The following is a 72,089-nucleotide window of genomic DNA, read 5'->3' on the forward strand; positions in this document are numbered from 1 at the left end:
AAAGCTAAACCCACACGGCAGTAGCAATGTCTTCATCGCGTCCAGGATCTCACCTCCACCGTTACCATCTAGTCCTCCGACCTTAGCCGTCTTGACATTCCCCGTCTGTGCCAACACCATGGAAATCACAATTTTGACATGTCCCATGATTTCAACTGGTAGCAGAGCTTCTCAACACGCCCATTGAAGCCCCACGGGCTGATAATTGTGGACGCGTCCGACCGGATCCCCTCCAATTCAGAGGTCTAGGAGCACTTTGCCAATCTGTGAAGACCGTCCGTGAAGAAATCCGGAACCCATCAACGGCAAGATCGGAGACAGGCAGCAGCAGATTGGCGAGAAGGACGGAAGAGGACCACTAGGCCAAAAAAGGGGGAAAAGCACCGCTTTATTGGGGTCACCCACTGCCGCCTACCGTCACCATCGCAACCAAATCCAGATCGCCGCTCACGCAGCCAGGATCCCCTGCCAATGTAGCCAAGCTATGAGGAGCCTGTAGGCAGATCTGAAGCAGGGTAGGTCAATCTAAACTGGACGGAGATGGAGGAGAGGTGGGGCTGCACCCGAGAGGGGCGGGCGGCCGCAGCCGTCAGGGTGGTTAGTGACGGCGGCGACGAGGTGATCTGGCTACGAGAGTACTCGGGAGGGTTGAGGCGGGGACGCCTTGGAATCACCAGGAGGCGACCCGGAGGTGGAGGTCCGAGGGGGAGTTACGACTTCTCATACTCAACTGGCCTATAAATAATACGGTCTCCGTATCCCCAAAGCAAAGCATCTCCTCTCATCTAATTCATGGCTTCTCCAGCTATCAAGCACGTGGCTGTTGTGTTTGTTGCCTCGCTTTTCGCGGCCATGTTGGCCCAGGCCGCTTCAGGACAGACGGCAGCGGATGGCGCACTAGAGAGGTGCATCGAGGGGTGTGGGTGTGTGCCCTGCCCGGAAGGGAAGGTCCGCGCCACCGTGTGCGTGCTGCCGGCGTCTTGCGAGGCCAAGTGCCACTGCGCCGACTCTTCCGCAAACTACCAGGCTGGCTGCTGCCGCCGCGGCGCCTCCTGCACGCACCACTGCGCCGCCGAGCAGAAAGCATGCGAGAGCAAAGGCTAGCCGACACCGGCCACATGATACAACTAGTTGCTGAATGTATGCCTAGCTCTATCAGTCCATGCATATGTTGTTGAAAATATGAGCAAATTACTACGAGTTTTAATCCGAATAAACAAAAGATAAATCATGACAACAATAGCAGAGATTAAACTAAGCATGTGAACTAGCATAGTAGATGAACAGATCACATCTAGGGCATATACTAGAAACATGAATTCTACCACGATCTCGAACAGGAAGGATAGAATCACATACGGTGCAGCGGGAACAGCACTGCCGGTGTTGACATTGTCTCCCATGTCGTCGAGGATGAGGTTGCCGAGGTCGGGGAAGAAGTCGTCGTTCGCGAAGTCATCGCTGCCAGCAGTCGCGCGTGTACTCCCCAAAAACCTGATCGCCCCTCCCCCGTACAGGATCACGAGAGGCGGGGTTCCGGAGGCCTGCTGTCCCTTCTTTCGGTGCACGCTCAAAAGAGCGATGGAGAAGACTTGCTTGGCGGCGCAATGATCTGGAATGATGGTGAGAAACCATACGAACCGGCGGCGGCTAGGGTAGACGTCTGCGTGACTATATTGTGCGGGCCGGGTAGGCACGCGTCCGTTAATTATTAATTGATGACTCATTAATTTTTCCCGGGCAACAAAGATATAGACAATGTGCATAGCTCTGTCCTCGGCTCGGCTCAATCCCGTAACCCGCGTGCGTGTAGGTCTTCTCTTCTCGTGCTCATACAAGTGGTAGAAGAGGTCACCTTATAAAGAGGTGCAACTCTCTCTCGACTTCTGGGGTGGAACTAAACTTTAGTCTCACTCACTCCACTCACATGTGTGCATAAATGGGCCAAGAGAATTTCAAAATTTTAGTTGGACTTTGGGCCAAAGGCCTACTAGCAAATTCCAACAATCCATCACAAAGTCTCTTTGGCACATCTCATCATTAAGTTTCAAAACATTGTTTATATACCGGTGCTTAGTGGAGACTGTGAAGTTGAACTTCCACTTAGAGTTTTATGCTACACTAGATGACAACTTGAATAGTGGACTATGCCTTGAACTACAAGTTTTCCGCGAGACTAGTTTCACACAAATTCTTTACCGATACTGGGCTGCCGCAAGGCTTCCCCGCGGGTCGAGCGTATACTTTATACTCCAGGGCCTTTCATGAATTTATTAGAGAACACCCACTTCTCACAGACTGCGACGTTAACAATCAAATTCATATAGGTGTGTTCCTCAGGAGATGCTATGCAAGACAACATCTCTGCTTATTCAAATAAGCCACTTGGAACACATTAAGATAAATATCAACCTGCCATGCAGATCAGGAGATTATTGCATCTTCACGGAGTGGGATACTTAATATAGGGATACTCTCCTCCCAGCTGACCAACATCTTGTCTCCCACTTCTACTTCATGGAATCTCTGATCACATAGATTGGGTTACCACTATGGACAACACATTCGGTGGGTCTCAAACACATCTCCATCGATGCACTATCTATCACATTACGTGATAGACCCTTTGTGAAGGGATCTGCCAAGTTTTTCGATGTTTGGATATAATCCAACGTAATAACTCCAGAGTTCCTCAATCTTCTGACAAATTTTAGTCTCCTCTTCACATGCCTTGAGGACTTCATATTGTCCTTAGAACTGTTTATCTTGACGATCACAGTTTGATTATCACAGTTCAGCAGGATAGGGGGTATTGGTTTTTCAACCATAGGTAAGTCCATCAATAGCTCACGAAGCCACTCTGCTTCAACAGCGGCAGTGTCTAATGCTGTGAGTTCTGCTTCCATAATTGACCTTGTTAAGATGGTCTACTTGCAAGACTTCCAGGAAACAGCGCCACCACCAAGTGTAAAAACATAACCACTTGTGGCTTTAATCTCATCAGCATCAGATATCCAGTTCAAGTCACTATAACCCGCCAGTACCTTTGGATACCCGGTGTAGTGAATCCCATAGCTCATAGTGCCTTTCAAGTAGCGCATATATAACTCTCCCAAGCGCACGCCAACGATCATCTCCCGGTTTTGACACAAACTGACTCAGCTTGCTCATAGCAAAAAGAGATGTCAGGCCTCCTGGCACTTGCGAAATACATAAGCTAGCCAATAATATGAAAATACCACAGTTGATCTCTATCAATCCGTAGATTCTTTCGAAGCAACACACTAGCATCATATGGAGTTGGAGAAGGCGTGCAGTCTCTATACCCAAAAAGACTCAAGATCTTTTCCACATAATGAGACTGAAGCAGTGTGATCCCACAATTCTCATCCCTCAACAGCTTGATGTTCAAGATAACATCAGCTACTCCTAGATCCTTCATCTCAAAACAGCGTGATAGGAAATCCTTAACCTCCTTGATTAGATCAAGTTTAGTTCCAAAGATCAGTATGTCATCGACATACAGACAAAGAATAACTCCTTCGCCCCCACCATGGCGATAGTACACACACTTGTCACCATCATTTACTACAAAGCCGACATCAGTTAATGTTCTTTTGAACTTCTCATGCCACTCCTTAGGAGCTTGTTTAAGGCCATAGAAACACTTTAATAACTTGCACACCTTTCCTTCCTGACCAAGTGAGGGAGTCCTGCACTACTAGGAAAAGGGCTGTAGATAGGATTGATACTAATGGCGCACCAGGTAAGTAGTGCGCCACTACTATATACTAATGGCGCACCTATTGTCGATGCGTCATTAGTGTGGAAGACACTAATGGCGCACTATACACTCTGTGCGCCACTAGTATTATTATTTTTTCCATTTTTCCATACATACTAATGGCGCATCAGGACGAAGTGCGCCATTACTAGTTCTAACTAGTAATGGCGCACTAGGCAGACAGTGCGCCATTAGTATATTTTTTTGTTTTAGTTTTTTGCAAAACTACTAATGGCGCACCATGTCACAGTGCGCCATTACTAGTTTAAACTACTAATGGTGCACTTTTCCGCAGTACGCCATTAGTATATTTTTTTACTTTTCTGCAAAACTACTAATGGCGCACCACCTGCAGGTGCGCCATTAGTAACCAGGGTTACTAATGGCGCATTTGCTGGTGGTGCGCCATTAGTAACCTGGGACCCCAACAAGATATTTTGGACAGCCACATACCTAGCCACTCACTTTCCCCACTTCATTCCCTCCACCTCCTTCTCCAAGCTTTCGGCTGCCTCCTCCTCCTCACCTAATTTCCACCATAGATTCATCAAAATTAAGTGGTGAAATTACCTTTTTTTGATAGGTAAGTAAGGGGAAAGCTATCTTCATGATGTAGATCTGCTTTTTTTCTCCCTAGCTCGCTCCAACAACGTGAACATGCACTTTTTGTGGCCTAGCTAGATCTATGTATGTTTGTGGTGTTGCATGTGTTTGTGGCGTTGCATATATATTTGTGTTTGCAGGTACCGGTATTTGAAATGCGATAGTTGCCAATATTTTGCCAGAATGTTCGTTCATTTCCGTTTCGGTGAGAATTTTGGCACTATGCATTCTTTTTGGTCCTATTTTTAGGGAAGGTCATGCCAAAATTTTTCTTGGTTCTAAAATATCGTTTTGCTCTTCCCCGCAGGCCACCATGGTCCGCACGATGACCGAAGGCATCGTGAATAGGTTTTTGAGCTCCGCGAAGGCCGAGATGCTTCAAAAGAACGAGATGGAGATAAGATGTCCGTGTCAAAGATGCAAGCTGAAGAGCCTTATTGCGGACCCGGATTCCGGGCAGGTGTGGGACCACCTGCTCTTGCGTGGTTTCATGGATGGCCATCGGTGGCAAGGTGATGAAGATGACTATGAAGTCGTCCATGGGGGCCGGGCAAGAAATGAGGAAGGGCAACAAGACAAGTACCACCGCGGCAAGGGCGGGCGAGAAGACGAAGAATCTCCAGGACATTATCACGGTGGTGATGCTGTACATAGTCATCATGTAGAAGATGTCGTACATGATGATGAGGAAGATCAAGACGAAGGGCATGATCATGAAGATGAAGATGCCGGAGCAGACGACGATGGAGGCTGGGTGCAGGACCCTCATATTCAAGAGCTGCTTCTCAAGCAGACGAATAACGCAAGAGCTGCCGCCCGAGAGAAAGCCAAGCTGGATCAACTGGAGATAGACGCGGTTACTCCATTGTATGAAGGATGCAGGCCCGAGGATACCCGCCTGAAAGTAACGCTCATGGCTCTAGAGATGAAGGTAAAACACAAAATGACCGACGCATGCTTTGACGAGAACATGTCATTCTGGCACGAACGTCTTCCCAAGGGGAACAAGTGCCCGACCAGTTTCGAGGAGGCGAAGAAAATCGTGTGTCCTCTGGATTTACCGCACGTGAAATACCATGTGTGCACGAACAATTGCATCATTTATCGGGACGAGAACGCGGAGTCTACCATATGTCCGCTGTGCGGCGTCACTCGATACAAGAAGAGGAAGAAAGCTCCTCGAAAATCGGTGTGGTACTTTCCGATCACTCCTCGTCTGCAGCGGTATTTCGCGGACACTAAGGTAGCAAAGGTCCTGCGTTGGCATGCGGATAGGGAGGAGAAGAAGCGGGAAGATGACGGAAATGATCCGGAGATAAATAAAAAAGACAAGATGCTGAGTCACCCTAAGGATGCGAGCCAGTGGCAAGCATTGAACTTCGAATACCTAGAATTTGGGAAGGATCCAAGGAACATCGTGCTGGGCGCGAGCAGCGATGGAGTCAATCCGTTTGGCAGCCAGAGAAGCACACATAGCACCTGGCCTGTGTTTGTGTGGATGTACAACCTCCCCCCTGGTTGTGCATGAAGAGGAAGTACATTCACATGAGTATGCTAATTGAAGGGCCGAAACAACCAGGGAACGACATCAATCTGTATCTGGGGCTGCTGAAGAAGGAGCTAGACACGCTGTGGAAAACGCCAGCCAATACGTGGGATGCCGCAGAGAAAGAATATTTCCCTATGAGAGCCGCACTGCTCACGACGGTGCACGACTATCTCGGTTACGGATATCTCGCGGGGCAGGTAGTCCACGGATTTTCTAGATGCGTAACGTGCATGGATGACACAACGTATTGCCAGCTAGATAGAGAACCTGGGTCTTTGAAAACCGTGTTCACGGGACATCGAACGTGGCTTCGCGACGATGACCCGTGGATGAAACGCAAGGATCTGTTCGATGGTGAAACCGAACCCCGAAAACGCCCGTGTACGAGGAGTGGCGAGGAAATAGATGAGCTGTTGAAAAATTGGAAAGGCTGCCCACTGCCGGGAAAGAAGCAAAAGGCGCCAGAGCCGGGAAAGAAGTGAAAGGCGCCAGAGCCGCTGTTGAAGGTATGGAAAACGAGGTCTATTTTCTGGGACTTTCCGTACTGGAAGATCCACCGTGTGCCTCACAACCTTGATGTCATGCATATCACGAAGAACATGTGCGAGAGTATGCTTGGTACCCTGCTCAGCATACCAGAGAGGACCAAAGATGGGCCGAAAGCAAGGACAGACTTGAAATCAATGGGCATCAGGCAGGAGCTTCACGCTAATGATGATGATGATGATGATGATGATGAGGCGAAGCAGGACACAGAAAGTCGTCGCAACGGAAAAAAGGCCAAGAAGACCGGAAATGACTACCCTCCCGCGTGCTTCAATCTAAGTCAGGAGGAGATCGAGCAGTTTTTCACCTGCCTCCTAGGAGTAAAACTTCCTTACGGTTACGCGGGGAAGATAAGCAGATACCTAGACCCAGCGAAGCAGAAGTTCAGCGGGATGAAGTCTCGGGACTGTCATGTCCTGATGACGCAGATACTTCCAGTTGCAATCCGTGGGATCATGGACGCGCACGTCCGTGAAACGCTATTTGGCCTATGCAACTTTTTCGACGTCATCTCTCGGAAGTCGATTGGCGTGAGGCAACTCAGAAGGCTACATGAAGAGATCGTGGTGATACTATGCGAGCTTGAGATGTACTTCCCGCCCGCATTCTTCGACGTTATGGTGCATCTGCTAGTCCATATCGTGGAGGATATCATCCAACTCGGGCCGACGTTCCTGCACAGCATGATGTCGTTCGAAAGGATGAATGGTGTCATCAAAGGATACATCCGGAACATGTCACGTCCAGAGGGAAGTATAGCCAGGGGCTTTCTGACCAAAAAGTGCATCTCCTACTGCACGAATTATCTAGGCATCGAGAACCCCGTTGGTCTGCCCGTCAACAGGCACCTTGGCAGGCTCGCTGGATGGGGTCACCGTGAGGGTCGCCGCGAAATGCATGTCGACTTCGAGGGTCGACTCGCCGACTTTGAAAGAGCAAACCTAGTCGCGCTACAACACATAGACGTGGTCGATCCTTGGGTGGTAGAGCACAAAACCTTTATTGAGAAGACGTACAATGACCGAGGCCAACAGAGGACGGACGGAGATATACTCAAAGAGCACAACTCATGTTTCACGCGTTGGTTCAAGCAAAAGCTTCTGTCGTACCCTTTACATGAAGATTCTTCCGCGGAAGAACAACTCATATTCACCTTGTCACAGGGCGCCGAGCTCAATATGATGACCTATGAGGCGTACGATATCAACGGCTACACATTCTACACCGAGGACAAGGACATGAAGAGCGATGGTTATCAGAACTCCGGGGTAACGATGGAATCCTACACCGGTAAGGACAAGGACAGATACTACGGAAGGATCGAGGAGATCTGGGAGCGGAGCTACGCTGGAGAGAAGGTGCCGATGTTCCGTGTCAGATGGGACAAGAGCGTCCTAAAAGAAGACCGATATTTCAACACCATGGTTATACCCGAAGCCAAATCCAAGACCGCGGGCGCAAACGTCACCGCGAAAAATGAGCCATGGGTACTGGCTTCTCAAGTGGACCAATGCTTCTTAATTACCGACCCGCCAAAGCCCAGTCGTGTTGTATTTCATGGGCACTTTTCGATATCATGAAGAAGCAGGACCCGCCAAAGCCCAAGCAGCACACACCACAAGAAGAAGCAGGACCACCCTACCTAAAGGACGTCCATTCCACATAAGAACTCCATTTGTGAAAAAGAAGGGCAAGAAGATTGTGAACAGATAGCTAGCTAAGATCGATTGTATTTAAATCGTAGTCTTCATTTCTCGATTGTATTTCATGGGCACTTTTTGTTATCATGAATATTTTTAAATTTGGGCACTTTTTGAATTCATGAGGACACTTGATCTCGATCCCCTCCATCTCGATCTTGATTCCCCCTCCATCTCGATCTCGATCCCCCTCCATCTCGATCCCACCCGCACCCTCCCCCGCTAGCTCCACCGCCGCCGACGACCCACCGCAACCGTCCCCCGCTCCACCGCCGCTGATGAGCACCAGGCCACCCACACCCTCCCCCGCCCCGCCGCCGCCAACGGGCACCCCCTGCACCCTCCCCTGCTCCACCGCCGCCGCCGATGATATTTTCAAGTAACAATTTTGAACATATTTTTAAAAAAATTATTACTGTTTTTATAAAAAAATATTACTGTTATGATTTAAACAAGTTTGAACATATTTAAACACAAATAAATATAAAAAACAGCATTTAAAATGCATAAAAAAATATTGGGGAGCCTAGGAATCGAACCCAGGACCTTGTGGTGAGTGTGCTGCGTGCTGACCAGTCGGGCTAGTGGGTGGGTTCTGTTGTAGATAGGGTTAGGTTGTAGATAGGGCTAGTGGGCTATATTAAAACAAAATTCTAATGGCACACAAGGGGTGGTGCGCCATTAGAACAGTCGTACTTATGGCGCACGAGGGCGTGGTGCGCCATTAGAAAGCTTCCCCCCACACTAAATCCCCAATCTCTCTAATCTCTCCCCTGCCTCATCGATCTCACCCGCTGCCCCCCGTGTTCGCCGTCCCCCTCACCGCCCCCTCGCCTCCTTCGCCGTCCCGGAGCGGAGCGCCACCTCCCTCGCCGTCCCCGAGCCGAGCGCCGCCTCCCTCGCCGTCCCCGAGCCGAGTGCCCTCGACGTCCTCCCGCCCAAGCGCCCCCTCCCCCCGCGAACCCGCCTGCACCCTCGACGTGCTCTCCGTACAACACCGCGTGGCCTGCCCAGGAGGACCGCCGCCATCTTCCTCTTCGACTACGAGGACCCGGACGAGCTCGGACACCCAGGAGGACCGCCACCGCTCGACGTCCTCGACCGCGCGGCCTGCCCAGGAGGACCGCCACCGCTCGACGCCGAATTCGCGCCGCCTCGACTAGCTCCGGCTGCCCAGAGTCGCCCTCGACCTCCCAAGTGAGCACCCGAGCCGCTTCCCCCTCTTCCCCCTCTTTATTTCCTTCTGATGTGTTCTAGGGTTGGGGGTTGGAGAAATTTGGACAAGGAAAGGGGTTGGAGAATTAAGTAGCTTGGGTTTTCCAAATGTTCAAATCTCTGAGCTTGCATTTAGATGCATTTTAGAGAATACTAGTCTCAACTAAGCATCCGCCTAGAGATTCTTTCTTTAAGTAGCTAGGCTCAATTAGTGAATTTTCCAGTGAGTTTGGATTCATGCAACAATATGAAACATTAATTACTATTCTTTCTGGCCACTAATGATAGATGTAACATGTAAGAAGTCCATAATTGATTAATGGATCTGTTAGTTTGATAGTTTTTTTAGTGTTGCACCTTTTCCTTCTACACTCAATCTTGTTAATGGCCACAGTTTTTTGTGTTCAGTTTAGGAGTTGGTCCTTGGGAAGCATAAATAAAACATTATTGGCAAGTGCAGTCTTGTTACTCCTAGGTATCTACAAGTGAGTAGATGAATATTTGTTACCAGGAGGGGTTACAATATCTTTCAAACTGATGTTGTTCTCATGATCATGCTTTCTAATGGTTTGATATCACCTAAAGTTTGGCATGGAAACTACAGAGGTACTATGTAGTGTTGTATTACATCTTACGGATTTAGGGTGTTTAAATGTGCATTAGTTCTTCTGATAATTAATGGTTAAAGTCCTTTGACAAGAATGTGAACAATAAGAGATGTAACCAATCCCAGAAGTAGAACCATGTATCTTTTCTCTCTACAATTCTCATGCAACAATATGGAACTAATTCTTTAAGTAGTTAATGAGAACACTTGGTCCATATTCATTTGCAGTGAACATACATTTTCACTGTTCCTATAATATTTGCTTGATGTCAGATTATGCTATGAGGATATTAGTCTAAGCCCAGTCTTGGATGCATTGTTTTATCCTGCGGTGGTTAAACCGGTTCTGAAAATTATCTAGTTTGACCTGTACTTGTCCAGCTATCATAATCTATTCTTTGACCATGGCAGTAGCTGGCATTTTGTTATGATAATTTCAGTATATATCTTACTGTCCTTTGCTGATCTCGTTGTACTTTCAATTCACAGGCAACTCTCCGACAAAGTCTCCTCCAGGTAATATATGTCTCATGCTTTCTAAAGAGTACTAGTATACTGACTAAACTATCCACTTGCTATGCTTAGCTGCTCTGTTGTCTGAATCGTGACACTCTGCCTGTCATAATGCAACTAAGCATACTAGTCTCAACTAAGCATACTAGTTTTTTGTAGTGAGACAGTAAGATAGTGAGACAGTAAGAAGGAAACTTCCCAGATTATGTAGAAAGAAAATACTTGGTTTGCAGCAAGTACCATGACATGAATCAAAAAATATATACGGTGGGAAAAATAAAATGGCAGAAACCTGGGAGGTTCTGGTTTGGTGTGTCTCCACCAGTTTGGGTTGGTGAATGTGGATGATTTTTTTATCCTGTGAACTCATTATACTGCTACAAGAATTTGGTATCATCATGGTGTAATTTTGTTAACATTCTGGTTTTGTTAGATAGTGGCTACACTAATCTAGAGTGATACAATTTTCCTTCCCATTTGGTATCATCATGTTCAGTGTGTACAGTTATAACATCATGTGGGTTTTTTAAGTCTGTTTACAGCTCTAGTACACTTCTCTTACACTTACTGAGGACTTGTATTTGCTACTGTTGTGTTGTTGTTCCTATACTGTAATTGCTTCAGCGTACACTACCATGACTTAATGTTTACAATAGCTGTTTTCTTTGTGTCCAATAGTCACCGTATATTTTTCTTCAGAGGTAACTGGTCAAATGTTTAGTGTGTATGTCTGAACTTTAATGTTGCAATCATGTTTTCTTCAGAGGCTACTATCAACAACTTGAGCTACTGTCTTGCAAAGATGATGATCATCTTGCTAGTTTGCTGGGTTTGTCTCCGACCATTGTGTCGTGATGAATTTGCAGGTACCCCGAGAGGCCCTTGAGTTTGCCGGAATGTCGATTAACTTCCGTTCCGGCAAATTCGGGTACTCCATATGTCCTATTTTCAGCAAAGGTCATGCTAAAATTTTCCGTGAATTTTAGCATGACTTTGCTAAAAATAGGACATATGGGGTACTTGCGACTAATGCATGGGCCAGGGTATCTTAGTACTTAGTTAAGTAGGATCAACTGCCCTGCCATTCTTGCTGCATTAAACCATAGGTGGCAATAGAGCCAAGTGATTAGGCCCAACTTAGAATTCTCCTTAGAATCGATAAACCCTAGATGATAAACCCAACATAGGTGGCAATAGAGCCAAGTGATTAGTGCCAAGTGATTAGGCCCAACCTAGGGTGCCTCGACATCGATAAACCCTAAATGATGAAAACTTAACTTGGCTGCCCCGGATGCCTCGGTGTCGATGAGAACCTAAATGATGTATGCTTAGGCTTTTAGGGTGCCTCGGCGTCGACAAACCCTAAATGATGAAAGCTTAGGCTTTTAGGGTGCCTCGATGTCGACAAACCCTAAATGATGAGACCATGATCTTGTTCCTTGACAATAACCAACTTTTTGACCAAACTTTTTTCCTATTTAGAGCGAAACATGGCCCACAACGATGAGGCCGGTGGTTCGGGCGGCAAGCAATTCTGGGAGCTGTCCCAGGAGATGGAGGAACAACCTCACCGCTATGAGGACACCGCGGAAGACACCGATCCTGATTACACAACCCCTAGTGGCGTCGGGGATGACACCACTGATGGTGCCGCCGAGGATGCCACCACTGATGATGGCGGCGCACACACAGATGGCAGCCAACCGAAGAAGCTAATGAAGGACCGGCGCCCGAATGCGCTCCGCACCCTCAAGGAGGAATTCACTCAAGTGGACTCCGACGGGAATCCAACAGAGCCCAAATATATAGCCAAGGGGTACTCGGTTCAGCTCGGGTGCATTCTCCGGAGCACCATCTCGATCAACACCGAGAACCTTAGGCATAAGGACCGAGGGAATTTGTGCAACCTCCTCTTCACGAAGCTGCACGAACGATACAAGTTCCCCGCCGAATTTGAAAACACACGCCTCTCAGGGAATAAAGTGAACAGTGCCGCCCTCACAAAGATGAGCATGGCCCTGTCTACTTGGTGAAGCGCGGTGAAGATAATGATTGATAAAGGTGATAGTTATGAGAAGATCAAGGCGAAATATCCTTTGATGAGCGAAGATGAGTACAAGGAGTTCAAGATCAAGTGCGAGAGCAGTGCAACCTCCGAATCAAGTCAGTGGGGAAAGAAATGCGGGATTTGAACTTAGGGGAACACCAACTCGGTCCCGGTGGTTACAGAGTGGCAGAGCCTATATGGGACAAGGAGGACGCGGAGCGTGCCGAGCAAGGCCTACCGCCCCGCTTCGAGAAATACAGCGGTGACATGCAGATCAGGAACTATGTCAGGGCCCGGTACAAGGAGGACCCGATAACAAAGGAGCTCACCACAGATCCGAAGACCAGGGCGCTTGAGCTTGTTCTGGTAAGGAATACACCCCCGCGTAATTAGCTCCATATGGTTGCACTCTAATTAATCCCCAATATTTCTAAACGGTTCACGTTCCTTTCGCAGGACACTGATAGCAGTAGCGCGGGGTTGTCTTAGAGCTCCCCTTTTGACACCCCTTTAAATAGGGCGTTGAACGTAATGAAAAACAAGGATAAGCTCACTAAGCCGACGTCAGCTGGTCGTGTGGCCGGCAAAGGCTTGTCCACAAAATGGGGGTCATACTATACCGCTGGTGTGCGGAAGGAGAAAAAGACCAGCTCGGAAAGCCAGACGTGCGAGGTTGAAGAACTCAAGGTACAAGTGGCGCGGAATCCGGAGCTTGTCCAAGAGCAAGTGGAACAACAACTGGGAACGAAGCTCAACGCCATGGTGCCTACGTTGATTCATGGGCTGACGACGTGGATTGTGGGCGGCTAACAGGGGCCTCCCCCGGTTCCCAGCTTCACGGCCAGGAACTCGCACAGCGCGCAGGCGGCGCCATTGGTGTCTCCGGCAGAGGCGGTATTCGTCTCTCCGGCGCCGGCACGGGCATTGGAGCTTAATGCACCCGGGTGTACGCCGTCCGGCACCTCGCCAGCAGGCGGCCCCTCCGTCAGTTGCACGCCCGCCGTTGGCGGTGCCCCGACATTAGCCGAGCTCGACGGCATCACGGTAACTAAGCCTCTCGGCCGATGACTTCATCTCCTTGCCTTTGATTGGGCATCCCTGACGCCCTGTACATGTTTTCGCAGGGCACCGCTGACGTTCCTTGCACTCTTCAACACTTCATGGGCGCCGAGTTGGTCGATGTCGCCAAGGGCAGAATCGTTCAACCGGGCAACCCCATGTTCCACGGTAATCCGATGCCACCCACAGTGTATAGGGTTGAAGTGGTTCGGGTGCTGCCAGGCTGCGACGAGTTGTTACCTCCGATTCAACCCGCTGGGGCCGACGAAGAAGATGAGATGACCCTCACCACCTGTGTAAACTGGCCCCTGCTTTGGCCGAAGAGCTAGATTCGTTTGGGGGCGGGGGACACCAGCCCACAGACAAGACCGCCAGTCGTGCCGGCGCCAAGCCATGGCAAGAACGCCGCAACGCTACCGGACCTGCCGGACATCCCTATGGCACAGGATCCGGACAACTCTATGGCACAGGATTCGGACGGCGACGACAACGACGACGGTACATTTACCAAAGTTGATAAGTACTTTGCCGAACATAGGTATGCTGACAAGTTCTACGGGCCTCTTTCTCAAGAACCCAACCAAGACAACCACGATCTAGCTGGTACGGCGGAGAAATCCAATTGCAACAGTCGTCGTCTGGCGTTCAGTTCTCAGGACACGCCTCCAGCTCCTGCCTTCACCGAGCCTCAGATAGCTGAGGTGCGAAATATTATCAGCCCAACACGCTCAAGAAGGCGGTCTGTGAGGAGAACTCGGTCCCATTACAGGAGATCAAGAAGAAGGGAGGGAAACGAAAGACTAACAAGGGCGCCGGTGCGAGCCAGCCGGCACCGAGTTCGATCCGTGCTCAGGACGGGCCACCTTCACCTAAGGATATCTCGAGGAGGGTGCATGTGGTGGGTAGGGCGATGCTACCACCAAATATGCTGAATGTTGCAACCGGTGCTATGCGTAGTCTGAACGACAGTGTTCTTTCTTTGGAGCAACAGCGTCTCAGAGAGAATGATGTGGCATACCCGGTTTTCATGGCCAAGGTGCCAGAAGGCAAGGGCTTTGTGGATGGCGACATCAGGGGTACGATCGTCCTGTGGTTTGATGGCATCTTTGCTATGTTTAACCTTCATCCGCTGCACTACACATTCGTTCGGCTGTTTTCGCTGAGTATGGAGATGCGGATCATTAGAGACAAGACCCCGGACATCGTGATAGTCGACCCCTTCTACATGCGTGCCAAGCACTTGAGCAGCGCTAGGGTCCGCCAAGTTGCGAGTTCACACCTCGAAGGCGTCATTCTGGCAAACCCATATAAGGATAACTTCCTTTGTGGATTACTCTCCCGAGTAAGTCATCTCTTAACCGCCCCGTAATATATGATTTCTTAGATTTCGATTGTTCTTTTTTTTTCTAACATTCCGTGTTCTGTGCAGTGACACACATTGCACACTCATCCTCTTAAGCCCGAAATATACCATGGCCACGTATTTGGACCCGAACCGTAACTCCAAGATAGACTACACAAATGTTAAGAAAGTTCTTGATGATGTTCTCCCCGGCTACGCCAAATCTGGAGGTACCTTCACCAGGTCAGTTCGTAAGTACGGCAAGCACACCTTCTCACACAATACGAATTTCTGCTGCGTCAAGCAGCCGCCTAGCGGTCAGAAGGATGCCTACTACGCCCTCCATCACATGCGGGCGATCGTAAGGGACCATCATCAACTTCTGCTACCAGATAGTCTCAAAGATTGGGCCGCGAGGTTGTCGGCAATGCAGGACGCGGACCTCAGACAAGAATTCTTTCGCATCCAGTCGGAGTTTGCGGACATCATCCATCAAGATGTCCTTCATACCTCGGGGAAGTTCTTGTTGGGGAACGTAGTAATTTCAAAAATTTCCTACGCACACGCAAGATCATGGTGATGGCATAGCAACGAGAGGGGAGAGTGTTGTCCACGTACCCTCGTAGACCGTAAGTTGAAGGAGCAAGGGGGGAGGAGGCCGGCCCTAGGAGGGGGTGCGCCAAGTGTGGAGTCCTACTAGGACTCCCTAGTCCTAGTAGGATTCCACCTCCCTTGTTGGAGTAGGAGAAGGGGAAAGAGGGGGAGGGGAAGAAGGAAAGGGGGGCTGCGCCCCTTGTCCAATTCGGACCAGAGGGGGGGCGCAGGCCTCCTTCCTTTTGGCCTCTCTCCTCTATTACCGTATGGCCCAATAAGGCCCATATACTCCCCGGCGAATTCCCGTAACTCTCCGGTACTCCAAAAAATACCCGAATCACTCGGAACCTTTCCGAACACCGAATATAGTCGTCCAATATATCGATCTTTATGTCTCGACCATTTCGAGACTCCTCGTCATGTCCCCGATCTCATCCGGGACTCCGAACTCCTTCGGTACATCAAAAATCATAAGCTCATAATATAACTGTCATCGAAACCTTAAGCGTGCGGACCCTACGGGTTCGAGAACTATGTAGACATGACCTAGAACTGTCTCCGGTCAATAACCAATAGTGGAACCTGGATGTTCATATTGGCTCCTACATATTCTACGAAGGTCTTTATCGGTCAAACCGCATAACAACATACGTTGTTCCCTTTGTCATCGGTATGTTACTTGCCCGAGATTCGATCGTCGGTATCCAATACCTAGTTCAATCTCGTTACCGGCAAGTCACTTTACTCGTTCAGTAATACATCATCCCACAACTAACTCATCAGTTGCAATGCTTGCAAGGCTTAAGTGATGTGTATTACCGAGAGGGCCCAGAGATACCTCTCCGACAATCGGAGTGACAAAACCTAATCTCGAAATATGCCAACCCAACATGTACCTTCGGAGACACCTGTAGAGCACCTTTATAATCACCCAGTTACGTTGTGACGTTTGGTAGCACACAAAGTGTTCCTCTGGTAAACGGGAGTTGCATAATCTCATAGTCACAGGAACATGTATAAGTCATGAAGAAAGCAGTAGCAACACACTAAACGATCGTGTGCTAAGCTAACGGAATGGGTTAAGTCAATCACATCATTCTCCTAATGATGTGATCCCGTTAATCAAATGACAACTCTTTTGTCCATGGCTAGGAAACTTAACCATCTTTGATTCACGAGCTAGTCAAGTAGAGGCATACTAGTGACACTATGTTTGTCTATGTATTCACACATGTATTATGTTTCCGGTTAATACAATTCTAGCATGAATAATAAACATTTATCATGAAATAAGGAAATAAATAATAACTTTATTATTGCCTCTAGGGCATATTTCCTTCAGTCTCCCACTTGCACTAGAGTCAATAATCTAGTTCACATCACCATGTGATTTAACACCAATATTCACATCTGTATGTGATTAATACCCATAGTTCACATCGTCATGTGATCAACGCCCAAAGGGTTTACTAGAGTCAATAATCTAGTTCACATGGCTATGTGATTAACACCCAACGAGTACTAAGGTATGATCATGTTTTGCTCATGAGAGAAGTTTAGTCAACGGGTCTGTCACATTCAGAGCCGTATGTATTTTGCAAATATTCTATGTCCACAATGCTCTGCACGGAGCTACTCTAGCTAATTGCTCCCACTTTCAATATGTATCCAGATTGAGACTTAGAGTTATCTGGATTGGTGTAAAAGCTTGCATCGTTGTAACTTTTTACGACTGGCTCTTTTATCACCTCCATAATCGAGAAACATCTCCTTAGTCCTCACTAAGGATATTCTTGACCGCTGTTCTAGTGATCTACTTTTAGATCAAAATTGTATTCCTTTGCCAAACTCAGAGCAAGGTATACAATAGGTCTAGTACACAGCATAGCATACTTTATAGAACCTATGACTGAGGCATAGGGAATGACTGTTCATTCTTTTCTATTTTCTGCCATGGTCGGGTTTTGAGACTTACTCAACTTCACACCTTGCAACACAGGCAAGAACACTTTCTTTGACTGTTCCATTTTGAACTACTTCAAAATCTTGTCAAGGTATGTACTCATTGAAAAATCTTATCAAGCGTCTTGATCTATCTCTATAGATCTTGATGCTCAATGTGTAAGCAGCTTCACCAAGGTCTTTCTTTGAAAAACTCCTTTCAAACACTCTTTATGCTTTCCAGAAAAATTCTACATTATTTCCGATCAACAATATGTCATTCACATATACTTATCAGAAATGTTGTAGTGCTCCCACTCACTTTCTTGTAAATACAGGCTTCACCGCAAGTCTACATTAAAACTATATGCTTTGATCAACTTATCAAAGCATATATTCCAACTCCGAGATGCTTGCACCAGTCCATTGATGGATCGCTGGACCTTGCACATTTTGTTAGCACCTTTCGGATCGACAAAACCTTCTGGTTGCATCATATACAACTCTTCTTTAAAAAATCCATTAAGGAATGCAGTTTTGACATCCATTTACCAGATTTCATAAAATGTGGCAATTGCTAACATGATTCAGACAGATTTAAGCATAGATACGAGTGAAAAACTCTCATCCTAGTCAACACCTTGAACTTGTCGAAAACCTTTTGCGACAATTCTAACTTTGTAGATAGTAACACTATCAGCGTCCGTCTTCCTCTTGAAGATCCATTTAATCTCAATGTCTCGCCGATCATTGGGCAAGTCAATCAAAGTCCATACTTTGTTTTCATACATGGATCTTATCTCAGATCTCATGGCCTCAAGCCATTTTGCGGAATCTGGGCTCACCATTGCTTCTTCATAGTTCGTAGGTTCATCATGGTCTAGTAACATAACTTCCAGAACAGGATTACCATACCACTCTAGTGCGGATCTTACTCTGGAAGACCTATGAGGTTCTGTAGTAACTTAATCTGAAGTTTCATGATCATCATCATTAACTTCCTCACTAATTGGTGTAGTAGTCACGGGAACAGATTTCTATGATGAACTACTTTCAAATAAGGGAGCAGATACAATTACCTCATCTAGTTCTACTTTCCTCCCACTCACTTCTTTCGAGAGAAACTCCTTCTCTAGAAAGGATCCATTCTTAGCAATGAATGTTTTGCCTTCGGATTTGTGATAGAAGGAGTACCCAACAGTTTCCTTTGGGTATTCTATGAAGACGCACTTCTCTGATTTGGGTTCGAGCTTATCAGGTTGAAACTTTTTCATATAAGCATCACAACTCCAAACTTTAAGAAATGACAGCTTAGGTTTACTGCTAAACCATAGTTTATACGGTGTCGTCTCAACGGATTTAGATGGTGCCCTTTTAAACGTGAATGCAGCTGTCTCTTATGCACAACCCCAAAATGATAGTGGTAAAACCGATAAGAGACATCATAGATCGCAGCATATCCAATAAAGTGCAGTTACGACGTTCGGACACACCATAACGTTGTGGTGTTCTAGGTGGTGCGTGAGCTGTGAAACTATTCCACATTGTCTTAATTGAAGACCAAACTCGTAACTCAAATATTCGTCTCCGTGATCAGATCGTAGAAACTTTATTTTCTTGTTACGATGATTTTTCCACTTCACTCTGAAATTGTTTGAACGTTTGAATTATTTCAGACTTATGTTTCATCAAGTAGATATACTCATATCTGCTCAATTCATCTTGTGAAGGTCAGAAAATAACGATACCCGCCACGAGCATCAACACTCATTGGACCGCATACATCGGTATGTATTGTTTCCAATAAGTCAGTAGCTCGTTCCATTGTTCCAGAGAACGGAGTTTTAGTCATCTTGCCCAAAAGGCATGGTTCGCAAGCATCAAATGATTCATAACCAAGTGATTCCGAAAATCCATCTTTATGGAGTTTCTTCATGCGCTTTACACCGATATGACCCAAACGGCAGTACCATAAATAAGTTGCACTATCATTATCAACTTTGCATCTTTTGGCATCAATATTATGAATATGTGTATCACTACGATCGAGATCCAACAAACTATTTTCATTGGGTGTATGACCATCAAAGGTTTTATTCATTTAAACAGAACAATAATTATTCTCTGATTTTAAATGAATAACCGTATTGCAATAAACATGATCAAATCATATTCATGCTCAACGCAAACGCCAAATAACATTTATTTAGGTTCAACACTAATCCCGAAAGTATAGGGAGTGTGCGATGATGATCATATCAATCTTGGAACTATTTCCAACACTCATCGTCACTTCCCCTCAACTAGTCTCTGTTTATTACGTAACTCCTGTTTCGATTTACTAATCTTAGCAACCGAACAAGTATCAAATACTCAGGGGCTACTATAAACACTAGTAAGGCACACATCAAACACCTGTATATCAAATATACCCTTGTTCACTTTGCCATCCTTCTTATCCACCAAATATTCAGGGCATTTCCGCTTCCAGTGACCATTTCCTTTGTAGTGTAAGCACTCAGTTTCAGGCTTTGGTCCAGCTTTGAGCTTCTTCGCGGGAGTGACAACTTGTTTGCCATTCTACTTGAAGTTTCCCTTTTTTTCCCTTTGCCCTTTACCTGAAACTAGTGATCTTTGTCAATCATCGACACATGATGCTCTTTCTTGATTTCTACCTTCGTCGATTTCAACATCACGAAGAGCTCGGGAATCGTTTATGTCGTCCCTTGCATACTATAGTTCATCACGAAGTTCTAGTAACTTAGTGATGGTGACTAGAGAATTCTGTCAATCACTATCTTATCTGGAAGATTAAATCCCACTAGATTCAAGCGATTGAATTACACAGACAATCTGAGCACATGCTCACTAGTTGAGCGATTCTCCTCCATCTTTTAGTTATAGAACTTGTTGGATACTTCATATCTCTCAACTCGGGTATTTGCTTGAAATATCAACTTCAATTTCTCGAACATCTCATATGGTCCATGATGTTCAAAACGTCCTTGAAGTACCGATTCTAAGCCATTAAGCATGGTGCACTAAACTATCAAGTAGTCATCATATTAAGCTTAGCCAAACGTTCATAACGTCTGCATCTGCTCCTGCAATAGGTCTGTCACCTAGCGGTGCATTAAGGACATAATTCTTCTGTGCAGCAATGAGGATAAACCTCGGATCACGGATCCAATCCGCATCATTGCTACTAACATTTTTCAACACAATTTTTCTCTAGGAACATATCAAAATAAACATATGAAAAGCAACAACGCGAGCTATTGATCCATAACATAATTTCCAAAATACTACCAGGACTAAGTTCATGATAAATTTAAGTTCAATTAATCATATTACTTAAGAACTCCCACTTAGACAGACATATCTCTAGTCATCTAAGTGATCACGTGATCCAAATCAACTAAACCATAACCGATCATCACGTGAGATGGAGTAGTTTTCAATGGTGAACATCACTATGTTGATCATATCTACTATATGATTCACGCTCGACCTTTCGGTCTCTGTGTTCCGAGGCCATATCTGCATATGCTAGGCTCGTCAAGTATAACCTGAATATTCTGCGTGTGCAAAACTAGCTTGCACCCGTTGTAGATGGACGTAGAACTTATCACACCCGATCATCACGTGGTGTCTGGGCACGACGAACTTTGGCAACGGTGCATATTCAGGGAGAACACTTCTTGATAATTTTTAGTGAGAGATCGTCTTAAAATGCTACCGTCAAACAAAATAGAATAAGATGTATAATAGATAAACATCATATGCAATCAAAATATGTGACATGATATGGCCATGATCATCTTGCGCCTTTGATCTCCATCTCCAAAGTACTGTCATGATCTCTATCGTCACCAGCACGACACCATAAATTAAAGCAATTATTTGGCACTTGCATCTTATGCAACAAAGAGACAACCATAGAGCTTCTGCCAGTTGCCGATAACTTCAACAAAACATGATCATCTCATACAACAACTTATATCCATCATGTCTTGACCATATCACATCACAACATGCCCTGCAAAAACAAGTTAGACGTCCTCTACTTTGTTGTTGCAAGTTTTACGTGGCTGCTACGGGCTGAGCAAGAACCGTTCTTACCTACGCATCAAAACCACAGCGATAGTTCGTCAAGTTGGTGTTGTTTTAACCTTCTCAAGGACCGGGCGTAGCCACACTCGGTTCAACTAAAGTTGGAGAAACTGACACCCGCTAGTCACCTGTGTGGAAAGCACGGCGGTAAAACCAGTCTCGCGTAAGCGTACGCGTAATGTCGGTCCGGGCCGCTTCATTGAACAATACCGCCGAACCAAAGTATGACATGCTGGTAAGCAGTCTGACTTGTATCGCCAACAACTCACTTGTGTTCTACTCGTGCATATAACATCAACGAATAAAAGCTAGGCTCTGATACCACTGTTGGGGAACGTAGTAATTTCAAAAATTTCCTACGCACACGCAAGATCATGGTGATGGCATAGCAACGAGAGGGGAGAGTGTTGTCCACGTACCCTCATAGACCGTAAGCGGAAGCGTTATGATAACGCGGTTGATGTAGTCGTTCGTCTTCACGATTCGACCGATCCAAGCACCGAACGTACGGCACCTCCGTGTTCAGCACACGTTCAGCTCGATGACGTTCCCCGGGCTCCAATCCAGCAAAGCGTCGGGGATGAGTTCCGTCAGCACGACGGTGTGGTGACGATGACGATGTTCTACCGGCGCAGGGCTTCACCTAAACTCCGCGACGATATGACCGAGGTGGAATATGGTGGAGGGGGGCACCGCACATGGCTAAGGAACGATCCATAGATCAACTTGTGTGTCATGGGGTGCCCCCCCTGCCCCCGTATATAAAGGAGCAAGGGGGGAGGAGGCCGGCCCAAGGAGGGGGCGCGCCAAGTGTGGAGTCCTACTAGGACTCCCTAGTCCTAGTAGGATTCCACCTCCCTTGTTGGAGTAGGAGAAGGGGAAAGAGGGGGAGAGGAAGAAGGAAAGGGGGGCTGCGCCCCTTGTCCAATTCGGACCAGAGGGGGGGCGCAGGCCTCCTTCCTTTTGGCCTCTCTCCTCTATTCCCGTATGGCCCAATAAGGCCCATATACTCCCCGGCGAATTCCCGTAACTCTCCGGTACTCCAAAAAATACCCGAATCACTCGGAACCTTTCCGAACACCGAATATAGTCGTCCAATATATCGATCTTTATGTCTCGACCATTTCGAGACTCCTCGTCATGTCCCCGATCTCATCCGGGACTCTGAACTCCTTCGGTACATCAAAAATCATAAGCTCATAATATAACTGTCATCGAAACCTTAAGCGTGCGGACCCTACGGGTTCGAAAACTATGTAGACATGACCTAGAACTGTCTCCGATCAATAACCAATAGTGGAACCTGGATGTTCATATTGGCTCCTACATATTCTACGAAGATCTTTATCGGTCAAACCGCATAACAACATACGTTGTTCCCTTTGTCATCGGTATGTTACTTGCCCGAGATTCAATCGTCGCTATCCAATACCTAGTTCAATCTCGTTACCGGCAAGTGTCTTTACTCGTTCAGTAATACATCATCCCACAACTAACTCATTAGTTGCTATGCTTGCAAGGCTTAAGTGATGTGTATTACCGAGAGGGCCCAGAGATACCTCTCCGACAATCGGAGTGACAAAACCTAATCTCGAAATATGCCAACCCAACATGTACCTTCGGAGACACCTGTAGAGCACCTTTATAATCACCCAGTTACGTTGTGATGTTTGGTAGCACACAAAGTGTTCCTCTGGTAAACGGGAGTTGCATAATCTCATAGTCACAGGAACATGTATAAGTCATGAAGAAAGCAGTAGCAACATACTAAACGATCGTGTGCTAAGCTAACGGAATGGGTTAAGTCAATCACATCATTCTCCTAATGATGTGATCCCGTTAATCAAATGACAACTCTTTTGTCCATGGCTAGGAAACTTAACCATCTTTGATTCATGAGCTAGTCAAGTAGAGGCATACTAGTGACACTATGTTTGTCTATGTATTCACACATGTATTATGTTTGCGGTTAATACACTTCTAGCATGAATAATAAACATTTATCATGAAATAAGGAAATAAATAATAACTTTATTATTGCCTCTAGGGCATATTTCCTTCAGTTCTACCTCAGATATCAACCGTCCAACAATGAGATAGATGGAACGCTACAAATCCAGGGTGACAACGACCGCGATTTCATGACCATCACGATAGACGACGGCTTCATCCATGCTCCTGTCCGATGAGTCGAGTCGAAAGTAGTGATGTGTAGTTATGAAACATTGATTGACTCATGTTGTAATTAAATTTTAATGAATTCATATGTCTCTTTGGTTTGGACAGTCATTCAACTTAGATGTAATCGATGCTATTTATTAGTAGGATCATGAATCGTGCTATTAATGTCTTGCTTTTCTCTTCCGATCCTTTTGTTGCATACTTACATATTGCTTATGTATTGTCTGTTGTCTGTTGTTTGGCCTGTGCATAGAGATGTTGTCGTATGTCGTGTACAAGGGTAAGGTTCCCGGAGTCTACGATGACTGGGAGGAGTGTCGAAGACAGGTTCACCGTTTCAGCAGTTACAGTTACAAAGGGTACACCAGTAGGGCGGAGGCCGAATCTAGATAGGCCCGCTATCTAGCGGGAGAGAGGAGGGAGCGTTGGAGGAACCGGATGAAGACCAGTTTGATCGCGATGATGCTCATCGTGATGACCGCAGGTCTCTTTTATGTGATGGTAGTTTAGATGATCAATATCGACTTGTAATGTGAAGACAAACTCGATACTCGCGGTCTTGAGACTTGTAATGTTTTATCTTTGTTCGGTCTTTTGAATTCAGAGACTAATATGATGAATTTTATCCGGAGACTAATCTTCTATTGTATTCGATGAATCTGCTGTTGCTGTGTGTTGCTGTCTATATTCTGTCCAATAATATATTTTATAACCTGTGCAAAAATCAGAAAAGCAAAAAAAAACAAATATTCATACTAATGGCGCATCAAGGCAGAGTGCGCCATTAGTATGCCAAAGGATACTAATGGCACATCAAGGCAGAGTGCGCCATTAGTATGACAAAGCACATGGTTACATATGGCCCCTGGGAGGCATACTAATGGCGCATGGAGTTACATACTAATGGCGCACTGCCTGGTGCGCCATTAGTATACCAGATACTAATGGCGCACCAGTGGTGCGCCATTGGTAAAAAATACTAGTGGCGTGCTACTAATGGCGCACTGGTAGTGTGCCATTAGTAGGCAAAACTGGTGCGCCATTAGTAGGCCTTTTCCTAGTAGTGCTGGATTAGGGGGTATCCGGACAGCCGGACTATACACATCGTCCGGACAATGACGCGTGAAGATACAAGAGACTTCAGCCCGTGTCCAGATGGGACTCTCCTTTGCGTAGAAGACAAGCTTGGCGATCTGGATATTGTATTTCCTTCCTTGTAACCGACTCCATGTAAACCCTAGCCCTCTCCGGTGTCTATATAAACCAGAGAGGATGGTCCTTAGAAAGCCGATCACAATTACAATCATACCATCATAGGCTAGCTCTTAGGGTTTAGCCTCTACGATCTCGTGGTAGATCTAATCTTGTACTACTCATATCTTCAATATTAATCAAGCAGGAAGTAGGGTTTTACCTACATCGAGAGGGACCGAACCTGGGTAAACATTGTGTCCCTTGCTTCCTATTACCATCAGCCTAAGACGCACAGATTGGGACCCCCTACCCGAGATCCGCCGGTTTTGACACCGACATTGGTGCTTTCATTGAGAGTTCCTCTGTGTCGCCGCTTCGAGGCTTGATGGCGTCTTCAATCGTCAACAAGACGGTCCAGGGCGAGACTTTTCTCCCCGGACAGATCTTTGTGTTCGGCGCCTTCCCACTGCTTGCCAATTCGCTTGGCCATCTGGAGCAGATCGATAGCTACGCCCCTGGCCACCAGATCAGGTTCGGAAACCTGAACTACACGGAGGATTTTAACGGAGACTTGATCTCCGACGGATTCGGCCCTGCGCGAGGAGCGCCGGACAGTCACGACGGGCACGGCCTAGACCTGCTGTCGAACAATGCTCGGAACATCATCCCAGCAATAGCCCCGGATCTAAATCCGGAACAGGTTGCGTTGCCCAAGGACGGAGGGGTAGACCCCGCTCCGCAGGCCGCACACTCACCAGCGATGGAGCCGAACACAGGTCTCACCTCTGTGGAGGCCTGTAACCCCGGTGCCCCGGACTCGTGTCTGGCTGTTGGTTCCGGTCCGCACACCCTCGAGCCAGCCGAGCCAGGCTGGGATCCGGTAATGGTGTTTATCGCTGCTGACATCTTCCAGCACTCACCCTTTGGCGACATGCTGAACTCATTAAAGTCTCTCTCTTTGTCAAGAGGCTCTTGGCTAAACTATGTCTGGCCTGAGTGGGAAGCAGGCAACGAAGGAATTCGCTGCGCACCCACCACCGACTTCATTGCCACGATCGATGATTTAACCGACGTGCTTAACTTCGACTACGAAGACATCGACGGTATGGACGACGATGCGGAAGACTTATAGGAGCCACCGCTCACAGGGCGGTGGACAGCCACCTCTTTATACGATATCTATATGGTGGATACACAGAAGGAAACCAATGGCGATGAGGCAACGGAGGATAACCCCTCAGAGGGAAAAGCAAAGTATGGGCGTTTTCGGCGCCACTCCAACCCCCGCCACATCAATGTCGGCCCCGGAGATGCAAGCAATCCGGATGGTGCCGAAGAGGAATACAGCCCTAATCAGCCTACCTTCAAGCAGGCCGGACAGGCCATGTTGGGATACTTGGAGAGGGACGACTATATACCCCCCTCCGAAGACGAGGTAAGCCTCGGCAATGACGAATTCAGCGTGCCTGAAGATCCAGCGGAACAAATTCGCTTCAAGCGACGACTCATGGCCACGACAAGGAGCCTCCAAAGGAAGCAAGAGCAGCTTAAAATCAACCAGGATTTGCTAATGGATAGGTGGACCAAGATCTTGGCCACCGAAAAGTATGGACTCGACCGCCCTAACAAAGTGCATACGTGGCACAACTGGCTACCTCAACCTAAGCAGGCGATCCAAAGGCACACAACCCGACGTCCGCACACCACTACAGTCCAAGAAAGCAAGAATGATACACGAAGAGGCATCCTCAAGCCTCGGCGCAACGGCCATAAACGTCAAGTCAGGGGAGCTGGTGCCAAGTTCAGCAACTCCCAGTCCGGTCAACGGACAAAAAACAGCTCAAGCCTATTCGGCCCGAGCCACAAACTCGATCAACCATGTGAAATTCACGGTATTCCAAGAAGGGCGGCAAAACATACCAATAGAGAATGCCGGATCTTAAAAAAAAGCGACCGATCGCGTGCCGGAAACAATGAAGGGAGACATCTAGTCAAGAGACCCCCCAGGGCACAACAATACGGCCGATCGTCCCCTATCATACAAACCACGACAACTCAATTGCCGTACCCCTAGACCTAGTAGTCCAGGGGCTCCATAACACATAAAGCACCCACGGGTATAAATCTATAAATAAACACCTTCTATAAGGTGTCCGGTGCAAAGGCCAAGTTCATTGGCCCACCGCTCTAACGGTTGTTCTCAGATAACCAAAAAATGCCACGCCGTCGGCGCACACCCCTCATACGGTAACCCACCGTATGCTAACGGGATGAACTACGTTGACTAGATTCAACGTGGTAAACCATTCGGCCGATGCCGGTGATATACTCACGCCTACATACAAGGGCGAAACCCCGCCCTTAGAGCGGAAATCATACAACTGCCGAAGTAGCAAGTCGTGCATGCCTATCAATATTTTGATACGACAACCACCTTTCCGGTCACCCACGGAGGAATCCGGGCTACTTCCCGGTAAAGCGGCTGGGGTCACCCGGATCCGATCAGGAACCTTTAGACCAACCACGCGAGGACGCTCGGCTGCCTCCGAGCATTTACCTTCACAAACTAACTTTTATGCAGAACAGGATTGGCGGTGTGGAATCGGCGCAGGACAGGACCATGCAGGTAGAAGGCAGGTCGGATTCACTCACAGCCCCCTCCAGTCGGCCATCACAGGTTCTGCCAAAAAACCATTCCTTTTTCACAATCATAAATCGCACTCATATGCATAGACATATCATCCTACTGCAATGCGTATACTTAAATAACACGTACCAGCCGTCGTTTATCATCGACGCCTCTTTGCCATAAAACGGCAGCCACGCTTCGTGTTACGCCGGGTTATGCCAGGGGCTTCACAGCACGGCACTAAAGTCCGACCACCTTTTCAGTCGCTCGGCACCCCGAACTTATAGCACTATATGCATCAGCTCTGAATCATGTCTTGGGTCATTGGTTGGGTTTGCCCGGCTCCCATGTTTTGGTACCTTACGTTCCGTTCCGTAGGCTAAGGTAGCGCTGGGAGAACTACTACGATTGTGTCCCGGTTCTGCCGGACGAGCACCTCAGTAGAGAAAGCCGAAAACCGACTGTCATGATGCAGCAAGAGCTGGTCAGCTGTTCGAGAGGTTGTAAAATCCTTAAAGATTTTTTCTGCATAACGCCACTATACAATGCAGATTGCGACGGATCGGTCTTCCGATCAGGCGCCGATAGAGCTCCTAGTTCGGCCTTCCGAACACTAGGGGCTGCGCTGACCATACTCGAATTCCTATGGCTAAGTGAGAGTAGTAAAGCCATATATAGTCCGATTGCCTGGTTCGTGGTGAGAAACACCTCCTTAAAAGGACCCAACCATGGGATAAAGTGTGTTCAGAAATACCCCGAACACCCCCGTACTTCTCACGTGGGGGCCGAAGCCGACCACTGGCCAACTCTCAGAATTTACATACAATAAATAGCCGCGCGGGAAGAACATATGTTAACACGAAATAGGCAATACATAATTAAAGTGCGATTATCCCACATTACAAATATTGGCAAGAATGCCCTCAGGGAAATATAATATCTTTGGTGCACTTATCCGCCGCCAGGCGGGCCCCCTTCACTACACCTTCATAGTACAGTACGGGCTTGAGATGCTCCTTACCCTCCGGTGGCCCCTCAGTTATCAGCTTCTCCGCATCAAGCTTCCCCCAATGCACTTTCGCATGGGCAAGCGCCATGCGCGCACCTTCTATACAGACTGATCGCTTTATAGAATAGCGCCGAGGATAGGCACACACAATCCGCTTTACGAGTCCAAAGTAACTGCTTGGAATTGGCTCTGTAGGCCACATCCGGATAACCAAGTCCTTCATGGCTAGTTCGGCCGCCTGGTGCAGTTCGACCAGCTGCTTCAGCTGATCGATAAAAGGCACCAGATAGTTTGGCGCCAAATACTGCGACCAGAAGTTCCTCCCCGCAGACTCCCTCTCCTCAATCCGGTAAAATTGGGCAGCATCGGATATGCTACGAGGTAGATCTGCAAACGCCCCTGTAAAATCAAGAATTCAGCTTGCCGCTTAGAGTTCTCCACACTATAACATAATAATGGCCATAGATACAATAGGCCTTACCAGCCGCAACTTTCCGGGCCTCCTGAATGTCCCGTACAGCACCTCGGGCTTCTTCCCGAGCATCTTCCGCGGCTTGGAGAGCTTGGGCAAGTTCGCATTCTTTCCCTACTAGACTTTGCTCCAAGCTCTTGCTTTTTATCACAGCCTCCTGGAGCTCCCGCTCAGCTGTGACGACCCTGGCCTCGTGCTTCTCACAAAGCGCCTTTTCGGCGGCAGCCCTCTCGTGGGCATCAGCCACTGCCTTCTTCAGCGCCTCATATTCGGCACTCGCTCCTAGGGCGTATAACATAAATACTTTTCAATAGGCACAATTACTCATTCGTGCCTAATGCAAGACAATGTTTAAACATACCTTTCTTCTCCTTTAATTGCTTCCTCACACGACCAAGTTCTTCCTCAGCCCGTGCCAGGCTCTCTTCAGTACAGACACTTCCGCCTGATATGCGGCCGTCTTCTACGCAGACGCCTGTTTTGAAACAAAGAGGTACACGTCATTAACAAGGGTTCACACGAAAAGAGGAATTGATCCCCTGCCCGGCTCTCTATCTTTCGCCGGACAGTGTACCAGGGGCTACTACTCATATTATGATGATTCCTCAAAATTCCCTGAGAAACCATACCTCAAAAGCCTTTATAAGGCCAAGGCAGGACTCATTCAGCCCGCTTTCGGCAGACTGACTCTTTCCAACCACCGCACCCATGAGGGTCCGATGTTCATCGACAATAGACGCATTCTTCAACACTATCTATAGACCGCCCGACAGCTCTCTGTAGACAGAGGTTGCCGGCGGAGTAGGAAAACCTCCCTCCTTGAAGGGTGGCCGCTCGCCCGATCCTGGAGCCTTAAAGGTCTCCAGAACCTTATCCGGCTCGGGGTCTCCTCGAGACAACACCACGGCGTCGCGCCCGGACTTCGGAAAAAGAGCCTCCGGAGGCGTCTCGCTCGCCACAGCACCCGAACTCAACGAATCCTCCGATGATGACTGTCCGGCAGGAGATCTCGCTGGGCTGTACGAGATATGGTGACAGTTAAAACTACTATGCTCAGACGACAATGAATGCATAGGCGCATCCGGGATTCGGTTACTTACAATTTTTCCAGGGGTTGGGCTCTGGGATCCCACTCTGGGCCGCTGTCGGCAGCCGGGGTGGATGCCTCTGGATGGGAACCTCTCCCCCTCTTGGGCAATTCGGCCTCCAGGGACGGGGAAGCCGCGCGTTTCTTCCCACCTATAGAGTAAGGCTCACCCTCCTATGCTTCCTCCTCTTTGTCTTCCGAAGAAGGAGCGTCGCTGGTGTCTTTGGATTTGGCGTCCGAAGTCTCGCGGCGACGGAGGCCACTCCGGGACTTCTTGACCTTCTTGGAGTCCTCCTTCTTTGGTGCCTCATAAGGCGCGGGGACCAGCATCTTCGTTAGAAGAGGTCCGGCCGGTTCCTCTGGCAGTGGGGCCGGACAATGCATCCGCTCCACCTTCTTAATCCATCCCTGGGGTCATGATGAAACACGATTAAAATGTTTCCCTCATGACATGCCAATTGAAGCATGGATAGACAGAGCATGACTGTAACTTACTGGGCTTGGAGAATGGGATAATTGATACCCCGATCCTCAGCAGAGTCCGGCCATGATTTGCCGGACTTGAAGAGCACCTTCTAGATATCCTTGTGGGAGGAGACATAGAGCTCCTGAAGGGTCTGGCGCTCGGTTGGGTCGAACTCCCACAAAGTGCGGGCTCGACGCTGACAAGGTAGAACCAGGCGAACTAGCATCACCTGGACTACGTCAACGAGTTTGACGTCCTTGTCAACTGCGCTCCGAACGCGTGTCTGGAGCAGTGATAGCTCATCGGACGAGGACCAGTTCGGGCCCTTCTTGGGCCAGGACGTGAGCCGCAGTGGAGCTCCGGATCCGAACTCAGGAGCTGCAGCCCACTTTTTGCCGCGTGGTTCGGTGATATAAAACCACTTCTGCTGCCACTCCTTGATGGAGTCGTTGAATGTGCCCTTTGGCCAAACGACCTTGGGCATCTTGCTCACCATGGCACCGCCGCACTCGGCGTGTTCGCCACTTACCACCTTGGGCTTCACATTGAAAATCTTCAGCCACAGGCCAAAGTGAGGCGGAATCCGAAGATAGGCCTCGCACATGACGATGAACGTCGAGATATTGAGAAAAGCGTTGGGGGAAAGATCATGAAAATCAATCCCATAGTAATACATAACTCCACAGACAAATGGGTGGAGGGGAAACCTGAGCCCGCGGACAAAATGGGGAAGGAACACGACTCTCTTGTGAGGCTCCGGAGTAGGGACGACCTGTCCCGCCGATGGGAGATGGTGGCCAATCTTCTAGGCCAGATACGCGGCTTCCCGGAGCTTCTTGATATCCTTCTCCCGGACGGTAGAGGCCATCCATCTGCCTCCTGCTCCGGATCCAGACATCTTTGGAAAACTTCTCTTTGATGGAAAAGAAGAAGGCTTGGGCATTAGGGCTCGAGCAGAGGGGAATGAGTTAGCGGAACGAGAAGGCGCGTGTAAAGAGGAAGGGACCTTATCTCTTTATAAGGGATGGTAAAAGCTTTTTGCGCCTCCCCACTTGCTTGGTGGAACCCGCTCACCTCCCACTCGCCGCGATTAGCGGTGCGGTTGGATTACCCATACCCGTATTGATGAGAATCCCGTGATAAGGGGACATGATCTCTGCTTTGACAAGACGTGTCAAGGAAACCGCCCCGCGACACGCGTTGTGGTTGGTTGTGGGAAAAACAGTTCGAATAATGACCTGGGTGTAATGGCATATCACGTCGTCTAAAAGTCATCAGCTGAAGTATCATTCTCTCTACGGTGGTATGTGAAGATCATTTTGCAGATCCGGACACGGTCTACGTGTTCGACAATAACCTTGGAGTATTCGGAAGGAGGAACCCGCCTTGCAATGCCGAAGACAAGACTGCGCACCGGACTCATCATCATTGAAGCCTGGTTCAGGGGCTACTGAGGGAGTCCTAGATTAGGGGGTATCCGGACAGCCGTACTATATACATCGTCCGGACTATTGAAGCGTGAAGATACAAGACTCAAGACTTTGGCCCGTGTCCGGATGGGACTCTCCTTTGCGTGGAAGACAAGCTTGGCGATCCGGATATTGTATTTCCTTCCTTGTAACCGACTCCATGTAAACCCTAGCCCTCTCCGGTGTCTATATAAACCGGAGAGGATGGTCCTTAGAAGGCCGATCACAATTACAATCATACCGTCATAGGCTAGCTCTTAGGGTTTAGCCTCTACGATCTCGTGGTAGATCTACTCTTGTACTACTCATATCTTCAATATTAATCAAGCAGGAAGTAGGGTTTTACCTCCATCGAGAGGGCCCGAAACTGGGTAAACATTGTGTCCCTTGCTTCTTGTTACCATCAGCCTAAGACACACAGATCGGGACCCCCTACCTGAGATCCGCCGGTTTTGACACCGACACCAAGTACTACAAAACCATCTGGCGGGTCCATGTAAATTTCCTCCTTCAACTCTCCATTGAGGATAGCCGTCCTAACGTCCATTTGATGAACGAGAAAACCATATGAGGCAGGCGGTGATAGTAGCACCCAAATTGTGGTCAGTCTAGCCACGAGTGAGTAAGTATCCAAGAAGTCTTCACCTTCTTTCTGGATATAACCCTTAGCCACAAGTCGTGCCTTCTACTTTTCAATCGTACCATCAGGTCTGAGCTTCTTCTTGAACACGCACTTACATCCTACAGGTTTACACCCATAAGTACGGTTAGTGATCTCCCATGTTCCGTTAATTAAGAAGGAATCCATCTCGCTACAAACAGCTTCCTTCCAGTAGTCAGCATCAGGAGATGCATATGCTTCTGAAATAGTCCTAGGTGTATCATCCACAAGGTACACAATGAAATCATCACCAAAGGACTTTGCAGTCCTCTATCTCTTACTCCTTATAGGAGTTTCATTGTCACCCTCAACAGGATTCTCAACATGTTCCATCGCAATGGTGAGTTCAGGAATTACAGCGAATTCCTCACTAGATGGAGTTGGTATCTCCTGATTTGATGAAATCGACATATCCTACATAGGAAATATGTCCTCAAAGAAAGTTGCATAATTAGACTCCATAATCGTACCAACATGCATTTTCGGATACCTCAGATTTTATTATCAAAAATCTGTAGCCAATGCTATGAAAAGCATAGCTCAGAAGAACACAATCCACGGTTTTTGGTCCAAGCTTGCGCTTCTTGGGAATTGGTATATTGACTTTCGCCAAACAACCCCAAGAACGTAGGTAAGAGAGTTTCAACCTTTTCTTTTCCCATTACTTAAATGGAGTCATGGTCGTATGCTTTTTGGGAACTCGGTTTAGGACATGACATGCATTCATCAGTGCCTCCCCCCACCATTCCTTGGAAAGACCCGATGTGTCTAACATGGCGTTAACCAAATCAGTTAGAGTTTGGTTCTTTCTTTTGGCTACCCCATTTGACTGAGGTGGGTAGGGAGCCATACTCTCATGGATTATACCATATTCCACACAAAAAAAAATCAAATTCATTGGAAAAGTACTCTCCAACATGATCAGACCTAAGCTGTTTAATTTTTCGATCAAGTTGGTTCTCTACTTCAGCTTTATAGTTTTTAAAGAAAGTTAAAGCCTCATCTTTTGATTTCAGAAGTTACAAATAGCAATATCTAGTGGAGTCATCAATCAACGTCATGAAATATGTCTTTACACCTTTTGTCAAAACGCCATTCATCTCACAAAGATCAGAATGTATAAGCTCTAGTGGCGCCAAGTCTCTTGCCTCTGCAGTCTTATGGGACTTGCGAGGTTGCTTAGCTTGCACACATACTTGGCACTTGGAGCCTTTGACAATAGAGATTTTCAGAATTAAATTTAGATTGGCTAGCCGCGTCATGCAACCGAAGTTAATATGACAAAGTCGTGAATGCCAAATATCAGAGTCATTATTGTGGCAAATATTATTAATAACTTTAGTGCAAATATCTGACAAAGACAGGCGGAACAAGCCTCAACTCTAATATACTTAGAAACTACTACTTTATTGGATTCGAAAACCAACTTAAACCCATCTTGACATAAACGGGAACCGCTAACGAGATTTTTATTGATGGACGGCACATGATGAATGTTCTTCACACGCACGGTCTTCCCCGAAGTAAACTTCAGATCGACCGTACGAACACCTCGAACGATGGCATGTGACCCATTCCCCATCAGCACAGGAGAAGTCCCTGTGACCTGGTAAGAAGAAAAAATGGAGGCATCAGCACAAACATGTATATTGGCACCGGTGTCAATTAACCAATCAGGAGATTGAAATACTGAAAGGATGGTAGGAAGAATGTCATACCCAGATTCCTTCATATCAGTATCACCGATGACAACATTAACGGACTTGCCGCTCTTCTCATGTTCACGCTCCTCAAAGCGGTTAGGACACTTCGGAGCCCAGTGATTAGGATCACCACAGACATGGCAAAGTCCCTTCCCTTTCTTATGAGAATTCTTCTTGAAGTTGGTAGCATGTGATGGCTTGTTCTTTGTATCAAACTTGCATTTGCCGTGAGTTTTGTTCTTGTTGTTTTTGAACTTGTTGGACTGGAAGTTCTTCTTCTGTACCATGTGGGCATTAGAAGCTCTCTCAGTAACTCGAGCACGTGTGTCCTTTTCTCTCGCCTTCTCTTCAACATCAAGGGTACCAATGAGATCCGCAACAAAAAACACATGTCTCTTGTGTTTCAGGGAAGTAGCAAAATTGTTCCACGAAGGTGGAAGCTTGGCAATGATGCCTCCGGCCACAAATTTGTCTGGCAACACACACTTGAAGTACTCAAGTTCTTTTGTGAGCGACTGTATCTCATGATAAGGTTAGACAACAGAGCGCTCATCAGTCATCTTGTAGTCATAGAATTGCTCCATGAAGTACAACTCGCTGCCGGCGTCCAAGGCACCAAACTTGGCCTCAAGCGCAGCCCACATGTCCTTGCCGTTGTCATACGACATATACGAATCCATAATTGAGTCATCAAGAACACTCAGAAGAGCGCCTTTAAAGAGAAAAGAGAGTATCGATCTTCTCAAAAGCTTCCACCTGTGTTGAATTCAGATTGCCCTCAGGCTTGCCCTTGGTGGCGTCATAGGACCCCATGGTCTGAAACCAGTAGACTGCTCTCGTGCACCACCTCTTATATTGTGCCCCTTAAAGGCAGGCGGCTTCAGATGCGCAATAAAACCACTCGGAGTAAATTGCCTATAATCAGGTTTTTGAATTGTTGGAAATATCAGCAAATTACTATGAGATTTAATTTGAATAATCAAAATATAAATCATGACAGCAATAACAGAGATTAAACTAATTATGCGAACTAGCATAGTAGATGAACAGATCACATCTAGGGCACATACTAGAAACATGAATTTTACCACGATCTCGAACAGGAAGGATAGAATCACATACGATGCAGCGGGAACAACACCGCCGGCGTTGACGTTGTGGCCCATGTCGTCGAGGATGAGGTTGCCGAGGTCGGGGAAGAAGTCGTCGTTCGCGAAGTCGTCGCTGCCAGCAGTCGCGCGAGTGCGCTCCCCAAAAACTTGTTCGCCCCTTTCCCATACAGGATCACGATAGACGGGGTTCCGAAGGCCTGCTGTCCCTTCTTCCGGTGCACGTCGAAAGAAGGGATGAAGAAGACTTGCTTGACGGCGCAATGATCTGGAACGGTGGTGAAAAACCATACGAAACAACAATGGGTAAGGTAAACGTCTGCCTGACTGTATAGTGCGGGCCGGATAGGTTGTGGGAGTAAACCCTACGTCCGAATCATCACGATCTAAAAGATGGCTCCACCGACGTACTGGAGTATGACGACGCTACAAAATGGCTGGCCACAGCATCCCAGCGAAGGCTAGCCTGGAACGACTATGTAAAGGACCGTGCCTGTAGGCTACAAAATGCCGTGAGCATTCATCTCGTGGAGAAGGAATAACGACTCCACCAAACTTTCTCATTTTGTGTGAGTGACATTCTTAGTCCATTTTGTCATCTACATGTGCATACTATGTTCAAAAGCGCTTGTTAAATGTATCTAGCATCAAATTAATACTAGATACATCAAATATTTGTTTTGAAGCCTAAGCTCCTGAAATCAACCCTGTTCGAACGCATATGGATCTGTGCACGTCCTCGTATTTTGTGGTCGTATATGCCATGTATAGTTCTATAAGTAAACCAGCTCTGTCCCGCATTGATTGCGACGGCAGCCGGTGGACCAGATACTCCTCGCACGGCTCAGCCAATTTCCTGGGGCACCCTCAGCCGTGTCGGTCGCCCCGTGACCGCCACCTGCCTAGCCATCCATAATTGCGTCTCCACCGGCGCATCGCCGCCGCTCTCCCCAATTGTACTTCTGCCGCCATGTCCGTTGCGTCTTCTTCCTCTCTCTCACCCCGTGTCCACTTTGCGTTGACGAGATAGAGATGAACGTCGCCGCTTGGACGGGAGACAAGGCGGGACATCAATTCTGTTGGAAATACGACCAATTCACTGAATGATTTTATTAACAGAAATATTAGATAAAACATGACTAATATAGTAGAAATAAAACAAGTCATCTATCGGAGAGAAGGTAAATATCATCTGCATATATGAATTGTAGTCAAACATATATTTAGGGCAAACACTAGAACAAGAAACTGTGGCAGTACCTGTAACAGGAAGAGCAAGAACACGTACGGGACAGCAGCAACAACAAAAGCACTGGACTTGGGGTCGACATTCTCGCTAGCCATGTCGTCGAAGAGGTTGTCGATGTCGGGGCAGCAGTCGTCGTTGGGGAAGTAGTCGTCGGTGTCCGTGATGAACCAGTCAGTAGTCGCGCAGAGCGCTCCCCCAAAACCTTATTACCCTTCTTCCATACATGACTCAAAAAGAAAGGAGCGACCTTCCTTTTATAGGCACAGTTGAGAGAGAGGCGAGAGGGCAGCGACGGAAGGTGAAACGAAGAGATGGAAATGAAGCGAACAGCCAGCAGCCTAAGGGTTGCTCATTCCCGCAATCCGCGGCGCGCGCGGCGCGTCGTGCCGTAGCGGGTGGCGGAGGAGCGCGTGTGGATGTCCCTCTTGTTCTCATACTCATACAAGTGAAGAAAGAAGCTTCCTTATAAGGAGTTCCAACTCTCATTAAACTAGCAATTTTGGATTAGAGATTCATGTATGATTGCTTGTCCTATGAGAGATTGTTTTCTTGCAATGGTTTCTTGTCTGGCGCCGTATGGGGTCGACGGCTAGTGCGTGAAGCACGGTGGCTAGTGCGTGAGGCACGACGGAACTGCGTGCACAAGTTCGAAGATGAGGTAATAGAGGATGGTACTGCTGCTCAGGTGCATGTTGGTCTCCAACCGCTTTGTCTGAAAGTAGACAGTGTTTCATTTGCAGGGAGAGGTGATACAGCGGGAAACCTGTGCAGAAAGGATATGTAAGGAGGATGTGGACAACCAGATTGGAGATGATTCGCTGGACGAAGGATTCGGCAAGCACGATACAACCGACAGAGCACTAGAGCACTATGGTGGTGGAGAGTCGGACGTGGAGGATGGATCTCACATACTGTATGCCGCCGACGTTGAATCAGCAGGCTTTAGGCTTGAGAGCTTTTAGCTGAGCAAGAACATTTGCCCTCAAAAATGTTGGAATCTCGGTTACTTCATGAACAACCTGGCCTTTCATGAAGGTCTTCTTGTCTTCCCTGTCTGGATGGTCTGGAGGGAGGAACTGTCGATGCAGGTCAAAGGCTACATACTTACCACCCTAACTCAGCCAAATCATTCATAGATCCCGCATGCACACTGGGCATGACATCTTCCCACTTGTACACCATCCGCAGAATAGAGCATAGCCGAAAAGTCATGTATGCAATAGTGCAACCAAACTTTCATCAAGAAATTTCTCTGCAGATCCCGGTCGTATGTCAACCTCGGAAAGTACCAAGAATGGTGCAAATCATCCACCAGCCGCTGCATAAACACACCCAATTTCTTCCCCGGGTATTCAGGCCCCGAAATGATGAGCGACAAGAACATGGTCTTGCGTTGCACTAGGGCATCGGGAGGGAGATTGAGCGGAATTACGAACACGGGCCAGCAACTATATGGATTTGACGACATACCATATCGATTGAACCCATCACCTGATATGGCTATTCTAACATTCCCAGCCTCAGCTGCTTCCTCAGGGTATTCTTCATCGAACGACTTCCATGCTTCACCTTCCGATGGATGTACGATTTTATTTGGATTCTACATTATACCTTCCTTGTGCCACTTCATCATTTTGGCAGACTCCTCCGTAATGAAAAGGTGTTGCAGTCTTTCTTTGAAATGGAGATACAGAAGAACCTTAATGGGGATGGCTAGCTGCCTTTTCTCACCATCCTCACTGACCACCTCAAGGTACCAAGACGAACGGCGCTCCCTATAGTACTTGTCATCCATACTCGTGCCTAAACAAAAGGCAATTCTTCGGACAACATCTATTTTCTCATAATCCATAAAGAGTGCCTTCATGATTTTCTTTGTAGCGTACATGCTTTTTGGCAGTTCATGACCCTCAGGGAGGCTGTTAGCCCATACTCCCCGGAATGCTCCGAAGCATTTCTGGCTACAGCCGTACTTACCCTTGACTGCAATCAGTTGCGACATGGTATCTAGCTGAGATATTTTTGCACCCGCATAAAGAGGTTTCTTTGATGAGGCCAAGACCTGCAAGAAGGCCTTTGCGGTTGCCTCCGGCTCCTCCGGTTCATTCTTTGAAGGTGTTGCATGTGTCGTTTCTGCAGCAATGACATCATCTAGCATGTCCCTGACACCGTCGTCCGCATAACCATCGATGCGTTGTCGCATCACCTCCTCTCTACCACGGTCCTGCTCGGCTAAGTTTATCGGTGGCATGTCAAAGTTTGGAATATATCCGTGCGTGCGAAGGTGGTCAGTCATGTCCTTCCGATTTCTACGGTGACATCTGGCACATCTCCCACAGGGGCATGGTGGGATAATTCTCATTGGACTACGGAATATCTCCTTCGAATACACATCTCTTGATCCACTCTGATGTTACTCGATTCCGATTATCTGCCATCCTCAGCTTTATTGGGAGCCACACAACAAAATTAAGAATTCATTTAAATTAATCATATAAAAATTTCATTTTCTACCGCGTTGAATCCACCTACATCTCTAATAGGTAAAGATGGGTCCTAATCCCATCCGAGGATGTGTAGATTGAGTTCGTTCTCCATTCTACTCCTTTCCGAGACAAAATTTCGACAACACCTCCCCAGTGTTCTCCAGATAAACATCTCGGCAAATAGCCAAGAGAATGTGCTCTGAAGAACAATGGGAAGGCGCCGACGAAATCTTGTCTCGAAACAGGGCAGAACATGGAGAATGTACCCAACATACACATCCTCGGGCTGTCCGTGGATAACGATGTACAATCTGTTAGAGCTACGGTGATAAATATGTAATTGAATGTATATTTATCGATGCAACCCTTTCGGACAGGAGACGCCTCGGTTACACAACCTGACTTGAGAACGAAATCTAGTGACATGATTCGTAGCTCACCCTCGGCTGTAGAGGAAGTTGAACAAATCAGCCCAGCAGCGACGGGAGTTCTGAATTGGGCAATACATGACCGAGACACCGAGCGAGGAGAGCTCCTATTCTCCGCCCGCGTCCGGCAAACTGTTGAGCTTTCGCTGAAAGAATCACGCGTACGGGCCAGCCCATTCACAAGCGCCAAAGAAAATATCAATCAATAATTAAATACACAGTGAACATTTTGAGATACACGCTTAACAATATTTAAATACACAGTGAACATTTGTAGGATATAGGCTGAACAATATTTAAATTATAAAAAGTACAATGAACATTTTTAAATATACGTCCAATAGTTTCTTAAATGTACGATGGACATTTTTGTAAACACACGTGTAAGCTCTTTGTATAATATATAGAAAAGAGAAGAAAACAAAAAAAACAAAAAGAATAAGCCAAAGAAAAGCAAATCTGAAAAAAAAGTAAAAAATCAGAACAAAAACCAGAATAAAGAAATCACTGGAGAAACCAAAGCTTGAAGAGAGAAATAACCACAAAAGAGGAGAAATAAAACTAAATAAAAACCGGAAGAAAAACCCAACAGAAAAAGAAAGAAGAAAACCAGAGAAAGAAAAAAAAAAGCGCAGCAGACAGCGTACGAAAAAGAAATGAGCTACCCCGAACAGAGAACGAAAAAGAACACCGCCCCCGTCAAAAAAAAAATGAAAAAGAACACCGCCCGTGATACACCAAGTGAGCCAGCCCAACTGGTATCGCACGTTTGGGGTCGCGACCAACATTTGACGCCTGCGCGCGTGAAATAGGATCCGCCCCGAGCGAGTCAGGTCCGCGAGTCAGAGACGCCTTGGCCTTTTTGTAAAGATGACAACGGGAGTTAAATAAGGTGAATAAATCTCTATCAATTTTACTGATGATTCGGGAATATATACATGCTCTAGCAGTGCTCAAGGGGTGCCACAAAAATGGCGTCAGGTACAAAGAAGGTAAAGTTATCCATGCCCAGTGCCAACTTTATTGATGAAAAAATAATTCTCTTCTACGATGCGCACCTTAAGATGGGAATGGTTTGCCAAAAAAAGAGGGGAAGGGTACAAGAAACCTGATATCACACACAAAGCGAGAAACTAACCCGACTACTGCTCACTAGCCGTCCTATCTACGGCTAACAACACAGCTTGAACGCCATCATGAAATAAACATGCGCCTCCAAGTCTGCCCTTTGAACACCACACGCTGGAAGATGGTCCAGCGATGAGACGTGAAATATGAACTCGTGGTGGTGCGACAACCAACTTCGTAGTCGTACGAAAATTCAAGAACAGTGGTGTTAGAGATATACGAGCTCCTCGCGGTAAGTTTCTCCTGCATATTAGCCAAATCATGCACGTAATATTCGTTCCATTACTAACTAATATGACTGACTCGTGAAAACAAAATATGTAGTCCGTGTGCGAGAAAAACGGTCAGGCCCCTCCGCTGATGCCCCAGATTGATATAGAGGACACGGTGAGTTTCACTTGAATGGTCATTACTTACTAGTATTCACATTTCAGTTGCATCATGCTAACTAGACATTGCAAATGATCTTTGGTGTAGCATGCTGATACGTTCATTTTGCATCATGCTTTTATATCAATACTTATTGCATTATGGGCTGTTACTACACATTATGTCACAATACTTATGTCTTTTCTCTCTTATTTTATAAGGTTTACACGAATAGGGAGAAGGTCGGCAGCTGAAATTCTGGGCTGGAAAAGGAGCAAATATTAGAGAGTTATTCTGCACAACTCCAAAAGTCCTGAAACTCCACGAAAGTCAGTTTTAAAATATATTTAAAATATTGGGCGAAGAAAGCACTAGAGAGGGGCCACCCAGCAGCCACGAGGTGGGAGGGCGCGCCCCCTGCCTCGTGGGCCACCAGGCAGGCTCCCGATGCCCATCTTCTGCTATATGGTGTCTTTTTCCCTGAAAAAAATCATAAGGCAGCTTTCAGGATGAAGCGCCGGCGTCTCGAGGCGGAACCTTGGCGGAACCAATCTAGGGGTCCGGCGAAGCTGTTCTACCGGGGAAACATCCCTCCGAGAGGGGGAAATTGTCGCCATCGTCATCACCATCGATCCTCTCATCGAGAAGGGGTCAATCTCCATCAACATCTTCACCAGCACCATCTCCTCTTAAATCGTAGTTCATCTCTTGTATCCGATCTTTGTCTCAAAACCTCAGTTTGATACATGTGGGTTGCTAGTAGTGTTGATTACTCCTTGTAGTTGATGCTAGTTGGTTTATTCGGTGGAAGATTATATGTTTAGATCCTTAATGAATATTAATACCCCTCTAATTATGAACATCAATATGATTTGTGAGTAGTTACGTTTGTTCCTGAGGACATGGGAGAAGTCTTGTTATAAGTAGTCATATGAATTTGGTATTCGTTCGATATTTTTATGAGATGTATGTTGTCTCTCCTCTAGTGGTGGTATGTGAACGTCGACTACATGACACTTTTTTATGTCTTGAGCTTGAGTTGGTTTTCCTTGAAGAGGAAAGAGTGATGCAGCAAAGTAGCGTAAGTATTTCGCTCAGTTTTTGAGAACCAAGGTATCAATCCAGTAGGAGGCTCCTCAGAAGTCCCACGCACCTACACAAACAAACCAGAACCTCGCAACCAACGCAATAAAGGGGTTGTCAATCCCTTCACGGCCACTTGCAAAAGTGAGATCTGATAGAGATAATATGATAAGATAAATATTTTCGGTATTTTTATGATATAGATTGGAAAGTAAAAGATGCAAATAAAAGTAAATAGTAAACTTATATGATAAAAGATAGACCCAGGGGCCATAGGTTTCACTAGTGGCTTCTCTCAAGATAGCATAAGTATTACGGTGGATGAACAAATTACTGTCGAGCAATTGATAGAAAAGTGAATAATTATGAGATTATCTAGGCATGATCATGTATATAGGCATCACGTCCATGACAAGTGGACCGACTCCTGCCTGCATCTACTACTATTACTCCACACATCGACCGACTCCTGCCTACATCTAGAGTATTAAGTTCATAAAGAACAGAGTAACACATTAAGAAAGATGACATGATGTAGAGGGATAAACTCATGCAATATGATATAAACCCCATATTTTTATTCTCGATGGCAACAATACAATACGTGCCTTGCTGCCCCTGCTGTCACTGGGAAAGGACACCGCAAGATTGAACCCAAAGCTAAGCACTTCTCCCATTGCAAGAAAGATCAATCTAGTAGGCCAAACCAAACTGATAACTTAATCACCAATAAAAGAATTCAGAGGAGATTCAAATATTTCTCATAGATAAACTTGATCATAAACCCACAATTCATCGGATCTCGACAAACACACCGCAAAAAGAGTTACATCGAATAGATCTCCAAGAAGATCGAGGAGAACTTTGTATTGATATTCAGAGAGAGAAGAAGCCATCTAGCTAATAACTATGGACCCGAAGGTCTGTGGTAAACTACTCACAACTCATCGGAAGGGCCTTGGAGATGATGTAGAGGTCCTCCCTGGTCGATTCCCCCTCCGACGGAGCGCCGGCGAAGGCTCCAAGATGGGATCTCGCGGATACAGAAGGTTGCGGCGGTGGAACGAGGGTGGGGGCGTGCCCACCCTAAGGAGGCGTGCCCACCCCCAAGGGCCATGCTGGGCACCCTCGTGTACGCCTCGTTTGTTGCTTGACGTCCACTCCAACTCCTCTGGATTGCGTTTGTTCCAAAAAGAACGCTTCCGAAGGTTTCATTCCATTTGGACTCCGTTTGATATTCCTTTTCTTTGAAACACCGAAATAGGCAAAAAAAAACAGCAATTCGGGCTGGGCCTCCGACTAGTAGGTTAGTCCCAAAAATGATAGAAAAGTGTAAAGTAAAGCCCATAAACATCCAAAACGGGTAATATAATAGCATGGAACAATAAAAAATTATAGATACGTTGGAGATGTATCACACTTCACCATTGTTTGGGCCTAGGGATAGGCATTGGGAAGTAATAAGTAGATGATGGGTTGCTAGAGTGATAAAAGCTTAAACCCTAGTTATGCGTTGCTTCGTAAGGGGCTGATTTGGATCCATATGTTTCATGCTATGGTTAGGTTTACCTTAATTCTTTTTTCGTAGTTGCGGATGCTTGCGAGAGGGCTTAATCATAACTGGAATGCTCATCCAGGGAAGGGCAGTACCCAGGCACCGGTCCACCCACATATCAGATTATCAAAATAACGAATGCGAATCATATGAGCATGATGAAAACTAGCTTGATGATAATTCCCATGTGTCCTCGGGAGCGCTTTGCTTTATATAAGAGTTTGTCAAGGGTTGTCCTTTTCTACAAAAATGATTGGGTCATCTTACTGCACATTATTTACTTTGTTACTTGTTACCTGTTATGAATTACCTTATCACAAAACTATCTGTTACCGATAATTTCGGTGCTTGCAGAGAATACCTTACTGAAAACTGCTTGTCATTTCCTTCTGCTCCTTGTTGGGTTCGACACTCTTAATTATCGAAAGGACTACGATAGATCCCCTACACTTGTGGGTCATCAAGAATCTTTTTTGGCACCGTTGCCGGGGAGTGAAGCGCCTCTGGTAGGTGGAATTTGGTAAGGAAACATTTATATAGTGCGCTGAAATTTACTGTCACATTTTACTATGGAAAATAATCCTTTGAGGGGCTTGTTCGGGGTATCTTCACCCCGACCAGAAGAGCAAAGAGTTTCTCCTCAACCTACTTAACATACTGAAAATACTTATTTTTAAATTCCTTCGGGTATGTGATGTCTACTACACAAGCTTCTTCATGTAGACGTTGTTGGGCCTGCAAGTGCACAGGTTTGTAGGACAGTAGCAAATTTCCCTCAAGTGGATGACGTAAGGTTTATCAATCTGTAGGAGGCGTAGGATGTAGATGGTCTCTCTCAAACAACCCTGCAACCAAATAACAAAGAGTCTTTTGTGTCCCCAACACACCCAATACAATGGTATATTATATAGGTGCACTAGTTCGGCGAAGAGATGGTGATACAAGTGCAATATGGATAGTAGATAAAGGTATTTGTAATCTGAAATCATAAAAACAGCAAGGTAACTAATGGCAAAAGTGAGCGTAAACGGTATTGCAATGGTAGGAAACAAGGCCTAAGGTTCATACTTTCACTACTGCAAGTTCTCTCAACAATAATAACATAGATAGATCATATAACAATCCCAAAACATGCAACAAAGAGTCACTCCAAAGCCACTCATAGCGGAGAACAAACGAAGAGATTATGGTACGGTACGAAACCACCTCAAAGTTATTCTTTCGGATCAATCTATTCAAGAGTTTGTACTAGAATAACACCTTAAGACACAAATCAACCAAAGCCCTAATGTCACCTAGATACTCCATTGTCACCTCAAGTATCCGTGGGCATGATTATAGGATATGCATCACACAAACTCAGATTCATCTATTCAACCAACACAAAGTACTTCAAAGAATGCCGCAAAGTTTCTACCGGAGTCTAGAACGTGTGCCCACCCCTATGCATAGGTTCATGGGCGGAACCCGCAAGTTGGTCACCAAAACATACATCAAGTGGCACATGATATCCCATTGTCACCACAGATAAGCACGGCAAGACATACATCAAGTGTTCGCATAAAGGACTCAATCCGATAAGATAACTTCAAAGGGGAAACTCAATTCATCATAAGAGAGTAGAGGAGGGAGAAACATCATAAGATCCGACTATAATAGCAAAGCTGAGGATACATCAAGATAGTGCCATAGAGGGAACACGAGAGAGAACACGAGAGAGAGAGAGAGATCAAACACATAGCTGCTGGTACATACCCTCAGCCCCGATGGTGAACTACTCCCTCCTCGTCATGGAGAGCGCCGAGATGATGAAGATGGCCATCGGTGAAGGATCCCCCCTCCGACAGGGTGCCGGGAAGGGCTCCCGAGAGGTTTTTGGTGGCTACAGAGGCTTGCGGCGGCGGAACTACCGATCTATATTGATATTCAATGGTTTTAGGGTATACGTAGGCTTATATAGGCGAAAGAAGTCAGTCGGGAGGTGCTCGAGGGGGCCACGAGACAGGGGGGCGCGCCCAGTAGGGGGGGCGCACCCTCCTATCCCATGGCCTCCTCGAGGCTCTTCTGACGTGAACTCCAAGTCTCCTGGGTGATATTCTTCCCAAAAATAACGCTGCCAAAGGTTTCATTCCATTTGGACTCCGTTCGAAATACTGAAACAGGCAATAAAACAACAATATGGGCTGGGCCTCCGGTTAATAGGTTTGTCCCAAAAGTAATATAAAAGTGTATAATAAAACCCATAATCCTTCAAAACAGATAATATAATAGCATGGAACAATCAAAAATTATAGATACGTTGGAGACGTATCAAGCATCCCCAAGCTTAATTTCTGCTCGTCCTCGAGTAGGTAAATGATAAAAACAGAATTTTTGATGTGGAATGCTACCTAGCATGATTCTCAATGTAATTTCTCTTTATTGTGGCATGAATGTTCGGATCCAAGTGATTCAACATAAAAGTTCATATTAACAAAAGAAATAGAAATACATCAAGCATACTAATAAAAGCAATCATGTCGTCTCAAAATAACATGGCTAAAGAAAGTTCATCCCTACAAAATCATATAGTTAGGCTATGCTTCATTTTCGTCACACAAAGATGTTCCCAACTTCTATACCCCCGATGACAAGCCAAGCAATTGTTTCGTACTTAAATAATCTCAAACTTTTTCAACCTTCACACAATACATGAGCGTGAGCCATGGATATAGCACTATGAGAGGAATAGAATATGATGATGGGGATTGTGTGGAGAAGACAAAAAGGAGAAAGTCTCACATTGACGAGGATAATGAACGGGCTATGGAGATGCCCATCAATTGATGTCATGAGGAGTAGGGATTGCCATGCAACGGATGCACTAGAGCTATAAATAAATGGTCAACAAAAGAAAACTAGTGGGTGTGCATCCAACTTGCTTGCTCACGAAGACCTAGGGCATTTGAGGAAGCACATCGTAGGAATATACAAGCCAAGTTCTATATTCCCACTAGTATACGAAAGTGACAACCTATGAGACTCTCTACATGAATAACATGGTGCTACTTTGAAGCACAATATATGAGACTCAATAAAGAACAAGGTGCTACTTTGAAGCACAAGTGTGGAAAAAGAGATAGTAGCATTGCCCTTTTCATTTATTTTATTTTCTTTCTTTCTTTTAGCCTTTTTTTCTTTTTTTCTTTTTTTTCATTGGACTTTATTTTTTTCTTTTTTCTTTTGGCCTTTCCTTTTTTTTATTTTTGGGCAATGCTCTAATAATGATTATCATCACACTTCTATTCATTACATTACAACTCGAAACTAGAACAAGATATGACTCTATATGAATGCCTCCGGCGGTGTACCGGGATGGTGCAATGACTCAAAAGTGACATGTATGAAAAATAATGCATGGTGGCCTTGCCACAAATACGATGTCAACTACATGATCATGCAATGGCAATATGACAAAAGTAATGTATGCCATGATGATAAACGGAATGGTGGAAAGTTGCATGGCAATATATCTCGGAATGGCTATGGAAATGCCATAATAGGTAGGTATGGTGGATGTTTTGAGGAAGATATAAGGAGGTTTATGTGTGACAGTGCGTATCGTATCACGGGGTTTGGATGCACCGGCGAAGTTTGCACCAACTCTCAAGGTGAGAAAGGGCAATGCACGCTACCGATGAGGCTAGCAATGGTGGAAAGGTAAAAGTGCGTATAATCCATGGACTCAACATTAGTCAAAAGAACTCATATACTTATTGCAAAAATTTAGAAGTCATCAAAAATCAAACACTACGCGCATGCTCCTAGGGTGATAGATTGGTAGGAAAAGACCATCGCTCGTCCCCGACCGCCACTCATAAGGACGCAGAAGCCAGGTAGACTTCATGCTTCAAATTTGTTACACAACTTTAACCATACGTGCATGTTACGGGACTTGCTAACTTCAATACAAGAATTCTTTAAATTCATAATCACCCAACTAGCATGACTTTAATATCACTACCTCCATATCTCAAAACAATTATCAAGTATCAAATTGATCATGGCATCCAATTCACTTCGTATGCTAGTTTTCATTCAAATTACCATGCTGCTTAAGACTCTCAAAATAATATAAGTGAAGCTTGAGAGTTCATTAATTTTTTCAAAGTAAAACCACCGCCGTGCTCTACAAGATATAATTGAAGCACTAGCGCAAATGACAAACTACTCCAACAAGATATAAGTGAAGATCAATGAGTAGCTAAATAATTATGCAACTATGCGAAGACTCTCTCTCATTTAAGAATTTCAGATATTGGTATTGTATTCAAACAGCAAGCAAAACAAAACAAAATGACATTGCCAGGATAGCACGACTCATGTGAAGAAGCAAAAACTTAGGCTCAACCGATACTAACCGATAGTTGTTGAAGAAGAAAGGTGGGATGCCTACCGGGGCATCCCCAAGCTTAGATGCTTGAGACTTATTGAAATATTATCTTGGAGTTCCTTGGTCATCCCCAAGCTTGAGCTATTGTGTCTCCTTAATTCCTTTCATATCACGGTTTCTCTTTTTATCAAAAGCTTCATTCACAACAAACTCAACAAGAACTCGTGAGATAGGTTAGTATAAACCAATGCAAAACCTTATCATCTTCTACTGTAACAAATTACTAAAATTATTATTCAACATTGAATAATAAATGTGTCTGCATATTTAATACTCCTATCCTCAAATAGAATCATTAGACAAGCAAACAAATGCAAACAATGCAACCATAACAGCAATCTGCCAAAACAGTACAGTCTGTAAAGAGTGCAAGAGTATCAATACTTCCCTGACTCCAAAAATTATGAGATAAAATTCCCACTGTAATAAATTTATCAGAGCTTAATATTCAAAAATATTCAACATTATACCATTCTCTGACTTTTCTAGGGAATTTTTGCAACAGCGGTAAATTTTCTGTTTTCAAACAGCAACATGCATACTAGCAATATAAGCATGGAAAAGGCTATCCTTGACATTTTTATTCAAAATAAAGATGCAAAAAATTAATATAAATAACAGAAAGCAAATACTAACAAAATAAAATGACACTCCAAGCAAAACACATATCATGTGGCAAATAAAAATATAGCTCCAAGTAAAGTTACTGATGAACAAAGATGAAAGAGGGGATGCCATCCCGGGCATCCCCAAGCTTAGGCTCTGGGTTGTACTTGAATATTACCATGGGGTGCCTTTGGAATCCCCAACCTTAGGCTCTTTCCACTCCTTATTCCATAGTCCACCGAATCTTTTACCCAAAACTTGAAAACTTCAACTACACAAAACTCAAAACAAAACTCGTAAGCTCCGTTAGTATAAGAAAATAAAACCACCACTTAGGGTACTGTAATGAACTCATTCTAAATTCATACTGGTGTTAAACCTACTGTATTTCAACTTCTCTATGGTTCATACCCTTACATACTAGCCATAGATTCATCAAAATAAGCAAACAACACAATGAAAACAGAATCTATCAAAAACAGAACAATATGTAGTAATCTGTATCAAACGTATACTTATGGAACTCAAAAAATTCTGAAATAAATTGGTGGACCTGAGTAATTTGTCTATTAATCATTTGTGAAAAGAAACAACCTAAAAGCACTCTCCAGTAAAAACTTGCAGCTAGTATCGTGAGCGCAAAAATTTCTGTTTTTTACAGCATGATCATAAAGACTTCACCCAAGTCTTCCCAAAGGCTCTACTTGGCACTTTATTGAAACAAAACCTATAAAACATGATTACTACAGTGGCATAATCATGTGGACACATAAAAAAAATAAGGGTAAATATTGGGTTGTCTACCAACAAGCACTTTTCTTTAATGCCTTTCTAGCTAGGCATGATGATGACAATGATGCTCACATAAAAGATAAGAATTGAAACATAACGGGAGCATCATGAAGCATATGACTAGCACATTTAAGCCTAACCCACTTCCTATGCATAGGGATTTTGTGAGCAAACAACTTATGGGAACAACAATCAACTAGCATAGGAAGGTAAAACAAGCATAGCTTAAAAAATTTCAACACATACAGAGGAAACTTGATATTATGCAATTCGTACAAGCATATATTCCTCCCTCATAATAATTTTCAGTAGCATCATCAATGAATTAAACAATATAACCAGCACCTAAAGCATTCTTTTCATGGTCTACAAGCATAGAAAAGTTACTACTCTCCACATAAGCAAATTTCTTCTCATGAATAATAGTGGGAGCAAATTCAACAAAATAATTATCATGTGAGGCATAATCCAATTGAAAACCAAAATCATGATGACAAGTTTCATGGCTATCATTATTCTTAATAGCATACAAGTCATCACAATAATCATCATAGCTAGCAACTCTGTTCTCATAATCAATTGGAACCTCTTCCGAAATAGTGGAATCATCACTAAATAAAGTTGACACTCTTCCAACTCCACTTTCATGTTCATCACAATAAGATTCAACATCCTCCAAAATAGTGGGATCACTACTTCCTAAAGTTGAAACTCTTCCAAACCCACTTTCATTAATATAATCATCATAAATAGGAGGCATGCTTTCATCATAATAAATATTCTCATAAAAACTTGGGGGACAAAAAATATCATATTCATCAAACATAGCTTCCCCAAGCTTGTGGCTTTGCATATCATTAGCATCATGGATATTCAAGGAATTCGTACTAACAACATTGCAATCATGCTCATCATACAAAAATTTAGTGCCAAAGATTCTAATGCATTCTTCTTGTAGCACTTGAGCACAATTTTCCCTTCCATCATTCTCATGAAAGATATTAAAAAGACGAAGCGTATGAGACAAACTTAACTCCATTTTTTGTAGTTTTCTTTTATAAACTAAACTAGTGATAAAACAAGAAACAAAAATATTCGATTGCAAGATCTAAAGATATACCTTCAAGCACTCACCTCCCCGTCAACGGCGCTAGAAAAGAGCTTAGTGGACGGGGTGTGAGTGCCGTTTACCAAGCCTCCCCGGCAACGGCGCCAGAAAAGAGCTTGATGTCTACTACACAACCTTCTTCTTGTAGACGTTGTTAGGCCTGCAAGTGCACAGGTTTGTAGGACAGTAGCAAATTTCCCTCAAGTGGATGGCCTAAGGTTTATCAATCCGTAGGAGGCGTAGGATGAAGATAGTCTCTCTCAAACAACCCTGCAACCAAATAACAAATAGTCTCTTGTGTCCCCAACACACCCAATACAATGGTAAATTGTATAGGTGCACTAGTTCGCGCGAAGAGATCTTGATACAAGTGCAATATGGATAGTAGATAAAGGTATTTGTAATCTGAAATTATAAAAACAGCAAGGTAACTAAGGGCAAAAGTGAGCGTAAACGGTATTGCAATGGTAGGGAACAAGGCCTAAGGTTCATACTTTCAATACTACAAGTTCTCTCAACAATAATAACATAGATAGATCAAATAACAATCCCTCAACATGCAACAAAGAGTCACTCCAAAGCCACTCATAGCGGAGAACAAATGAAGAGAATATGGTAGGGTACGAAACCACCTCAAAGTTATTCTTTCGGATCAATCTATTCAATTGTTCGTACTAGAATAACATCTTAAGACACAAATCAACCAAAACCCTAATGTCACCTAGATACTCCATTGTCACCTCAAGTATCCGTGGGCATGATTATACGATATGCATCACACAATCTCAGATTCATCTATTCAACCAACACAAATACTTCAAAGAGTTCCCCAAAGTTTCTACCGGAGAATCAAGAACGTGTGCCAACCCCTATGCATACGTTCATGGGCGGAACCTGCAAGTTGGTCACCAAAACATACATCAAGTGGCACATGATATCCCATTGTCACCACAGATAAGCACGGCAGGACATACATCAAGTGTTCTCATAAAAGACTCAATCCGATAAGATAACTTCAAAGGGGAAACTCAATTCAGCAGAAGAGAGTAGAGGGGGGAGAAACATCATAAGATCCAACTATAATAGCAAAGCTCGGGATACATCAAGATCGTGCCATAGAGGGAACACAAGAGAGAACAAGAGAGAGAGAGAGATCAAACAAATAGCTACTTGTACATACCCTCAGCCCCGAGGGTGAACTACTCCCTCCTCGTCATGGAGAGCGTCGGGATGATGAAGATGGCCACCGATGAAGGATCCCCACTCCGACAGGGTGCCGGGAAGGGCTCCCGAGAGGTTTTTGGTGGCTACAGAGGCTTGCGGCGGCGGAACTCCCGATCTATCTTGATATTCAATGGTTTTAGGGTATGTAGGCTTATATAGGCGAAAGAAGTCGGTCGGGAGGTGCTCGAGGGACCCACGAGACAGGGGGGCGCGCCTAGTAGGGGGGGGGGGGCGCCCTCCTATATCGTGGCCTCCTCGAGGCTCTTCTGACGTGAACTCCAAGTCTCCTGGGTGATATTCTTCACAAAAATAACGTTGCCGAAGGTTTCATTGCGTTTGGACTCCGTTTGATATTCCTTTTCTTTGAAATACTGAAACAGGCAATAAAACAGCAATATGGGTTGGGCCTCCAGTTAATAGTTAGTCCCAAAAGTAATATAAAAGTGTATAATAAAGCACATAATCTTTTCAAAATAGATAATATAATAGCATGGAACAATCAAAAATTATAGATACGTTGGAGACGTATCAGTATGGTAGAGAAATTGCTAGCTAATTCCTATACAGGAGATGGAACATTACATCCCGATATACACCTAATCGATGTGGATGAAGTTTGTGAATTATTTAAGCTTGCAGGTATGCCCGAGGATGTTATCAAGAAGAAGGTCTTCCCTCTATATTTGAAGGGAAAGGCATTGACATGGTTTAGGCTATGTGATGATATTGGACCATGGAACTACAACCGATTGAAACTGGAATTTCATTAGAAGTTCTATCCTATGCATCTAGTTCATCGTGATCGTAATTATATATAGAATTTTTGGCCTCGTGAAGGAGAAAGTATCGCTCAAGCTTGGAGGTGTAAGTGCATCTAGTGCCCCTTAGTGATTTTGGTGTATTGAAGACTTGTAGGTTAAGGGACTAATGTGTTTGTGAGTGTACACAGGTCTACAAGTCTATGAGGAGTTTGATACCTACAGCGAAAGTCGACCCCTAAAAATGAAGTTCTTCAACTGAAGACTTTGATATTCTGAAGACTTTCTGAAGACTTTGAAAGTGAAGAAATTGGTGTGACCTTGAAGACTTGGTATTCATTTGTGGAACATGAAGCGTGAAGACTTTTGTTTTCATAGTTTCATTTTCTCCTTCTTGAGTGATAGGAAACACCATACTGTTAAAGGGGGTCGAGGAAATACTAAGGAAAAATTTCCATGTGATGCTCAACTCAAAATCCTACACCTACCAATCCCTTCGAGTGAAGCCTTTGGAAATCTCATACAGTTCAGTCACTTTCTTCAGTGACAGAGACGAAGTTCTTCTGGTCGCTGATGAATTTGTTCTGACTGAGGAGTTAGGAATTCGCCAGTGCGAATTACCTACACAGTGAGGAACATGATAGCCCTGAGGAATTTGAGAGTCAAATTTCCGACCGTTCATGTGCTGTGCGCCACCTGTCCCAAAATATCTTATCCACCTAACGGTCATATCATTGAGGGGCATTTATGTCTTATCATGTCGGGCTGCTCCCTAGGCTACAAATAGCCGCCCCCTACAACCACTAGCTGGTTGGCTGCTCCGAGAGAACTTGACACTTGTCATTTGAGAGCAACCCATCCTCCGAGGACTTTGAGCGAAAATCATCAAGTGAGGAAAACCCAAAACCAAACCCCCACAAACCCAAAGTGATTGAGCATCACTGAAGAAATTGATCCTGCGTGGATCCGACGCTTGTTACCTTTGAAGACTGTGCTTCTTCCAGACGGTTAGGCGTCAAGGTCTAGAGCATCCAAGAGGAATTGTGGATCGCCGAGTGACCAAGTCTGTGAAGGTTTGGAAGTCGCCTGAAGACTTACCACGAGTGATTGGACGAGGTCTGCGTGACCTTAGTTCAAGGAGAATACGGTGAGGACTGGGTGTCCTGAGCTGCGTGCTCAGTGACTGGGTGTCCGGGACTGTGTGTCCTCGAGTTTAAATACTCAGCCGCTCCAACCAGACGTACAACTGAGACAGCAGTTGGAACTGGTCTACCAAATCATTGTCTTCACCAACCTACTGGTTCTATTTCCTCAACCCTTTCATTTCCTCATTACTGTGTTGAGTGTTTGTTCATATCTGTGTTTGAAGACTTTGACTGAAGACTTTCTCAATTTCCTCAGTTCAATTTCTTCAGTCTGTTTGTCTTCATCTTTTGTTATCCTATGATTACGCTTTCTGTACTCTGTGCTTGTCTTCATCTCATCATGATGACCATGCTTCTATTCTGTTATGCTTACTTCTGAGTACTTATTCCGCTGCTAATAGTTCTTCGCTAAGGAATTTCCTCACCGGCAAATTCCTCAGTGAAGAATTCATAAAAATCGCCTATTCACCCCCCCTCTAGTCGACATAACGCACTTTCAATTGGTATCAGAGCAAGGTACTCCATTGTGCTGTGTGATTTTGGTTTAAGCGCCTGGAGTTTTAGTTATGTTGACCGCAGGTATGATCAAGGTCTCGGCTGGGTGTCCTACCTTTGATGGGACGGACTACCCCTACTGGAAAAACAAGATGTGAATGCATCTTGAGGCAATTGACAACGATCTCTGGTATGTTGTGGAAAATGGTGTTCCCTCTGTTTCACCCTCACTGAATGCTACCGATGTAAAGAGATTCAAGCAACTCGATTCTCAAGCGAAGAATATCATATGTGGCCATCTGAGTAAAGGACAATATGGAAGAGTGAGTGCTTTGGCAACTGCTAAGCTTACCTGGGATAGGCTGTCCAAAGTGAATGAAGGAGTCTCAACTCAGCGTGACTCTCGAGTTGATGTTCTTCGGAATCTCTTCAACCGCTTCAAAAGACTCGACAATGAAAATGTCCAACAAACCTTTGATCGCCTCACTGACATCTCAAATGAGCTTCAAGCCCTCGGTGCCACTGACATCACTGACCATGAGGTAGTGAAGAAACTGTTGAGATCACTTGATTCCTCATTTGATACTCTTGGTCTGATGATACAAGAACGGGCTGACTACAAGTCTCTTGATCCTGCCGATATCCTCGAAAGGCTAAATACTCATGAGTTCCAGCTTGCTGAAAAGAGAGATCTCTATGGTTCGAGCTATGGCAAACCACGTGCCCTGAAGGCCAAGGTTGTGTCTGAGTCTGAATGTGAGGACTCTGGTAGTAGCCTTGGTGATCCTGAAGAATTGAGCCAGGAGCTAGCACTGCTCGTGAAGAAATTCCAGAAGTTCTCAAGACGTGGTCGCTTTGGAAAATCCTCAAGAAGCAGTGATTCCTCATCAAGTGACTATAAGAGAAGGCTGTGCCACAAATGCAAGAAACCTGGTCATTATATTCAAGATTGTCCTAAGTGGGAAAAGGAATTGAAGAAGAAGAAATACAAGGATTACAGTTCTGATGATGCGAAGAAGAAGAATAAATCGTCAAAATCTTCGTCATCAAAATCCTCGAAGTCTTCATCTCACAAGAAGAGCAGCTCCAAGAAGGCTCGGGCATTCATTGGCAAGGAAATGGACTCTGAAGCTGAATCTGAGGAAAATGAGGAAGATGAGGCGTCTAAAGAATCCGAATCTGGTGTGGCGAGTCTGGCCTTCGCTACTGCTTTCGTTAGCAAGTCCATCTTCAACACTGAAGAAACTGACCCCACCGACAAGCCTGGTGAAGATAATGATGACTACGCTCCCACCTATTGCTTCATGGCAAAAGGTGCAAAGGTACTCAAATACACCTCCTCTGAATCTAGTGAAAATGAATCTGATGAGAATCTCAAGCCCAGCTACTCTAAACTTGCAAAGATTGCTGTAAAACAACAAAGGGCTTTTGAAAAGGTTCAAAACATGCTAGACAAAAGTGATGATATGTTGGGTGAAGAAATGGATCGCACTAAAGCCCTGACTGAAAATCTTCAGAGACTTCAGTCTAGGTTTGATAACCTTCAAAGTCATCATAACACTCTCTTATCTGATCATGAGAAACTTTCTTATGAATTTCTTCAAAGAAAGCAAGATCTTGAGAAGCTAAGAGTGAGTTATGAAGATCTTCAGAAGGAGCACGATTCATTACTTGCTCAACAAATCAGCACTTCTCAGGAAGAATTTGTTGCTTGATGCTTAAAATGCATTGAATGTGAATCTGCTAATTCTTCACCTGAATGTTCAAATGCTTCAACTGTTACAAATTCTTCACCTGCCTCTGCTATCACTAATTCCTCATCTGAGGACATTACTAGTATCACTGACGATGCAGGGCTGAAGGAACTGTACACGACAGGCATGTACAAAAGCCTCAAAGGGCATCAGATTCTTTGTGATGTGCTCAAAAAGCAGATCCTCAACAGAAACCCTAGGAAAGAGGGTATTGCCTTTGAGAGGAAACTTAATGCTGATGGAAAATATTGGAAGCCTGAGCAGTACCCCAAAACCTCATGGGTTGCTGCAAAGGGACCTCCAGTTGATCCATCCATGTTATCTGGCTTTACATGTGAATCTCCTCATTCTTCTGATGAGTCATTTGACTCCAACTATAAACGGTTCAAAAATCAGAATGGTGAAGTATTTGCTAGATATGTTGGGACTAACTGCTGGAACGGTTCCCCTATGAAGAAAATCTAGGTTCCCAAAAGTTATGTTGAAAGTCTTCAGGTGAATGTCCTCATGACACCACCTGTGAAGAATAGGAACCCCAGAACAAACTCTTCATATGGACCTACTTCTTCATATGGATCCAAGTACTCATATGGACCAAATTCCTCACGTGGATCAAATTCCTCAAATGGATCAAAGTCCTCATATGACTATCATCGTGCTAACAACTCTGTTTCGCAGGGTAGAGCTAAGGGCTACGAATATGCACATTATTCTTCAAATCATTATGTTCATAAGTCCTCGAAGAATTTCTCTGCTTATTCATATGCTTACCCTAACCCCTCTTATGTGAAACGAAATGGTTTGGCTTCTATGCCACCATTCTCGTATGGTGCTCGCAGAGTGATGAACTCTTTGCCAACCCTTCAGATGTGGGTGGTGAAGAAAAAGAACTAATCTCTTATGCAGGGTCAGGTCTCCAGATGTGCCTTAACGTCTGAAGAATTTGCTGGGGACCTGACAAAATTGCCTGAAAGGACGCAGGCTAACCATGATGAAATGAACTTTCATTTCGCACGTCCTCATACTGCTATATCTGTTTACCGCTTGATGAAATTCATCTGATGAACTTGATACCATATTCTTCACTGATGAAGTATATGAGATTGTAAGTTACACTAATTCATCTGCAGGATGATCAACCCAAAACCACTGAATGGGTCCTCGATAGTGGATGTACAAATCACATGACTAGTGACAAGAATCTTTTGATGGATGCTCCCTTATCACCGTCACATCTGAAGCACATCATCTTTGCTGACAAAGGCAAAAGTCAGGTATTGGGTCTTGGTAAGGTTGCGATCTCTAAGGATAAACACATGGACAAAGTCATGCTTGTTGAGTCCTTAGGATACAATCTCATGTCAGTCTCAATGCTTTGTGATCTTGATATGGTTGTTGTCTTTGGCAAGTATCGCTGTGTTGTGATTATGGAAGCTGACAATTCCAAAGTCTTCGAAGGCTTTAGGAGAGGAGATTTGTATATTGTTGATTTCTCTACAGGACCACAACCAGCCGTGTGTCTACTTGCAAAAGCTTCAGAAGGCTGGCTATGGCATCGACGACTTGGTCACGCAGGCATGAGGAATTTGCACACGCTTGCGAAGAACAAGCATGTCATTGGCATTGAGAATGTCAAATTCCTCAAGGATCCCTTATGCGGAGCCTGTGAAGCTGGAAAAATGACCAAGGCCAAGCATCCAGCAAAGACTATCATGACCACTACTCGTCCATTCGAATTGCTTCACATGGACCTCTTCGGACCTAATCATTACTCAGCAGTCACTAATGCTGCATCTCTATATGGCTTTGTCATTGTTGATGATTACTCTCGATATACATGGGTACACATTGTTACTTACAAACATGAAGTGCAGGAAGTCTTCAAACGATTTTCCTCGAGGGCTTCAACCAACTTTGGTGTGAAGATCAAGCACATCAGAAGTGACAATGGAACTGAGTTCAAGAATTCCGGTCTTGATGACTATCTTGATGAACTTGGTATTACTCATGAGTTATCTGCTCCTTATACTCCTCAGCAAAATGGCGTCGTGGAGCGCAAGAACAGAACTCTTGTTGAGATGGCTCGCACTATGCTTGATGAATACAAAACGCCTCATCGTTTTTGGATTGATGCAATTGATACTGCGTGCCACATCATCAATAGAGTATATCTTCACAAATTCTTCAAGAAGACGGCCTATGAACTCCTCACTGGCAAGAAACCCAATGTGAGTTATTTCAAAGTCTTCGGGGCTAAATGTTGGATTAGAGATCCTCACCACAATTCTAAATTTGCACCGAAAGCACATGAGGGTTTTATGCTTGGTTACGGAAAGGACTCGCACACCTACAGAGTCTTCAACATCGCTCTTCACAAGATTGTTGAAACTGTAGATGTGCGGTTCGATGAAACTAATGGCTCGCAAAGAGAGCACCTACCTTCTGTGTTAGATGAACCAGCACCTGAGGATTCTATCAAGTTCAAGGCAACTGAGGATGTCATTCCTACTGAAGAATTTGCTGAAGAATTCATTCCAGTACGCGAAGAACGTCGAGCTGACGCACCTGAAGATGATGCTGAAGACAATGGTGCTGAGGAAAATGATCAAATACCTCGACGACAACCAGCTCATCCTCGCATTACAAAAGAAGTACAAGTTGACAAGATCATCAATGACATTGAAGCGCCAAGTCCTCTCACACGCTCAAAAGCTTCACATTTATCTAACTTTTGTGGGCACTATGCTTTTGTCTCTATCACAGAGCCCACTAAGGTAGATGAAGCATTTTTGGAGCCGGAGTGGATTCAGGCTATGCAAGAAGAATTACATCAGTTCGAGCTCAACAATGTATGGGAACTGGTCAAACGTCCAGATCCTCGCAAGCATAATATCATTGGCACAAAGTGGATCTACCGCAACAAGCAAGATGAAAATGGCCTTGTGGTAAGGAATAAGGCACGACTAGTAGCTCAAGGCTACACACAGGTTGAAGGAATTGATTTCGATGAAACTTTTGCACCTGTTGCTAGACTTGAGGCTATTCGCATATTACTTGCTTATGCTAATCATCATAATATCATCTTATATCAAATGGATGTGAAAAGTGCATTCCTCAATGGTAAGCTTGAGGAAGAAGTATATGTTGCTCAACCCCAAGGTTTTGAAGATCCAAAGAATCCTGACAAAGTCTTCAGACTTAATAAGGCCCTCTATGGCCTCAAGCAAGCCCCTCAGGCGTGGTATGATACATTGAAGGAATTCTTCGTGAAGAATGGCTTCACACCCGGTTCACTCGACCCTACTCTCCTTACTAAATCTTATGATGGTGAACTATTTGTATGCCAAATATATGTTGATGATATTATCTTTGGCTGTACTGACCAACGTTATAGTGATGAATTTGCCTATTTGATGAGTGAAGAATATCAAATGTCTATGATGGGAGAGTTGAAATTCTTCTTAGGTCTTCAAATTCATCAATAGCGCAATGGCATATTCATATCTCAGGAGAAATACCTCAAAGATGTACTGAGGAAATTCGGCATGCAAGATTGCAAAGGCGTCAAAATTCCTATGCCCACAAAAGGCCATCTATGCACTGATGAAAATGGTATTGACTTCGATCACAAGGTATACCGCTCCATGATTGGTTCTTTATTGTACTTATGTGCATCTAGGCCAGATATAATGCTTAGTGTTTGCATGTGTGCCCGATTTCAAGCTGCACCGAAGGAATCACACCATAAGGCTGTGAAGCATATTCTTTGATATCTAGCTCACACACCAACACTAGGATTATGGTACCCCAAGGGCTTTGTTTTTGATCTCATTGGATATTCTGACTCTGACTATGCTGGTGATCGTGTGGACCGCAAGTCAACTTCTGGCACTTGTCATTTCCTCGGACGATCTTTGGTCTGTTGGTCCTCGAAGAAACAGAACTGCGTATCACTGTCCACTGCGGAAGCTGAATACGTTGCTGCTGGCTCTTGCTGTGCTCAACTGCTTTGGATGAAGCAAACACTGAAGGACTATGACGTCAACGTGAAGAATGTGCCTCTCCTCTGCGACAATGAGAGTGCCATCAAGATTGCTCACAACCCAGTTCAGCACTCGAAGACAAAGCACATTCAAATTCGTCATCATTTTCTTCGTGATCATGTGTTGAAGGGCGACATCTCCATCGAGCACATGAATACTGAAGAATAGCTAGCTGATATCTTCACTAAGCCCTTGGATGAGAAGAGATTTAGCAAGTTGCGGTGTGAGCTAAATATCTTAGAATCTTCGAATGTTCTTTGAAAACGACACACATCCTAACACTTATGCAAAATTGATGACTTATATGTGCAACACATGAAGAAACGTTTTTCTTCAATCTATGAAGAATAACACTCTAAGTGTGAAGAAATTAATGAAGAATTTGATTCTGAGAGCCCTACGACAATTGTACGCGGTGTCTGAAATCATCATTCTTATACGGTAGGTCACGCCACCACAAAAAGTTGAAAATCTTCAATTTGAGTTTTACCTCAATTTTGAAATTCTTCAGTTTCTCAAATTCTTCAACTTTGCAAAATCTTCACCGTTTCCTTCATTTTTCTTCATTGGCTATACATATATATATGAGTTTATGTCCTCTACAGCATTCACTTATAGCTATTTCTTCAAGTTACTTTTTCTGCTAAGTGAATGTGATCGGACCCTTCCCCCTCTATGCTCTACTCAACCCAATCTATTCACAAATTCTTCATATGCGTTCTATTTGAAACTCGTTCAAAATCTTCACTGTGTCCTTGTCAGCTGAAGAAATTGCGAACGAAACTTTAACACAAATCTTATCCAAATTTTCGGTTTTGCCGCTCAAACTGTTCCGCATCCCATGATGCATTATTCTATTCACCCACGATCGTACACGATCTCCACTACACAGTACGTGGGTGACACATGTCGCGTGAAGGAGAAAGGGCAGGGGCACGTTCGTCCCAAATCTTCGGGCGAACAGTTTTTCACCGTGTCTATAAATAACCCTCTCCCCTTCCTCACTTCATTTACTCCGCTCGACCTCTCTCTCTCCCGCTCGAGCTCATCAAACCCTAGCGCCGCCGCTACTCCATCTTCGCCGGTGAGGAAGAGCTTCACTGCCTCGACCTCGTCGCCGTCGTACTCACGCCGACCGCGGAAATCTTCACTCCGCTGCCGCCGTAGCTGTCTTCCTCCGCCAAGTTAGGGCAAGGAAGATCTAACCTGACGAACTTCCCATCTGTTCTTCTCAGTTCGTCGTGTTCTTCACTTCGGGTAATTAAAAGTTACTTTTATTACTCGCTTTGATTCTCAAGCTTTCCTGAAAATCTTCAAAGGTGTTTATTCTTCAAATCTTCACACATATGAACACCACACACATCATAAGATCTTGAACTGTTTCTCTAAGCAATCATTTTCTTCAAGATTCCCTAATTGTGTGGATCTTCGATCTGTACAAGTCTCGAACCTAAGACAAGAACGCTTAGTGAAATTCCTCAAGGTTCATCTGGTCAAATTCCTCAAAACTTGTTCTTTTTGAAAAACCTACTCAGAACGCATATGACCTCTCCGAATTCCTCGCACCTGTACTCTGTTCACAGGTACTCATGTCTGCTACTGAATCACTAGGTTCTCATCAACTTAACTCATTTGCAGCGTTCCTCGAAGAAAAACTGCATACTTCTTCAGAGAACTCAATTGTTCAGATTCCTCAACTGAAGAATATGGCAGACGGTAAGAAGCCGCAGAAAGGAGGAAAGAAACCTGAGGTTATGACTGCGTTTGAAATCCCGGAGGAAATTTATGCTGACTATTGCACACCTGATGAAGCAAAATTTGGCAAAGAAAACAAAAATCAGCGCAAGGTGCGCATTTAGAAGATTGAACGAAGATGGGCAAGGGAATGGAGGGAATACAGATATGTGACTCCAAAGTACATGAAGAAATTCGCCCTCAATCCTCCATGTCCAAGAGCTCCATTGGCACCTTGCCAAGTAGCTGATCCCACAAGCATCAAACGTGGTGAGGACTTTCCTGAAGAATGGGCTAAGCGCCAAGCTAAATTGGCAAGACAAGCCAAGGAGGCAGTGAAGAAATTCAATGAGGATTCTGCCACTACTACTTCTACTGAGGCCTCGGTCAAACCGAGGAAATCCATGCCAAAGAAGCCTGCTCGTAAGCCAAGTGCTTCACCAACAGCGCCCTCACGGCCAAGTTCCTGAGCAGCGCCCTCACGGCAAATTCCTCACACTGCTACTGCTCCATCAAAGTCCTCAGCTCCCGTGCATCTGGCTACATGTCAAAGGACTGCTGGTTTCTCGATTGCCTCTGGTGTGTCAGCAAGTTCCTCAGCTGCACCAAAGTCATCATCTGGCCCGACTCTACTGAAGACCAAAGCAACAGCTGGACGAGGTCCTTGGCCAAGTCCAAAGAAGAAACAGGTCACATTCCATGTGCCTTCTGATGATGAAGCTTCTGATGATGAACTTGCAGAAATCATCAGAGACAGACAGGTGTAGGCCGCTAGAGCCAAAGGCACATATGTGACACTGCTGTTGGATCCGAGGAAAATCCTCGATTATATTGATCTCTGGCACAAGGATCCAAACACCCCAATGCCTGATTTTCATCCGACCCCTGGACAAAGTCATATGTTGACCCATTTCATCACTGAAGAGAAATGGAAGTTTGAAAAGGCAAGAGAGATTAAGAAAGCTCAATACAGAAAGGAGAAGCTCCTAAAGAAAAACGTTGTCAGAATGACACCTGAGGAACTTCTCCAGGCTCAGTCTGAAATTTAATCCCTCAGCAATGACTTTGATGCCTACTATGCTGATTGGCAAGGAGCCAAAGTCAGATTCGTCAACCTGAAATTCCTCAAGCCGGAGTCTCAGCTCAGCTGACTGAAGAACATGCCAGCACCGCTGATGAAGTTCAGGCTGCTGATGAAAATGCTAGTTCCAGGGCTGATGATCCCATTCCAGCCGCTGAAGAAATTGCCAGGGCATCCACTAGTGGTGCGCCTGAAGAAACTGAAGAAGTCAGGGCAACTGCATCAGTTGCGCCTGAAGAAAATCAACCAGATTCCTCAGCTCCATCTACACCTACACCAACACCAATTCTTCCATCTGCCTTTGATGTGAAGAAGACCAAGGCTGCAGAGTGAGCTGCAGTGAAGAAAAGGAAGGCATCAGCTGTGTCAAATTCTTCGGGTGCGAAGAAAATGAAGCCAATGACCAGCTCACTCGAAAATCCAATTGATGCTGTTCCAATTTCCTCCATGCCATCAAAGGACCTTGTTCCTTTTGGAGAAGACTATGAGATCCCAATCAGATCGGATGAAGAACATCATTCTCCTGCTTCGTCAGAGCAGATTGATGAAGAAATTGAAGTGGACGCAATCCCTTCAACGCCAGTCATTTCCTCACCTATGCCTCAGTTCACAGCTGAAGAGGCTAGTGTTGAGGAAATTGAAGATGAAGATGTGGATATAGGGTGCACCACACCTATGATGAATGATGACTTTTGGGAAAGTCAGCATCCCAATACTCCTCTCTTCACCCCGATCCAACAGATTCCTCAGTCCCCTGCACCAACAGTTCAAATGGGCTCTGAAGAAACTCAACCCACTCTCTCTGTGCATGAAGAAATTCCGGCCACTAGTGCTGATGAACCTGCTGCTGCTGATCCTCAGACTGCCCCTATTGAGGAACAAGAAATTCCTCAGCCTGAAGAACCTGAGCTCGCGATTCCTGAGGTGGTGATGCAACTCACTGACACCCCTCTGCCAAAGCAAAAGAATCCGTTCTCAAGAAAACAGAAGTTCAAGGCTGAAGATTTCTTTGCCAAGCACGTATTCTTCACTGATTATAATCCATATGATTCTGCTCGCATAAGGAAGAGGCGTTTCTGGACTGCCAGCCAAGCCAATTTCTATTCCTCAGTGCTCTTCAACAAAGACAAAGTCTTCGATCATGCACATATTCCTCATGTGGACGTGGAGTCTCTGCCCGGCTTTGAGCCAGTCCTCAGTGTTCTTCACGATGCATGACTTTTGAATTTCTGCATTGATATCTGTGACTGGAATGAAGAACTCATTCTTCAATTCTATGCAACTCTGCACATCACCGGAGACGCTGAAGACGTGAACTTATGGGTATTAGACTGTATGTCTAAAAATACTCACTACAAGGCACCAACAACTGTATTTCTTCGTGCTCTACCACTCAGTCCTCCACTTGATGATGCTCGTTGTATCTACAACGAACCAGAACTTTCAAATCACTATATGCAAGTGCTGATGAAGCCTTTGAAGCCAAGGCAGGCCCCACGAACCAAATTCCTCGTCAAGGAATTATTGTATGTGCCTCGGACTGTCTATCGAATTCTGACGAAGACAATGAGTCAAATGATGAAGAAGTCGTTGTCATCATGAAGAATATGCTTTTGAACATCATTCATGGCGTTCCCGTCAACTTCCATGATTTCTTCATGAGGACTCTGGCCAATATTGCTATGTCACCATTCGAGCTGAAGCCCTATGCTCCTTGGATTATGAGATTCATAAGGGCAAGATCTTCACTGAATTACAAAGCTGACACTCTGAACCACGGCAGCTACTTGCCTCCCATTGAAGTCCTCAAACGGACAGTTTTGTCAGCTAATGATAAAGGCAAGGACGCTGCTGTGATCAATGAAGGCATTCGTCCATTGGATGGTCAATTTCGCAAGGCTGCATCTTACTCTACCAATGACGATTCTGCCACACATGACTCTGCCGCAAATACCTCAGCCAAGCAAAATCCTCAAGCCACAGCACCCAGGGTGATGACTGACCGTGAGTTACTCTTCGGTCTTCATCAGAAGGTTGATCGCAATCATAAATGGGTCAAGCGTCAGTTTGGTTCAATTCTTCACAACATGACCTCAACACACAATGCAGTGAAGAAAAACCAATACTACCTCCATGAAACCTTCAACCGCACCTGGGCTGTTCTCTCTCATGTCTAGAGCGCTGCAGATCTGAAGAATATGGGTCTCAAGGAAGAATTTGACTGGTCTGCACCTCCACCGAAGAAATTCAAGAAGGTCAAAGTTCCTTCCTTGGTGGCCAGCTCTTATTCTTCATCGCGTGACACTGATGAGTATGAAGACTTGGACGACACTGCGGCAGGCCCTGCTACAACAAACAACCCCAACAACGCTGGTGCTCCTCCATCAACTTGATATTCTTCAGGAGCGTTAGTCCTCAGTTTCAATCCTTTTGGTCATTTGATGACAAAGGGGGAGAAATCTGATTTAGTCTTCAAGCGGGTCTATATTTAGGGCATTTTTTAAGTTACAACTCTCGTTCTTCTGAAACTTTTATTTGGATCGAGTTGTAATCTTAAACCCGATGGTGCGCTGATACTTTTGTTGCATTATGCTTTGCATGCTTATTCCTCATTAATGACATTGCACGCATGCTGAATCTCATCAGGCACCATATTTCATCATGCATTTCAAATTCTTCATATTATATATCAAATGTGTGTATGAATTACAAGATATAGGGGGAGATCTCCATGATTCAACTCTTCAAATGTGCATTGCCTCAAAAGCAAATTGATCACTATGCACATCTTCAGGGGGAGTTCTACTATATCTTGTAATCAAATTCCTCAATATCAGTGTATACACTTCATATATTTATCCCCGTTGAAAACATAACCTATGTTGTCATCAATCACCAAAAAGGGGGAGATTGTAAGTGCATCTAGTGCCCCTTAGTGATTTTGGTGTATTGAAGACTTATAGGTTAAGGGACTAATGCGTTTGTGAGTGTACACAGGTCTACAAGTATATGAGGAGTTTGATACTTACAGAGAAAGTCGACCCCTAAAAATGAAGTTCTTCAACTTAAGACTTTGATATTCTGAAGACTTTCTGAAGACTTTGAAAGTGAAGAAATTGGTGTGACCTTGAAGACTTGGTATTCATTTGTGGAACATGAAGCGTGAAGACTTTTGTTTTCGTAGTTTCATTTTCTCCTTCTTGAGTGATAGGAAAAACCGTACTGTTAAAGGGGGTCGAGGAAATACTAAGGAAAAATTTCCATGTGATGCTCAACTCAAAATCCTACACCTACCAATCCCTTCGAGTGAAGCCTTTGGAAATCTCATACAGTTCAGTCACTTTCTTCAGTGACAGAGACGAAGTTCTTCTGGTCGCTGATGAATTTGTTCTGACTGAGGAGTTAGGAATTCGCCAGTGCGAATTACTTACACAGTGAGGAACATGATAGCCCTGAGGAATTTGAGAGTCAAATTTCTGACCGTTGCTGTGCTGTGCGCCAGCTGTCCCAAAATATCTTATCCACCTAACGGTCATATCATTCAGGGGCATTTATGTCTTATCATGTCGGGCTGCTCCCTAGGCTACAAATAGCCGCCCCCTACAACCACTAGCTGGTTGGCTGCTCCGAGAGAACTTGACACTTGTCATTTGACAGCAACCCATCCTCCGAGGACTTTGAGCGAAAATCATCAAGTGAGGAAAACCCAAAACCAAACCCCCACAAACCCAAAGTGATTGAGCATCACTGAAGAAATTGATCCTGCGTGGATCCGACGCTTGTTACCTTTGAAGACTGTGCTTCTTCCAGACGGTTAGGCGTCAAGATCTAGAGCATCCAAGAGGAATTGTGGATCGCCGAGTGACCAAGTCTGTGAAGGTTTGGAAGTCGCCTGAAGACTTACCACGAGTGATTGGACAAGGTCTGCGTGACCTTAGTTCAAGGAGAATACAGTGAGGACTGGGTGTCCTGAGCTGCGTGCTCAGCGACTGGGTGTCCGGGACTGTGTGTCCTCGAGTTTAAATACTCAGCCGCTCCAACCAGACGTACAACTGAGACAGCAGTTGGAACTGGTCTACCAAATCATTGTCTTCACCAACCTACTGGTTCTATTTCCTCAACCCTTTCATTTCCTCATTACTGTGTTGAGTGTTTGTTCATATCTGTGTTTGAAGACTTTGACTGAAGACTTTCTCAATTTCCTCAGTTCAATTTCTTCAGTCTGTTTGTCTTCATCTTTTGTTATCCTATGATTACGCTTTCTGTACTCTGTGCTTGTCTTCATCTCATCATGATGACCATGCTTGTATTCTGTTATGCTTACTTCTGAGTACTTATTCCGCTGCTAATAGTTCTTCGCTAAGAAATTTCCTCACCGGCAAATTCCTCAGTGAAGAATTCATAAAAATCGCCTATTCACCCCCCTCTAGTCGACATAACGCACTTTCAGGAGGAGGCTTAAGTCAATGTTATATTCATGACCCAATCATGAGCTCTCAAGAGAAATTATTATTCAGAATTTTTATGCACGGATTTCTCTTAATGATCGCTCCATGCTCGATACTTCTTGTACTGGTTCTTTTATGATGAAGACTATTGAATTCAGAGGGATTTATCAGAAAGAATTGAATGCAATTCCAAAGATTGGGAACTCGACGAAGGTAAGGAGTCAGGTATAACATCTAAGTTTGATTGTGTTAAATCTTTTATGGATACCAATGCTTTTCATGAATCTAGCAGTAAATATGGACTTGACTCCGAGATAGTAGCTTGTTTCTGTGAATCATTTGCTACTCATGTTGATCTCCCTAAGGAGAAGTAGTTTAAATATCATCCTCCCATTAAAGTGAAAGTAGTAGAACCTATTAAAGTTGAAGAAAAGACTATCACTTATAACATTGATCCTATTGTTCCTACTGCTTATATTGAGAAACCACCTTTTCCTGTTAGAATAAAGGATCATGCTAAAGCTTCAACTATGGTTCGTAAGAGTAATGCTATGGTTAAAGATCTCTTGGTCGATAATATTGATGGGCATGTTATTTACTTATGTGATGAGGCTGCTAGAATTGCTAGACCCGATACTAAAAATAAACATAGACTTGTTGTTGGCATGCCTGTTGTTTCTGTTAAAATAGGAGATCGTTGTTATGATGGCTTATGTGATATGGGTGCTAGTGCGAGTGTAATACCCTCATTCCTTATGCAAAGAAATCATGCATGATATGGCACCTGCTGAGATAGAAGATATTGATGTTACTATTAAGCTTGCCAATAGAGATATTATTTCACCAATTGGGATTGTTAGAGATGTTGAAGTCTTGTGAGGAAAAATTAAATATCCTACTGATTTTCTTGTTCTTGGTTCCCCACAAGATGACTTTTGTCCATTATATTTGGTAGACCCTTCTTGAATACTGTTAATGATAAGATAGACTGCAAAAAGGATATTGTTACTATTGGTTTAGGGGATATGTCTCATGATTTTAATTTTTCTAAATTCCGTAGACAACCCCATGATAAAGAATTGCCTAGTAAAGATGAAATTATTGGTCTTGCTTCTATTTCCGTGCCTCCTAATGATCCTTTAGAACAATATTTGCTAGACCATGAAAATGATATGTTTATGAATGAAAGAAGGGGAATAGATGAAGTATTCTTTAAACAGGGACCTATTTTGAAACACACCTTGCATGTTGAAATCCTAGGAGATCCTCCTCCACCTAAGCGAGATCCTGTGTTTGAGCTTAAACAATTACCTGATACTCTTAAATATGCTTATCTTGATGAAAATAAGATATATCATGTTATTATTAGTGCTAACCTTTCAGAGCATGAAGAAGAGACATTATTGAGAACTCTAAAGAAGCACCGTGCTGCTATTGGATATACTCTGGATGATCTTAAGGGCATTAGTCCCACTCTATGCCAGCACAAAATAAAACTGGAGAAAGATGCTAAACCAGTTGTTGATAACCAATGACGGTTAAATCCTAAGATGAATGAAGTCGTAAGAAATGAAATACTAAAGCTTCTGGAGGCAGGTATTATTTATCCTATTGCTGATAGTCAGTGGGTAAGTCATGTCCATTGTGTCCCTAAGAAGGGAGGTATTACTGTTGTTCCTAATGATAAGGATGAATTGATCCCACAAAGAATTGTTACAGGTTATAGAATGGTAATTGATTTCCTAAAATTAAATAAATCTACTAGAAAAGATCATTACCCTCTACCTTTTATTGATCAAATGCTAGAAATATTATCCAAACATACACATTTTTGCTTTCTAGATGATTATTCTGGTTTCTCCCAAATACCTGTGTCAAAAGAGGATCAGGATAAGACCACTTTTACTTGCCCTTTCTATACCTTTGCTTATAGACGTATGCCTTTTGGTTTATGCAATGCACCTGCTACCTTTCAAAGATGTATGACTGCTATATTCTAGGATTTAAATGAAAATATTTTCGAGTTTTTCATGGATGATTTCTCCGTGTATGGAACTTCTTTTGATGATTGCTTAAGCAACCTTGATCGAGTTTTGTAGAGATGTGAAGAAACTAATCTTGTCTTGAATTGGGAGAAGTGCCACTTTATGGTTAATGAAGGTATTGTCTTGGGGCATAAAATTTCTGAGAGAGGTATTGAAGTTGATAAAGCTAAAGTTGATGCTATTGAAAAGATGTCGTGTCTTACGGACATCAAAGGTATAAGAAGTTTCCTTGGTCATGCCGGTTTCTATAGGAGGTTTATTAAAGACTTCTCTAAAATTTGTAGGCCTCTGACTAATCTCTTAAAAAAAGATGTTACTTTTGCGTTTGATGCTGATTGTGTAGAAGCGTTTGAAATACTTAAGAAAGCCTTGATTTCTGCACCTATCGTTCAGCCACCCGATTGGAATTTACCCTTTGAAATCATGTGTGATTCTAGTGATTATGATGTAGGTGCTTTTCTAGGACAAAGAGTTGATAAGAAATTAAATTTTATCCAATATGCTAGTAAAACTCTAGACAATGCCCAGAGAAATTATACTACTACTGAAAAATAATTTTTTAGCAGTTGTGTTGGCTTGTGGTAAGTTCAGACCTTATATTGTTGATTCCAAAGTAACTGTTCACACTGATCATGCTTTTATTAAATACCTTATGGAAAAGAAAGATGCTCATCCTAGACTCATTAGATGGGTTCTTTTGCTACAAGAATTTGATTTGCATATTATTGATAGAAAGGGAGCTGAGAACCCCGCTGCACACAACTTGTCTAGGTTAGAAAATGTTCTTGATGACCCACTACCTATTGATGATTGATATGTCTCCAATGTATCTATAATTTTTGATTATTCCATGCTATTATATTATCTATTTTGGATGTTTAATGGGCTTTAATATGCTCTTTTATATTATTTTTGGGAATAACCTATTAACCGGAGTTCCACTGCCAGTTTACGTTTTTTTTGCCTATTTTAGAGCTTTGCACAAAAGTAATACCAAACGGAGTCCAAACGGAATGAAACCTTTGCGATGATCTTTCTTGGACCGAAAAAAATCAGAAGACTTGGAGTTGAAATAAAAAACGCCACGAGGCGTCCACGAGGCAGGACGGCGCGCCTAGGGGGGTATGCACGCCCCTACCCTCGTGGGCCCCTCATAGCTCCACCGACGTACTTCTTTCACCCATATATACTCTTATACCTTAGAAACATTAGGGGGAGCCACGAAACCACTTTTCCACCGCCGCAACCTTCTGTACCCATGAGATCCTATCTTGGTGCCTTTTCCGGCGATCTTCCGGAGGGGGAATCGATCATAGAGGGCTTCTACATCAACACCATTGCCTCTCCGATGAAGCGTGAGTAGTTTACCACAGACCTTCGGGTCCATAGTTATTAGATAGATGGCTTCTTCTCTCGCTTTGATTCTCAATACAAAGTTCTCCTCGATGTTCTTGGAGATCTATTCAATATATTACTCTTTTGCTGTTTGTTTGCCGAGATCCGATAAATTGTGGATTTATGAACAAGATTATCTATGAATATTATTTGGTTCCTCTCTGAATTCTTATATGTATTATTTCATATCTTTGCAAGTCTCTTCGAATTATCGGTTTAGTTTGGCCTACTAGATTGATCTTTCTTGCAATGGGAGAAGTGCTTAGCTTTTAGTTCAATCATGCGGTCTCCTTTCCCAGTGACAGTAGGGGCAGCAAGGCACATATTGTATTGTTGCCATCGAGGATAAAAAGATGGGGTTTATATCTTATGGCTTGAGATTATCCCTATAGCTACATCATGTCATCTTGCTTAATGCGTTACTCCATTCTTATGAACTTAATACTCTAGATGCATGCTGGATAGCGGTCGATGTGTGGAGTAATAGTAGTAGATGTAGAATCGTTTCGGTCTACTTGACATGGACGTGATGCCTATGTTCATGATCATTGCCTTAGATATGTTCATAATTATGCACTTTTCTATCAATTGCTCAGCAATAATTTGTTCACCCACCGTAATATATGCTATCTCGAGAGAAGCCACTAGTGAAACCTATGGCCCCGGGTCTCTTTTCCATTACATTACATCTCTTTTCCATTATATTGCATCTCTTTAAATCTCGTTTACTATTTTGCAATCTTTACTTTCCAATCTATACAACAAAAATACCAAAAATATTTACTTTACTATCTCTATTAGATCTCACTTTGCGAGTGACTGTGAAGGGATTGACAACCCCTTTATCGCGTTGGTTGCAAGGTTCTTTATTATTTGTGCAGGTACTAGGTGACTTGTGCGTTGTCTCCTACTGGATTCATACCTTGGTTCTCAAAACTGAGGGAAATACTTATGCTACTTTGTTGCATCACCCTTTCCTCTTCAAGGGAAAAACCAACGCAAGGTCAAGAGGTAGCAAGAAGGATTTCTGGCGCCGTTGCCGAGGAGATCCTCGCCAAGTCAAGCCATACCAAGTACCCATCATAAACTCTTCTCCCTCGCATTACATTATTTGCCATTCGCCTCTCATTTTCCTCTC

This window comes from Triticum aestivum, chromosome 4A, assembly GCF_018294505.1.
Source record: "Triticum aestivum cultivar Chinese Spring chromosome 4A, IWGSC CS RefSeq v2.1, whole genome shotgun sequence".
Lineage (NCBI taxonomy): Eukaryota > Viridiplantae > Streptophyta > Magnoliopsida > Poales > Poaceae > Triticum > Triticum aestivum.